The 69,334-nt window shown below is 44.6% G+C and overlaps 17 protein-coding genes across 17 annotated transcripts; 7 read left to right on the top strand and 10 right to left on the bottom strand.

The window, feature by feature from the left end:
* Positions 1-23,647: 23,647 nt before the first annotated feature.
* Positions 23,648-26,377, bottom strand: PpBr36_10049 (uncharacterized protein; the record flags this gene model as incomplete). The annotated part of the gene is made up of 5 exons (XM_029897164.1): positions 23,648-23,958; positions 24,067-24,359; positions 24,475-26,004; positions 26,103-26,157; positions 26,281-26,377. 5 exons carry the CDS (start codon positions 26,375-26,377, stop codon positions 23,648-23,650), a joined length of 2,286 nt encoding a protein of 761 aa, XP_029745321.1.
* On the top strand, positions 25,279-26,673 carry PpBr36_10048 (uncharacterized protein; the record flags this gene model as incomplete). The annotated part of the gene is made up of 3 exons (XM_029897163.1): positions 25,279-25,826; positions 25,854-25,981; positions 26,480-26,673. 3 exons carry the CDS (start codon positions 25,279-25,281, stop codon positions 26,671-26,673), a joined length of 870 nt encoding a protein of 289 aa, XP_029745322.1.
* Positions 26,674-27,379: 706 nt separating this feature from the next.
* On the bottom strand, positions 27,380-29,194 carry PpBr36_10047 (uncharacterized protein; the record flags this gene model as incomplete). Its single annotated transcript, XM_029897162.1, has 2 exons — positions 27,380-27,718; positions 27,821-29,194. 2 exons carry the CDS (start codon positions 29,192-29,194, stop codon positions 27,380-27,382), a joined length of 1,713 nt encoding a protein of 570 aa, XP_029745326.1.
* Positions 29,195-32,413: 3,219 nt separating this feature from the next.
* PpBr36_10046 (uncharacterized protein) lies at positions 32,414-32,788 on the bottom strand (the record flags this gene model as incomplete). The annotated part of the gene is made up of 1 exon (XM_029897161.1): positions 32,414-32,788. One exon carries the CDS (start codon positions 32,786-32,788, stop codon positions 32,414-32,416), a length of 375 nt encoding a protein of 124 aa, XP_029745327.1.
* Positions 32,789-33,362: 574 nt separating this feature from the next.
* PpBr36_10045 (uncharacterized protein) lies at positions 33,363-33,698 on the bottom strand (the record flags this gene model as incomplete). Its single annotated transcript, XM_029897160.1, has 1 exon — positions 33,363-33,698. One exon carries the CDS (start codon positions 33,696-33,698, stop codon positions 33,363-33,365), a length of 336 nt encoding a protein of 111 aa, XP_029745328.1.
* A 1,753-nt stretch (positions 33,699-35,451) lies between these two features.
* On the top strand, positions 35,452-36,510 carry PpBr36_10044 (uncharacterized protein; the record flags this gene model as incomplete). The annotated part of the gene is made up of 2 exons (XM_029897159.1): positions 35,452-35,804; positions 35,913-36,510. The coding sequence occupies 2 exons, from the start codon at positions 35,452-35,454 to the stop codon at positions 36,508-36,510; spliced, it is 951 nt and encodes a 316-aa protein (XP_029745329.1).
* Positions 36,511-36,631: 121 nt separating this feature from the next.
* On the bottom strand, positions 36,632-38,305 carry PpBr36_10043 (uncharacterized protein; the record flags this gene model as incomplete). Its single annotated transcript, XM_029897158.1, has 6 exons — positions 36,632-36,846; positions 36,935-37,254; positions 37,372-37,619; positions 37,787-37,911; positions 37,982-38,019; positions 38,124-38,305. 6 exons carry the CDS (start codon positions 38,303-38,305, stop codon positions 36,632-36,634), a joined length of 1,128 nt encoding a protein of 375 aa, XP_029745323.1.
* A 2,887-nt stretch (positions 38,306-41,192) lies between these two features.
* On the bottom strand, positions 41,193-43,654 carry PpBr36_10042 (uncharacterized protein; the record flags this gene model as incomplete). The annotated part of the gene is made up of 5 exons (XM_029897157.1): positions 41,193-41,944; positions 42,022-42,314; positions 42,372-42,596; positions 42,668-43,227; positions 43,391-43,654. 5 exons carry the CDS (start codon positions 43,652-43,654, stop codon positions 41,193-41,195), a joined length of 2,094 nt encoding a protein of 697 aa, XP_029745324.1.
* Positions 43,655-44,757: 1,103 nt separating this feature from the next.
* On the top strand, positions 44,758-47,464 carry PpBr36_10041 (uncharacterized protein; the record flags this gene model as incomplete). Its single annotated transcript, XM_029897156.1, has 8 exons — positions 44,758-45,183; positions 45,265-45,341; positions 45,474-45,525; positions 45,597-45,771; positions 46,156-46,474; positions 46,538-46,671; positions 46,735-46,895; positions 46,979-47,464. The coding sequence occupies 8 exons, from the start codon at positions 44,758-44,760 to the stop codon at positions 47,462-47,464; spliced, it is 1,830 nt and encodes a 609-aa protein (XP_029745325.1).
* A 1,043-nt stretch (positions 47,465-48,507) lies between these two features.
* Positions 48,508-50,064, top strand: PpBr36_10040 (uncharacterized protein; the record flags this gene model as incomplete). The annotated part of the gene is made up of 3 exons (XM_029897155.1): positions 48,508-49,238; positions 49,301-49,418; positions 49,708-50,064. 3 exons carry the CDS (start codon positions 48,508-48,510, stop codon positions 50,062-50,064), a joined length of 1,206 nt encoding a protein of 401 aa, XP_029745259.1.
* Positions 50,065-50,527: 463 nt separating this feature from the next.
* Positions 50,528-51,930, bottom strand: PpBr36_10039 (uncharacterized protein; the record flags this gene model as incomplete). Its single annotated transcript, XM_029897154.1, has 2 exons — positions 50,528-51,568; positions 51,637-51,930. 2 exons carry the CDS (start codon positions 51,928-51,930, stop codon positions 50,528-50,530), a joined length of 1,335 nt encoding a protein of 444 aa, XP_029745055.1.
* A 394-nt stretch (positions 51,931-52,324) lies between these two features.
* Positions 52,325-52,798, top strand: PpBr36_10038 (uncharacterized protein; the record flags this gene model as incomplete). The annotated part of the gene is made up of 3 exons (XM_029897153.1): positions 52,325-52,385; positions 52,468-52,638; positions 52,698-52,798. 3 exons carry the CDS (start codon positions 52,325-52,327, stop codon positions 52,796-52,798), a joined length of 333 nt encoding a protein of 110 aa, XP_029745054.1.
* A 246-nt stretch (positions 52,799-53,044) lies between these two features.
* PpBr36_10037 (uncharacterized protein) lies at positions 53,045-54,253 on the bottom strand (the record flags this gene model as incomplete). Its single annotated transcript, XM_029897152.1, has 1 exon — positions 53,045-54,253. One exon carries the CDS (start codon positions 54,251-54,253, stop codon positions 53,045-53,047), a length of 1,209 nt encoding a protein of 402 aa, XP_029745051.1.
* A 1,177-nt stretch (positions 54,254-55,430) lies between these two features.
* Positions 55,431-56,712, top strand: PpBr36_10036 (uncharacterized protein; the record flags this gene model as incomplete). Its single annotated transcript, XM_029897151.1, has 3 exons — positions 55,431-55,640; positions 55,706-56,062; positions 56,137-56,712. The coding sequence occupies 3 exons, from the start codon at positions 55,431-55,433 to the stop codon at positions 56,710-56,712; spliced, it is 1,143 nt and encodes a 380-aa protein (XP_029745050.1).
* Positions 56,713-57,678: 966 nt separating this feature from the next.
* On the top strand, positions 57,679-58,940 carry PpBr36_10035 (uncharacterized protein; the record flags this gene model as incomplete). Its single annotated transcript, XM_029897150.1, has 2 exons — positions 57,679-58,071; positions 58,182-58,940. The coding sequence occupies 2 exons, from the start codon at positions 57,679-57,681 to the stop codon at positions 58,938-58,940; spliced, it is 1,152 nt and encodes a 383-aa protein (XP_029745053.1).
* A 764-nt stretch (positions 58,941-59,704) lies between these two features.
* On the bottom strand, positions 59,705-60,505 carry PpBr36_10034 (uncharacterized protein; the record flags this gene model as incomplete). The annotated part of the gene is made up of 1 exon (XM_029897149.1): positions 59,705-60,505. The coding sequence occupies one exon, from the start codon at positions 60,503-60,505 to the stop codon at positions 59,705-59,707; it is 801 nt and encodes a 266-aa protein (XP_029745052.1).
* A 1,041-nt stretch (positions 60,506-61,546) lies between these two features.
* PpBr36_10033 (uncharacterized protein) lies at positions 61,547-63,075 on the bottom strand (the record flags this gene model as incomplete). Its single annotated transcript, XM_029897148.1, has 3 exons — positions 61,547-62,237; positions 62,328-62,661; positions 62,742-63,075. 3 exons carry the CDS (start codon positions 63,073-63,075, stop codon positions 61,547-61,549), a joined length of 1,359 nt encoding a protein of 452 aa, XP_029745047.1.
* Between the last annotated feature and the right edge of the window lie 6,259 nt (positions 63,076-69,334).

The following is a 69,334-nucleotide window of genomic DNA, read 5'->3' as shown; positions in this document are numbered from 1 at the left end:
CTAGTCTGAGGACATCTTGTCGCATTTCGCCGTTCATGGCGGTACCACCAACGATAATTTGTCGCATTTCGCCGTTTATAACGGTATTTTTAATAATATATTTAATATTACGATATCGCTTATGATTATTTTATTAATATAAGGATAATTTGTGGTATTCTGCCGTTTGTAGCGGGTAAATGCAATATATTCGCATTAAAATGGTAAAAGAAAATAGTGTACCCATAGTATGCATTTAAATATTCGTATAAAAAAATAAATAAAAATTATAAAAATATATAGTAATTTGCGTTAGACTTATTGGAGTTTGCTGAGTATTTGAATGCCGGCCGCGTCTTTATAGCTACTGTATTTGGAAAGATATTTAAATATTAAATAAAATCTGTAATTTTTTATTATATTTAATTCTTGTTTTAAATAATGGTATGCAATAATTATTTTAATTTAGTTTACAGCCTTTATACCTTAGTAAACCTAATACTGCAAAGTGCATGCAATTATCGATTGAAACAAAAGTTTTATTAATATTCTTATATAAATTAACAATTTGTTAAAAAATTAAATAATTTACGCAAATATTGGTAAAATAAAAATATTTTCACTTTATATATTCTTTAATCCATTTGCCAGTAGATTTTATATAAGTTCTTTTTTGAAAAATTTTATTCAATTAAATAAAGCAAAAAATACAAAAAAAACACAAATTTAGCATTTTTTTATATAAAAACATAAGAAGGGCCGGTATTGCAAATCGGGTTTTACGTTAACGTTTATTTTTATATATAATCCATTTTCCCAAATTTTGGTTGTATTAATGTTAGAATTGGTAAAAATGTAAAAGCATTTCGATGGTAAAATATATATAAAATTGGATATACCTTACCTATCCGCATATTTAAGGGCTTATATAACTAGGTATACGTACAAAAATGTGATATTATATTAAGTATATATATGCCACCCCCCACGTGCGAAAACCACAGAATTCTGCTGCAAAACAAAAATAATATAAAATTAATTAAATAAAGCAAAAAAATTTATAAAATACACATTTACCATTTGTTTTTATTAAACAGTTTTCAAAGCCGATATTGTAAGTACGATTGAACTTGGACGTTTGTCTATATACGTAATCGAATCTCTGAAGTTTTGGTTTCATTATCGTTAAAACTGGTAAAAATATAAGCGAGTTTCGATTGTAAATTATATATAAAAAAGTATATACTTTGCCTATCCGCTTATTTAACTGCTTATATAATCCGATATAAGCACCAAAATTTCTTAGAACGATATATACATATATACGACCCTCCACGTGCAAAAAGTATAAAATTTGGTCAAAAATTAAAAATAATATTAAAAAAAGTCGAAAATCGAAAAAAAAATCGAAAAAACAGTACCGCCATGAACGGATTAAGGGCGGGCTATATCCAACTTTTAATTGGCGTACCGGGTGCAAAAAGTTTTAAATTTATGAAAAAGGCCTAACAATTCCTATTTTCAACGATATTTTCTTTTTTCGATATTTTGCGTGGTTATGGAATAATAAGGGAGTGTCGGTCGCAAAAAGGCCAAAAATACCGCCATGAACGGCGAAAATCGACAAATTGTCCTCAGACCTGAACCAGAGCGTTCTTTGGATGGACCCACAGGTACATTGCAAAGCCGCAATTGAGCCACGAAGTGGAGCGAAGCGAACGAAGTGGATCAATTGTGGAGCTCTGGGCTTCAGGGATGAGCCCTGAGACTAGTTTTAAAGGAGCATTCGGTAACCCAGACGAAAAACGCACGGTTAAACGTACATTGGTACGTTTTACCCAAACCAAATCGGTATCCAAATATACCAATAAATTCCGACAAATTACCGCCAAATTATTATGGGGCCCCGAAACCCTAATAGTACGTTTTTATACGGGATTTAAGAAAAAGGTTTAAAACGATTTTATTACAAAAAAAGACCCGATATTTTAACCGAATACGTAAAATGAGCAATTAAAATCAATAACCGGTTTTATAAACGAAAATTGGAACGACGCGAAAAACGTAGCGTATAAAGCCCAATTTTGCGACAAATTAATATACGACGCAAATATTAATACCTTAACCCTTTCGCCAATATATTATTTCCTACCGAATATAAAGCGCATTTATGGACTTTAACGCGACGTAGAACAAAAGATTTCGTAAAAATCCCAAAAATGGTAAATGTTTCAAATATAATAAACCGGGATATGTTGCCAGATTTTCTCCCAAAAATGATCCAAATTTATATCCCGATTCTATAACTAGATACCAGAATAATTTCCCCGATTCCAAAAAACTACGAGGATTGAACGTTATTATTTATTAACAAACAAAACCGAATTAATATAACTTGATAAATTGGACTCTATGCTACGACGATAATTATATAATTAATAATACTGTAAAACCGGACGTAGGATAGTCCCCGTAAAAATTTAAAAGCACCCGGACTTTGGCCATAGGAAACCGCGTATTTATTGAATTTAGGTTACTAATATAATTACGCAAATAAAACGCCAATTTACCCGAATTTACGGAATTAAATATTTTAGAAACATTAGAATTAAAGCCATTGAGCCAAACCCACCGTATCCGAATCATCCAGTACACCCTAATAAACGAAACCAATAACGAATTAGAAAACGAATTTAACGAAAAAAAGGTTATACCTTTAAATTTATATAGTGCAGTAAAGGAAAACAACCCATATATATATATATATATAGAAACCTATTGATTTATACCGAAATGACCAATTTATGCAATTCCCCGAAGTATTATTTCGAATGCAAATATACAGCCCCATAGGACCAATTAATCCAATTTTCGGGAAACATTTTAATTTAAATACCAAATATCCTAAATATACCGAAATCTTTTGGGTAAAATGTTTTCAGAACAATTGCGGATTACATTTTAGCAGGAAAATAATCGACGATTTTTTCCCACGACGACGCAAAATAACGAATATCGACGAAATATATATTATCATTAAATTACCCAATTGGGAAATTAAAATTATATTTAATACCGAATTAACGGTAATTTTTGACTTTTATAACAATTACCCTAGGGTACATTGCAGTTAAAAACAATTTCCATGGTACGAATGCACCCGAAATATTTGCAAAATATATATACGAATTAAAATACAAACATGGTACGAAATAAAATTACGATAACCAGGACCCGCACTAATAACCAAAATCGTGTGGAACCCCAGCGTAAAGGACAACGAAATACCCTCGAACGCACGAAAAGCACCCATTCCAACAGGATACCAATTTAATAAATTCAAAATTAAAAGCAGTTATACGTCCCGAAATAAAAGGAATAAGGACCCACGACGCGAATCCAGCAAAATAAAAAACTAAAATGGCGAAACGGTATAAAACACCAAACGATAATAATAGGAACGGAATAAAAACCCTAAACCCAATACAAACTACAAAAATGGTACACGAATATGAACTCCTAAGTATATAATTTAATGGAAAGCCCATACCAGCGTTCTTGTATAGCGGAGTGTAAAATAATTACATTTCCCTAACAATCGTGAGAAAACGAAGGATATTTTGGTAATAAAAAAAAACTATGGCGACTGCAAACAGTAAAAAAAAGGCAATTTTATACGGGAAGGGTATTATCGAAACAAAACCGTACACCTTTGGATGGAAAACTATAAACAAAGAAAACAAATTATTTTGGATATTACGGAAATAGTAAATAAAAACATAATTTACGAATTCCCTGGTTTAAAAAAGCAGCCCCAGGATAAATTGGGTTATAGGCCAAATTGAATGGGAAAAACACCTAATTATTAGACGGCCTCCAGTATAACAGGGTTTATATAAGAAATATAGGGTACGGAAAAATAAAATAAAACAAATGGTGTATTTATGGAAAAGAACGATTAACCCCAGAGCTAATATTGGAAAAAAAACGATTATTGACAGGTTAAAACCGATCCAATTATATAATACTAACCACGAAAAAACAGACCAAAAAGGGCAAAATCCCAAAAAATACCAGATTTATACACGATTATTTAACCAAAAATTCGAAATAAGATTACCTGAGCACAGCCCATTTATCTACGAAATACTATTAGAAAGAAAACTCAACCAAAATTCCATACAAAATACGGCTTAACTCCAACATAAATGAAACTTTTCAACGAATATTTCGCAAAAAACCTAAGAAAAAGCTGTATTAAATTATTAACATTACCAGCAGGATACCCAATCCTTTTCGTACCAGAATAAAACTACGATTATACGTGGATTACTACCAATTAAACGACATTACAATAAAAAATTGTTACCCGCTCCCATTAATAGGAAAATGTCGAAACATATTTTATTACATCTAATAGTTCACGATATTAAATTTCAAAAAAACATAAAATTCAATTCGTATAAAGGAAGGCGAGGAATGGACAACAGTATTCCGCATTAAACGAAGATATTATAAATACTTAGTAATACCTTTCGGTTTTACAAACGCCCCCGCAACCTTCCAAGCAATTTTTTTCACAACGCTTTTACGGAATATTTGGATATTTTTATCGTTATCTACCTGAGCGATATCCTTGTTTTTTTAAAACGGTGCAAAAATATACAAAACACGTCTACATAATTTTACAAAAATTACAAAACGTTAAGATTTCAATTAAACCCGAAAAATGCATTTTTTACAATAGGCAAACAATTTCCTAAGATATATTATCGCCCCTGGAGACATTAGGATGGAAAAATCGAAAGTCGAAGCAATAAAAGAATAACCCTAACCGTAAAACGTAAAAGAATTTCGGGTTTTCCTCGGGTTTATAAATTGTTAATAGAAGTTTATCAAAAGTTACGGCACGATCGCCTCCCCATTAACCAATACAATTGAAACAAATTTAAAATTCCAATGGATGGAGTATATATAATAAACCTTCGAACAATTACAAATCGCACTAATATAAAAACCAATTTTCAAAATACTAAACCCAATAGAACCTTTCGAAATCAAAACCGACGTATTCGATTATGCAAGTAAAAAATAATTTAACCATCGAAACAAAAAGAAAACGAATACATTTCTGCGCCTTTTTTTACAAAAATTATATGGACCAAAATTCAATTACCAAATTTAAGATAAAGAATTTCTAACTATCATCAGGGCAATCGAAGTATCGAAACCACAATTATCCGAAGCTAAATACGAAATATTAATCTACACGGGCCACAGTAACTTAACCCATTTTACTATTAGCAAAATGTTAAACAAACGACAAATTAAATAAGCAAAATTCCTATTAAAATTCCATTTTAGTATTATTTATCGAAAAAAACAGAAAACGGTAAAACCGACGCCTTTAACCGAGAGCCAAATTTAAGAACATAATATTTGAGGAAATACGGAAAGCTTTTACAATAAATAATAATGGAAACCTCCTACCAATTCACGGAAGTCTTGTAACGACCAATACGGTAACTATATTGGGACAAATACGGAAAATCCACGAAAATAAAACCCACGGACACCAAAGAATTTCCAAAACATGGAAACGGTTAAAATAACATTTTAATTTTGAAAAAATATGATATAGAATACGAAAAGTTCTCAAATATTGCGAATTTTGCGCAAAAAACAAATCCGTAAAATATAAGTTTTATAAGATTTTATAACTTTTACCAGACTTTGATAAAGGATAGTAAACCGTTATAATGGATTTTAACGTTGAATTACCATTTTCCAAAGATTTATTTACTAAAACCAAATACGATAGTATATTAATTATAATGGATAAGCTTCTTGAAAACACCTATTTTTTGTTTTATAAAAAAAGTAGTAACGCCGAAAATATTGTTTACATATTCCTACAAATAATTGTTAACAATTACGGATTTCCAGAAAATATAATTACGGATAAAAGTAACGTTTTAATATTCAAATTTGGGAAATTTTTGATCGAATAGTTAGGAACCGACTACAAATTATTTACAGCAATCCACCTAAGACGGACGGATGAATAAAACAAACGAACCAAATATTAAAATAATATTTAAAATATTATGTAAACCATGAAGAGGATAATTGGGTACGATTATTACCTATAGCGCAATTGGCGTATAACAGTTTAAAAAATAAAAATATGAACACAACCCCGTTTTATACCAATTGCGGATTTAATCATACGGAATATGGAAAACCAAATATCACGATTACAGGGCTGCGAACCGATAAAAAAATAAACGAAATACGAAAATTCCACTAAATGTAAACATGGCTAGCGCAGGGCTAATTTTATTAGCTAACCTGCATTATCTTATAACGGCTAGCACAGGCTAATTTTATTAGTCACCCTGCATCGAATATATAAATAAATAACAAATAAAACGTATACGCGTTTATACAAACAAAGTTTTATATATTACGTCTTTGTTCATAGTTTCATCAACAAAACAAATACGTCATATATAATTTAACTTAGTGGTATAATGCACGTACCGTGATCTATATCATATAAACGTTGTTAAAGTGCGTGGGTTCGGATCCCGTTATGGTCACAGATTTTTTGTGCATACATAAGCACAATAGGCTGTTAGACTTAATGGGCCGTTAGGCTCAATAGGTCGGCAGGCCAGTCACATGAATAAGGCCAAATCATGTGACGTGACCCCGCATTCCGGACATCCGGATCTAAGATCTGCACCTACGGATTCGAACACGTAATTCACAATTTAGCTTTAGAATTACCACCTTTATAACCTTTATCGATTCAACGATTTGACGAATTAATTGTGCGATAACAATTTATTATCTCTATTACCCGCTGGCAAGCGGTTATTTGCCATTTTAACGTTCCATTAACCTTATACGTAATCCCCGTTTCCCGCGTTCAAAATTAAGCTTATTCTATTTCGTACCCTCCCTACAGTTTGGGTGTTTTATAACGTGGAAATAAAAAAAATTAATATGATAGTTTTGAACACCTTAAAAGCCGAAACCAATGTTTCAACGCAAATTTTATATTAGGTATAATGGTTCAAAAACTTATTTATAAAAGTCAAATTATTTGTAAAAGGTTTTATTTTATCATTTGAAAATAATAAAAAGTTTATAGCTAACGTATATAATTTTACGCATTATGAAAGTATTAAATATACGCTATTAAAATTTCATTATATACGGGAGTTAATCATAAGAGATTAGTAATTTTAAAATACATGGAATCCAAACAAATGCCCGCTAATAACCAAATAAAACCACTAACGTTTCCAATTTACAAGGTTTTTTTAATTTATATAAGGTGTAAACTTTTAAAAACTTAGTTTTTACTTATTGAATTTTAGGGTATTGTATTAATTCGTTAATTAATTATAACGCATTACAATTTTTTTATTTGCAAATATTGGATTTTTATTGATTTAATACTGACCGTATTACCCGAACTTACTTTATAAAAATTAATTAATAAGCAATTTATACCGACCTTATACCCAAAATTAAAAGAACATTTAAAAAGCTCGTATTTTGGGAGATTTACGCATGCAGAATATTTTGTGTAACATGCCTAATTTAAATTATTACCAATTAACAGCCAAATTAACTATTTGGTTTTATAATTAATTCCGTGGGTTAATATTATATAAATCGGGGGTTCGAATCCGGGGATTATTATAATTTTGAGGGTTTTTCCAATTCGGGGGTTCGTCTATTTCGGGGGTTACAAATCGGTATAAAGGGTTTAATTATCCAAGGTGTTTATATCGGGAGTCCGAATTGGGTTGGGATATAAAGGGGATTTTTTTTTAAAGTTTTATTTTTTATATATTTTTCCGATTTTATATAAATAATAGCTAAAATAAACGGTGTTATTTTTACTCGTTATTCAGCATATAATAGGTACATTTTTATTTGTATATAAATTATAATACATAATGGCGCAATAGGGTTGTCGGGGTTATCGGATTATAAATTATATTTTATATATTGCAGGGATTGCGATTTAAAATGTTAACGAATAAAGTTCACCCTATACCGGGTTTAACACCCGCCTTGCATTTATAAATCAGCTATTTTATATCGGGTGAAAACTTTCACCAAATTTATAAATAAATGCGAACCCAAAAATAATTTGTATAAAAATAAGGTTGTTTTTTTAACAGCGTATATAAAATAATTTTTTGGAAAATCGTGTGCGGTACCGGAGCGTTTTGCGGGGTGCGGACCCACATTTCAATATTAAATAATATATAAGGGAGATAAAGCAAAATTTCCCCCACTAATAAATCGAATTTATTAATCCCAAAATTTAATGGATAATTTAATGCATTTAAACCATGTAATTACAGGTTTTTACAGCACAATTAGTACTACGCCGCACCAAGGCAAATACGCAAACCCTTATTAATAACCCATATTATCAATAACTGCTTTTATTAATTTAATATTGAAATATTAAATACAATTTGCAATTTTGAATTATATATAATTATTATTATAAATAAAAATAAATATTTATATATCGTTGTTAATTATACCGCTATTTAATTGGTTACGCGTATGAAAACTGCAACCGATTCTTTTTAACGTGCGGTCGCAGGGCTTTTATGAATAATTTCGGTATTTAAACTAAACCCCCCTATTTCGCAATAGGGACCGAACGCTCCATATACCTTGTAACCATATAGTTTTTCGGCCAATTGCATTGGCCGAAAAAATCGCGTTCCTTTTAGTTTGAGGATATTTTATCGCATTTCGCCGTTTATGGCGGTATTATTAACGATAATTGTCGCGTTTTGCCGGTTATAGCGGTATTATCAATAATATATTTAATATTGCAATATCGCTAATAATTATTTTATTAATATAAGGTTAATTTGTCGCATTTCACCGTTTAAAGCGGGTATATACAATATACTCGCATTATAATAGCAAAACAAATGGTACAATTATAATATACAATTAAATATTTGAATAAAAAACAAATAGAAATTATAAGAATATTAAAAAACCTGCGTTGCATTAATTGGAATTTAGTCATTTCTTTATAACAACCGCGTTTTCGAAACCAGTATATTAGGAAAAATATTTAAATATTTAATAAAATTTGTAATTTTTCATTATATTTAATTTTTTTTTAAATAATTGTGAATAATATTAATTGAAAATTGTTATAGGGTAAGCCAACGGCCTTAGGACCGTTAAATATCCTTATTAGTATTATTCCTAACGCTGGTGGAGAAGGGAGGAAAAAGTGTATGTCCGGGTCGTGGTAATATCTTTCCCTTTATATATTATCCCTGACCCGCTTTTATATTTTATTACGTAATACGTACCTTAGGTACGAATATATAATATAACCCGTATTCGCCCGTTTTTTATTGGGTATAATCCCCATTTGGAGGTATAGGGGCAATCCAACGGGCGCGTACCCTATTATAATTTACCCGTCCATTATTTTGGGCGGTGTAAACCCGTGGTCGATTTTGCCCGCCTATTTTCGGCCGCGGTTATGTCGCGGGCTTTTTATCCCCCGTTCCGTTTACGGGCGGTTATCGTGGTTCGCCTTTTCCTAATTTTAAATAATATAAATCTGTGGCCGAATTTTGTTTTCCCGTTTTTGGCTGCGATTATATCGTGGTTTTTTTGTCGTATTTGCCGTTTGCGGGTAGTTATCGCGGTTTACTTTCCTTTCATTTTGGGCGGTATAAAACCGTAATCGGGTTTTACCTTCCTAATTTTGGTTGCGGCGGTATCGCGGTTTTTTTATCGTACCTACCGTTTGCAGGTAATTGTCGCGGTTTATTTTCCTTTTATTTTGGGCGGTGTAGGGCCGTGGTCGGGTTTTACTTTCCTGCCTTTGGTTATAATAATATCGCGGTTTTTTTATCGTATTTGCCGTTTACGGGTGGTTATCGCGGTTCACCTTCCTTTTACCTTAAACGATATAAGGCCGTGGTCGGGTTTTACCCTCCTGCTTTTGGTTATAATGATATCGTGGTTTTTTTATCGTACCTATTATTTGCGGGTGGTTATCGCGGTTTATTTTCCTTTTACTTTAAACGGTATAAATTTGTTTATTTATTGGTATAATTTATTTCCCGTGGTAATTGCGGTTTTTACCTTTCGTATTTTTCCCTAGTCTCAGGGCTCATCCCTGAAGCCCAAAGCTCCACAATTGATCCACTTCGTTCGCTTCGCTCCACTTCGTGGCTCAATTGCGGTTTTGCAATGTACCTGTGGGTCCATCCAAAGAACGTTTTGGTTCAGGTCTGAGGACAACTTGTCGATTTTCGCCGTTCATGGCGGTATTTTTGGCCTTTTTTTGACCGAAACTCCTTTATTATTCCACAACCATATATAATATTGAAAAAATAAAATATCGTTGAAAATAGCGTTTAATACCGCTATTAGCAGCAATTCGATTTATTCTTTTATTTGTTAAAATGGCCGAATTCGATACCACCTGCCCTTAATCCGTTCATGGCGGTACTGTTTTTTCGATTTTTTTTTCGATTTTCGATTTTTTTTGATATTATTTTTAATTTTTAACCAAATTTTATAATTTTTGCAAGTGGAGGGTCGTATATATTTATATATTGTTATACTAAATTCTGGTGCATATACCAGATTAGATAAGCAGTTAAATAAGCGGATAGGCAAAGTATATATTTTTTTATATATAATTTACAATCGAAACTCGTTTATATTGTTACTAATTTTAACGATAATAAAACCAAAACTTCAGAGATTCGATTACGTGAATAAACAAACGTCCAAATCCCGTCTCACTTATAATATCGGCTTTAAAAACTGTTTTATAAAAGGAAATGCTAAATGTGTATTTTATAAATTGTTTTGCTTTATTTAATCAATTTTATATTATTTTTGTTTTGCAGCCAAATTTCGTGGTTTTTGCACGTGGGGGTGGTATATAAATATTTAATATAATATCACATCCTTGTACATATATCTAATCATATAAGCCGTGAAATATGCGGATAGGTAAAGTATATCCAATTTTATATATATTTTGCAATCGAGATGCTTTCACATTTTTACCAATTTTAACATTAATAAAACCAGAATTTGAAAAAGTGGATAATGTATATAAACAAACGTCAACGTAAAACCCGATTTACAATACCGGCCCTTTTTGTTTTTTTATATAAAGAAATGCTAAATGCGTTATTTTTATATTTATTGCTTTATTTAATTAAATAAAATTTATAAAAAGAAAGTTCAAAACGGCTCTTTAATAAACTGATAAAAGAATGCCTGAGTTAAATTTTCTTTTAATTGTACCAATATTTGCATAAATTATTCAGGTTTTTAACAAAATGTTCATTAATATACAAATATCAATAAAACTTTTGTTTCAATCGACAATTGCACGCATTTTGCAGTATTAGGTCTGCTGGGCTATCAGTACTGTAACTAAAAATTAAAATTAATATTATATACTATTATTCAAAAAAAATTAAATATAATGAAAAAGTACAAATTTTACTCAATATTTTAATATCTTCTCGTATACAGTGGTTATTAAGACGCGGCCGGCACTTAAGTAATTAACAACATCCAATAAATCTAACGCAAATTACTATATATATTTATAATTTTTATTTATTGTTTTATACGAATATTCAATTGCATGTTATAGGTACACTATTTTCTTTTGCCATTATAATGGGAATATTTTGTATATACCCGCTATAAACGGCAGAATACCACAAGTTATCCTTATATTAATAAAATAATTATTAACGATATCGCAATATTAGGTATATTATTAATAACACCGTTATAAACGGCGAAATGCGACAAAATGTCCTCAGACTAGAACGAGCGCGATTTTTTCGGCCAATATAATTGGTCGAAAAGCCATGTGGCTGAAAGGTACATGGAGCGCTCGGTCCCCACTGCGAAGCAGGGGGGTCTAGTCTGAGCACTGAGACTAATTTTTCCCGCGTTATCGTCCTGGTTTTTTCTGCCTTCTAATTTTTCTTTTATTTAAACTTTTTTTATATTTCGATTCTTTTTCGTCCCCGTTTCCTCCCTTTTTTACCATTTTATCGATTTTTTCCCTTTTTTTATCGTCCTATTTTTTATTTATATTATTTTTATTTCGTCCATCCTCGCTTCCTATTCGTTTCCATTTATTATTTGTATCGTTATTTATCGTTACTAATTCGCCGTTATTATATCCCGGGCTTTTACTTTTTTAATCGCGTTATAAATGGCGTTTGGATAAATTAGTACCGGTGGTAAAAATGGCCGGCCTCCCCACCGTGGTGGTTAATTATTTTTATCGCATAACGATAACGGTCGCCCATTTGTAAATCGTATCGATTAAATATCAATTGAGTAATATCGCTAATTTATATTCGCAGCGTTTTCGTCGCGTTATCGGTATCGCGGAATTCCAAAATAATTTAAATAACGACGAATATACCGTTCCGGAAAATGTATTTATTTTTTGCGTTTTTTATATAAAAGCGTCCAAAACCAATGGGGTTTGGGAATATAGCCCTACCCCCGACGGTATTCGTTATTAGCGATATTATAATATTAAAAAATCGTATTATTATTACAGCGAAACTGTTTACGTTTTTAATTTTTATTTTTGCCGCCGTTTGCGAAAATTAAAAACCACGATTTATAATAATTGTTTTATCGTCCAACCTTTAATTAAAAACACCGTCGTGGATAGTAAAAAAATCCCTGGTAAAAGTACCGTATTATTTCGAAATTTTTTTACCGCGTATACTAATTGGGTCCGCGTTTACCAGGATGTATAAAATAAAATGGCCAATTCCGGGGCCGCGGCGACTTTTACCAAAACCATTGTTTTTGCTATTATATTTAACACCTTTTTTCGTAGCGGCGGTAATTGTAACCGTTAATTAATATAAATTTTCGCACCCGGTTTAATTTATTTGGAAGTACGTTTAATTCCTTTAATATATAATTGTTTCGATAACGTTATTAATTTTTAAATTTTTTTAAAAACGTATTACGTCGCGTTATAAGGAAAATTTGCAAAAAGCGCGCCGAAATAATAATATTTTCGCTGCTTTAACTACCGTTTTAACCCTTTCCCCCGTTATATTTATACGCCAATTTCGCCCCGCGCATTCCCCACGTTTTTTCGCTTTTATTATTACTACGCCCCGTCGTCGTTTCGAAACTCCCTTTTCGCGTTACGCCGTCGTACCTCGTTTTACTCGTGCCCCGATTCGGCATATATTTAGTTTTTCGCGCCCCCGTGCTCCTATTTCGTCGCGTTTTCGTATATTTAATCGTAATATGGGCAAAAACCCGTTTTTTGGAAAATCCCGTCGTAAATTTTTTTTAATCGAAGGTGTTGCACGACGTTATACCGCTTTATTGCGGGAGGTTAACCAATTCGTTATATAATAGGAATTCCCGGTTTTTAAAAACGACGCGGAAAATAATAAAATAAAAAAAAAAGGACGTTAAAATAAAAAAGGGAAATAAAAAGGAAAAAAACCTAGATAATAAATCGGAAACGTATAATTCGGTTTTTAATTAATATTTTATCGCCGCGTAAAATTATCGCCTCGTATTATATACGTTAATTTAATTTAAAAATTGGGTAGGTGGGATATGGCCACACCGCCCCAGGGATAGGCGCGGTTTATATAATCGTCGGTTTGTTTTTATTATTTTTCGCCCCGGTAAAAGGTTTAATTTTGCGTATTTTTTTACCGTCCGTTTGGTTAAATTAATAATAAATTTTGGGTTTACCGCGTCGCTTTTTTCCCGGGGAATTATCGATTTTTTAATTAATTATAATAAATCTGTAATCCGGTTATATATTTAATTGTTAACGTCGTTTTAATATTAGGTTATTATTTATTTGGGCCGGCCTTTATTTTGTTTCGAATTCGTCCAATACCCGTATATTTTCCACCGTTACCAAATCCTCTTACGTGGGTTCGTTATACCTTTTCCATTTTACCAAAATTTTACGTTTCCGTTTTTTTCCTATTACGTTTTTCGCGGCCAGGATTTCCTTTATTACCTATTCCTCCGCGGTTTCGTTATCCAAATCGGATAAAATTAATAACGGGCCGGGTTTAATATCGGTACGAATTTGGGACGATATAGGTCGTCCGCGGCCTTTTCGATTAATTTTACGTAAAAAATAGGGTAAACTCCTTTTGGGACGTTTAACGTAACCGTTAATTATATAGGAATCGCCACGACCGTATATTTATTCGCCACGAAATTAAACTTCTTATTCGGGCGGTTAATTTTAACGTTCCGTAGGTTAAAAAAAATTTTATCCCTTATTTTAAAACGGTCCGTTGGTTTCCGTATTTTATTCGCGTTTTTTTTGGCGTTATTATATATAAACTATAACGGCGTAAATTACGTTTACACCGTTTTTAAAATGCTATAAAAACAAATTTACGCGGTTTTTGGGCGTGGAACCCGGTCGTCCTTTTACTTATATTACCGGGACCGCGTTTATTTTATATCCTAATAATAATTTATTAAAATTAATTCCCGTAGTTAACGAATTTTTATTATTTAACGTTAATTAAACGGCTGGTAAATGTTCGGGTTAATTTGTTTGGTTAAATATTACGAAAATTTTTAAATAATATTACATTTCCTAATTAATCCGCTCCGTACCCCCGTCCGTTTTTGGGTGGTAAAACGTCGATAATAATTATAAAACTTTTATTTGTCGGTACAATTCCGACCAAAAACCTTTTACCTAATCCGACCCCCGGTCCGATATAATCGCGTTAAAAAAGCCTTTAAACCGCCACCAGGTGGAAACGAATTTTACGGCGCCAATTTTGGCCTTTATCGAATCCATCGCTTTTAATTGGAGATATTTGGAAAATTCATTAATTATAACTATTATATAACGCGGCGCGTCCGCATTATTACCTGGGAAATCCGTTATAAAATCGATGGAAATTTATTTTTAAAATTTATCCGGTATTGGTAAGTGTTATAATAATTTTTATTTGCGTTGTTTTAATGGTTTTATCCTGCGGTATATATCGCAATTGCGTATAAATCGTCGGATATATTCGGCTATCCCGTCCCATTAATAATTTCGGGCCAGGATCGTAAATATGTTATCTTTACCGCAATAATTAATTATTAAAAATTCGTGGGTTGGTTACAAAATTGCCGTAATTGAAGGTTCTTAATTGGGTAATTAAAAACGGTTTTTATATAATAGCGTACCGGAGGCGTTTATTAAATAATCCGTTATTTATATTATCGTTTCGGTTTCGGGTGGGAATCGTTTTATATCCTGTTGGACCGCGTTACGTTTATAAACGGATACCGGGTTTTTTTCCATTACCTCGTTCCAAAATCCTGTTATATAAAATTGCTGGAAAATAAATATTTTTTCCGGGACTGCCGGCAATATATTTTGTAATAATATTTAAAAAATACCGATTATAGTTTTATTAAATATTGGGTATAATATTGTCGTTCTCCTTTCCTCGTTAATTTCGTCCTGCTCCCGTCTCGATAACGCGTCGGGGATTATCGCGTCTTTCCCTGGTCGGTAATTTAAAACGTAATTAAATTTGGATAAAATTTCAACCCACCGCATTTACCGTTCCGACATTACCCTCGGTTTAATAAAATATTCGAACGTTTTATAATCCGTAAAAATGGTAAAAAAAATGGATACTGCGTAATTCCGCTTCCCATATTTGCAAACAATGGACGACCACGAGCAATTTTTTATCATAAATAATATAATTACGTTGGGCCGTCGTTAATTTAACGGAATGGAATATTACCGGTTTTTATAACCCGTTTTTCCCTTTTTATACCAATACCCCCCCGATAATTGCGCCGGAATAATCCGTTTTTATTTTCGTTTCCGTTTCGTCGCTTTATTGGGCCAATATTAGCGTTTATAGAAATATTTATTTAAATATTTTAAAAATAACGTTTTTTTCCGGCGTCCATTTGAACGGTATTTTTTTTTAATAAATCGAAATAAAAGCGCCGTTAAACCCGAATACCCGTGTGAACATGGCTAGCGCAGGGCTCATTATATTAGCTACCCTGCATTATCTTATAACGGCTAGCACGGGCTAATTTTATTAGTCACCCTGCATCGAATAAATAAATAACAAATAAAACGTATACGCGTTTATACACACAAAGCTTTATATATCACGTCTTTGTTCATAGTTTCAACAACAAAACAAATACGTCATATTTAATCTAGCTTAGTGGTATAATGCACGTACCATAATCTATATCATATATACGTTGAAGTGCGTGGGTTCGAATCCCGTTGTGGTCGCAGATTTTCTGTGCATGCATAAGCACAATAGGCCGTTAGGCTTAATGGGCCGTTAGGCTCAATAGGTCGGCAGGTCAGTCACATGAATAAGGCCAAATCATGTGACGTGACCCCGCATTCCGGACATCCGGATCGAAGATCTGCACCTACGGATTCGAACACGTAATTCACAACTTAGCCTTAGATTTATCACCTTCAAAACCTTCATCGATTCAACGATTCAACGAATCGATTGTGCAACAATATATTATCTCTATTACCCGCTAGCAGACGGTTATCTGCCATTTCAACGTTCCATCAGCCTTATACGTGATCCACTTTTCCCCGCGTTCAAGATTAAGCTTATTCTATCTCGTAACCTCCTCACATAACGAAATAAAAGCGAATTCCATGTATTTATTCGTATTTTTTTTTGTTTTTCGGGCCGTAACCAGGAATACGTTATTTATAACCAACGTAAATGTCCTGTTTTTCGGACGCAGGAACATTTTTATATAAATAACCCTTTAACGGACCCTATTTTCAACCTTCCCTGGTTTAAATTAAATACCATTTTTCGGCGGGTTATCCAAAAAAAGTCCCAGGAGCAGGTCCTACGTTAATCCCGGGATTATATAAAAAAATATCGGCGCGGACCAGCCGTCGATATTTACGTCGTAATTGCCCATTTCCCGTATATTAGTTCGTATTTATCCCGTTACCGTGCCCAACCGGCGGATTGATAATAAAAAAAGTTTTTATTATTCCCAATTTTTCGGTATAATTTTTATTTATAACCGCGTAATATTCGCATTTTAAATCCATTTCTACAATAATAAATTTCGTTAAATTAATCAAAACCGGGATAAAAAATAGTCGCCCATTTATTATAATTTATATTATTTTTAACTGTTTTTTCCAATTTATATTTATTAACGCATTATAAAATGGTCCGTGCCCGTCGCGTCGGTTTTCCTTTAAATTAAAATTATAATTTAAAATTAAGTTTTTCCTTTTTCGGGGTCGTTTGGCGTTAAACGTATAACCGGTGCGAATTGGTAATTTTGGGTTCAATGGGAGGCGGACCCGCAACGGAGATAAACCCCTGTTTTACGGTGTCGTTGGAATTTTTGAACGGATATTTATAAAGCCCGATTTTTCTTTTTATTTCCATCCAATCGGCGCCTTTTTCGTTTTTTACCAACGTTATAACGGCTTCGGCCAACTTTTATCGCTAATACGCCCGTTATTATTATGTTTTTTAAATTTATTTATAAAAGATTTGGAAGGGGGGTATTCCGTTTTTGGTTAAAACGTTTATCCAAATCGATAACCTCCAAATCCTGGGCGATGTAACGGTATATGGCGATAAATCCGTGGTAAAAATCGGAAGCAATACCCCTTTTTACCGACGCCTCCTTTATCCGGTTAACGACCCGGAAACGCGACTAATTGGCCCGTATTTCGTTTAATTATTCGAAACCCCCGGCCGCAATAAGGAGGCGTTCGAATTTAATAAGGAAACGTGCGAACGATTTACCGTATCGTATTCGGAATACCTTTAATTCGGCGAAAATTTAGGCCTTTTTATAAAAATCGTCGTACGTACGTCCCAAATATTCGATAAAATCCTCGTAATTATACCCCTTTCACGTACCCTTTACTTTATAAAAAAAACAGACAATATTTTATATTATCGTAATAAAGCTACATTATATATATTCGAATTAATCGCGCTGGTTCCGGATAAATTCCGCGTCGCGTATTAATTTATACGAAATAATTTATTTCCAAATTATAAACGCAGACGGTACGCCGTTATATAATAGGGGATTACGTAAAAATTTCCTTTTGGGGCGTTATTTTTGCGCGATCGCGCCTGCGTTTAAAAAATATAATTGCATTTAAGCGATACGTTTTTCCAATATCGCGATATTCGCGATTAGGTTTTGGTAAAAATCGTAAATTTCCCCTCCCGGGCCTGGTTTTAGGTTAGCTATTATTGTGTTTAAATTCGAGCGTTAGTAAATATTATAAGGTAAGCCAACGGCCTTGGGACCGTTAAATATTTTTGTTGGTATTATTATTAACGTTGGGGGAAAAGGGAGGAAAAAGTGTATGTCCGGGTCGTGGAAGTGTTTTTCCCTTTAAATAATATCCCTAACCCGCTTCTGTATTTTATTACGTGATACGTGCCTTAGGCACGAATCCATAATAAAACTTTTATTATAATATTAATAGCGAAGCGGGCCTAAAAGTGCAAAATGCATACGATTATCCTTGCAAATAAAAATTGTATTAATATTTTTATATTAACTAATAATTTACTAACAAATTAAATAATTTACGCTAATATTGGCAAAATTGAAAAAAACTTTAATATATCCATTTTTTTATAAATTTATAAATAAATGCTATTTAAATTTTTTTGTTTAAATTTATTTAATTAAATAAAGCAAAAAATACAAAAAGAAATACAAATTTAGCATTCTTGCTACGATTAAAGTATCGGCTAACCTTTTTTGAAGTAAAATACAATCGGTTTAAACAATTAAACGTTTTAACTGGGTAATTGGGTATTTTTAATAACTAGAATAAAATTATATTCGATTCCTGGGTAAATAGTAAATTAATTGTTCTTAAACAATATTAAACTAAATTTTATTTACATAATAGTAAACGTATTTTGTATAAATTGTATTTCCATTATAATTTTTCCTAATTTATTTAATTTGTAATTTTTAATCGAAATTTTACAAATTAACCGAAATTATTTTTTAATAATTACGTGCTATTACGTAATTCGGTTCTTATTTAATCCTATTTCCTACCGGTTGATGTTTTTTTAGTCGAATATCGTTAAAAATGGAGTAACCCCGCCTAGCCTCCCTGGTACCGGCCCAATTATTTGGTCGTAATATTAGGTTTTTGTTTTTTAACCAAATCCCTTTAATCTGTAAATAGTTCGTATTTTTCTAAATTTGGTTTTGAATTATATATTGTTTTTTACTGATTCCGTTGCGCTATATTTAATCGCGGAATTAAATCGAAATTTAGCCGTTCGTCGGTAAAACGTCGTTACGCCTTTTTTGCGTTTTTCTTTCCTTGTTTTATAAATATATTTTCGATTTTTTTTGTAAATTTCGCGGTATAATACGTTGCGCCGTTTTACCACAAAGTTCCTCTAGTTGTATCAAATATTTTAGCGTTAACCGTTTTGGTTGCAATGTTTTAAGTGTTTCGAATATTTAATTGCGCAATATTAGTCGGTAATTTTTAAAATTTGTAAATATGGTTAGCGTAGGGTTCAGTATATTAGCTACCCTGCATTATTTTATAAGGGTTAATACGGGCTAATTTTATTAGTCACCCTGCATCGAATAAATAAATAAATAACAAATAAAACGTATACGCGTTTACACACACACAAAGCTTTATATATCACGTCTTTGTTCATAGTTTTGACAACAAAACAAATACGTCATATATAATCTAGCTTAGTGGTATAATGCACGTACCATAATCTATATCATATATACGTTGTTAAAATGCGGGGTCACGTCACATGGTTGGCCTTATTCATGTGACTGGCCTGCCGACCTATTGAACCTAACGGCCCATTGAGCCTAACGGCCTATTATGCTTATGTATGCACAGAACATCTGCGACCAAAACGGGATTCGAACCCATGCATTCCAACAACGTATGTATAATATAGTTATGGTACGTGCATTATACCACTAAGTTAGATTATATATAACGTATTTGTTTTGTTAATAAAACTATGAATAAAGACGTAATATATAAAGCTTGATAGGTGTAAACGCGTATACGTTTTATTTGTTATTTATTTATTTATTCGATGCAGGGTGACTAATAAAATTAGCCCGTGCTAGCCGTAATAAGATAATGCAGGGTAGCTAATATATTTAGCCCTGCGCTAGCCATGCTCACAAAATTCAACGTTAAAACAAAGGTTTTGAAGGAAAAACTTTTGGCGGAACAGTAACATATCTAGGAAAAGTAATTAAAGCTTTCTCGTTTACGAAAATAAAAAGAATTATAATTTAAAAAAATAATACGAATTATATTTCGCGGAACTAACGATTTGAAATAATTGGATCGGGTGGAACGTGAGGAGGTAAAATAAAAGGAACGGCGGCGATCGACCGAGGCCTTTCCCGAAATGTTTTGAAAATCGCTTTTATCGGATTCCAATTTTGCCTGGAATTCGCCCTTCCCAATGGGTTTTTTAAATCCTTTTTTATTGGATAAAATAAATATTTTTACGCATTATTCAATTGGTAAATTGTTTTATTTGTATATTTTCATTTATAGTGTATGTTGATCATTTTTTTGTAAATTCGTTTGGTGGTATAGTTTCGAATCCTGGTCGAGTTTTAGTTTGTGGAAATGGTAAATAGTGTTTTTTTAGGTCGCTCTTCTCTTTTGGCTAATTTCTGTGAGGAGGTTACGAGATAGAATAAGCTTAATCTTAAACGCGGGAAACGTGAATCACGTATAAGGCTGATGGAACGTTAAAATGGCAGATAACCGTCTGCTAACGGGTAATAGAGATGATATATTGTTGTTGCACAATCAATTCGTTAAATCGTTAAATCGATGAAGGTTATAAAGGTGTAGTCTCAGTGCCCAGACTAGACCCCCCTGCTTCGCAGTGGGGACCGAGCGCTCCATGTACCTTTTATCCACATGGCTTTTCGACCAATTACATTGGCCGAAAAAATCGCGCTCGTTCTAGTCTGAGGACATTTTGTCGCATTTCGCCGTTTATAACGGTGTTATTAATAATATACCTAATGCTGCGATATCGCTAATGATTACTTTATTAATATAATGATAATTTGTGGTATTTTGCCGTTTATAGCGGGTATATACAAAATATTCGCATTATAATGGCAAAGGAAAATGGTGTACCCATAATATGCAATTAAATATTCGAATAAAAAAATAAATAGAAATTATAAAATTGTATAGTAATTTGCGTTAAACCTGTTGGAGTTTGTTGATTACTTGAATGCCGGCCGCGTCTTTATAACCACTGTATTTGAAAAGATATTAAAATATTAAGTAAAATTGGTAATTTTTCATTATATTGAATTTTTATTTTAAATAATAGTATATGATATTAATCTTAATTTTAGTTACAGTATTTATAGCCTAGCAAACCTAATACTGCAAAATGCATGCAATTATCGATTAAAACAAAAGGTTTATTAATATTTTCATATTAACTAACATTTTGTTAAAAGCCTGAATAATTTACGCAAATATTGGTAGGATTAAAAGAAAGTTTAATTTAAGCATTCTTTTATCAATCTATTAAAAAACCTTATTTTACTTTTATTTTAGAAATTCTATTTAATTAAACAAAGGAATAAATACAGAAATAATACAAATTTAGCATTTTTTATATAAAAACACAAAAAGGGCCGGTATTGTAAATCGGGTTTTACGTTAACGATTGTTTATATACATTATCCACTTCTTCAAATTCTGGTTTTATTAATATTAGAATTGGTAAAAATGTAAAAGCATTTCGATTGTAAAATATATATAAAATTGGATACATGTTACCTATCCGCATATATAACGGCTTATATAATTAGATATACGTACCAAAATGTAGCATTATATTAGATATATATATGTGCAAAAACCACAAAATCTGGCTGCAAAACAAAAGTAATATAAAATTAATCAAATAAAGCAAAAAGAATTTATAAAATACACATTTAGAATTTCTTTTTTATTAAACAGTTTTTAAAGTTGATATTATAGGTGGGATTGGGTTTGGACGTTTGTTTATATACGTAATCGAATCTCTGAAGTTTTGGTTTTATTATCGTTAAAACTGGTAAAAATATAAACGAGTTTCGATTGTAAATTATATATAAAAAAGTATACATTTTGCCTATCCGCTTATTTCACTGCTTATATAATGTGGTATATACCACAAAATTTCTCATAACGATATATACATATATTCGACCCTCCACGTGCAAAAAGTATAAAATTTGGTCAAAAATCAAAAATAATATCAAAACAAAATCGAAAATCGTAAAAAAATCGAAAAAACAGTACCGCCATAAACGGATTAAGGGCAGGTGGTATCGAATTCGGCTATTATAGAAAATAAAAGAATAAATTAAATCGCTGCTAATAGCAATATTAAACGCTATTTTCAACGATATTTCTTTTTAATATTTTGCGTAATTGTGGAATAATAAAGGAGTGTCGGTCGAAAAAAGGCCAAAATTACTGCCATAAACGGCGAAAATCGACAAGTTGTCCTCAAACCTGAACCAAAGTGTTCTTTGGATGGACCCACAGGTACATTGCAAAGCCGCAATTGAGCCACGAAGTGGATCAATTGTGGAGCTCTGGGCTTCAGGGATGAGCCCTGAGACTAGGTCCGTACCCCGCAAAACGTTCCGGTGCCGCACACGATTTTCCGAAAAATTATTTTGTATACGTTGTTGAAAAAACACCCTTATTTCCATATAAACCATTTCTGGGTTCGCACTAATTTATTAATTTGGTGAAAATTTTCAACCTGATACAGGGGAGTTAACTCGTAAGTGCAGTGTTGGTTTTAAACCCGGTACAGGGTAAACCCCATTCGTTAATATTTTGAATCGCAATTCCTGTAACACATAAAATATAATGGATAATCCGACAACCCCGACAGCCTCACTTCGGCATTATCTATTGTGGCTTATATACAAATAAAAGTGGACCCATTATATGCTAAATAACGCATATAATTAACAGCAGTCATAATAGCGCTTCCTGCGTTTAAAAAATCACAAAAATCCAAACTCTGCAATACAGGTCACCTAATATTCTTACGATTTTTATTTTTTTTCTAATTGCATATTCAATTGTGTATAATGGTTATATTACTATTTTTGCGTATACCATATATTTATATACATAATGCGAATAGAGTGCATATATCCGCTATAAACGCCGAAATAACGATAAATTGTCCTCAAATCAGGGAAATGGCTATTGGCGATATTGCAGCACTAAATATATTGTTAATAATACCGCTATAAACGGCGAAATGCGGCAAATTGTCGTCAGACTAGAACGAGCGCGATTTTTTCGGCCAATGGAATTGGTCGAAAAGCCATGTGGCTGAAAGGTATATGGAGCGCTCGGTCCTCATTGCGAAACAGGGGGGTCTAGTCTGAGCACTGAGACTACCACAAATACATTACAAAGCCGCAATTGAGCCACGAAGTGGATCAATTGTGGACCTCTGTGCTTCAGGGATGAGCCCTGAGACTACCCCAACACTCAATCGCCCAACGTATAATAGCTCCTCAGAAACGAATGCAGCTCCTCGAGCGAGTCGTGCGCGACGCCCTGCAGGTACGCCGACGACCTCTCGGCGTCCTCGGACATGGACATGTCGAGCATCATTCGGGCCAGCCAGCACAGCTCCCCCGAGTGCCGCACCAGACCGCGCCGGCTGAGCTCCTCGGCCGTCAGTTCGCGCGCCGCCAGGTCCCACAGCTCCTGCCAGCGGTCGATGGCGCGGGCCACGACGGGGGCGGCGGCGGGGAGGATGGAGGCGAAGCGGGCGTTGCGCATGGTGCTGTGGATGGCTGTGGAGATTGTTTTATTTTTTATTTTTATTTTTATTTTTATTTTTTCGGGTCTTGTCAGTTGGAATTTGTCACGAGGGGCTTGGGTGGTTGAAGATCTGAGCTCACCGAATACAAACACTTGTAGGTCTTGCAGCGTCACAGGCTTGACGGGGAATGCTTCGGGTCCGTCCCAGCTTTCTGCCATCAAGGTTTCCACAGCCACGCGTATCGAGGCGCCTCTGACCAGGCTCTCCCTACCACAGGCGAAGATGGCGCGGTCGAGTTCTGAATGACTCCCGGCGTTCCACATCTCGGGCAGGCAGGGCAGATCGCCGGTCATCTCGAGGGTGGTCATGAGCTGTGGGCAGTGAAACACTCCGCTCTGTTGGCAGTCGGCCAAGAGGGTCCAGGTGGCAATGCTGTTTGTTGGATGAGGTAAAAAGAAATTAGCATAGCAGTTGATTTTGTTGGGGAAAATTGTGGGCAGAGTCGATGAATCCTCGTCTTTGAAAATGCCAACCAGGCTGGACTTACCGGATGCGAGTCTCGGCCTGCACAAAATCGGTCCAGCGCGCCTCGGGCGACATCATCATCAAATCCGGCACAGAGTGTCTCGTCCTGGCCAACCCGAGCACGCGAACGGCAGAAACTAGAGCAGGCAGCCGGACGGTCCTGTTCCGCCTCCGGGCCGTCGAGCTCCTCATGGTGCTCTGCAGACTATGCACGATCAGGGCGGCCTGCAGCGTCTCGTACAGCCGCTGCGGCGGCGGAAGCGCAACGCCGCCCGCCTTCTCAGCGGCCGCCAGGCCGACGGCCAGCCTCCGAAACGCCAGCTCCTCGGCGAGGTGGAACAGGCTGCGGGCCGACAGCGCACTGTCGGTCGGGGGCATGTACAGCGACCCGCACAGCAGGACGGCCAGCAGCAGCTCGGGCGCGGCCGTCTCGATGGCGAACGACGCCCGGTGCAGCAGCGGGAAGTCGAGGTGCGCGTTGCGAAAGTACCGCGCCACAAACGCCCGCACGTTGCCCGGCGCCAGCACCTCGGCCGCCAGCTCGGGCGTGTAGCCGCTGCCTCCCCCGCCCCCGCCCGTTCCTCCTCCTCCTCCTCCTCCTCCTCCTCCTCTTCCGCACGAGGCTTCCTCTCCTTCCTCTTCTTCTTCTTGTTCTTCTCCCTGCCCGGTCCGCCCGACGAGCCGCCCGCGCGTCTCCTCCAACGCCGCCACCACCGCCGCGCACGCCGCCTGCTGCGCCATGGAGCAGCACGCCCCCCTCCCGGCGAACGGCGACTCGGCCTCGGGCGTGCTGTTGTAGTCGTAGTCGCAGCCTGTCCCAAGGTCCATGGGCTGCGAGCCCATGCTCCACGAAAAGAAGCCTGCGCCGGTGAGCAGGGCGGCGTCGGCGACGGCGTCGGAGAGGTCGACGTCGGGCGCGATGAGGGTGCTGCTGGCGTCGATGCCGTCGTTGGCGCCGCACACCCCGCTGTCCGTCATGGACGTGTCGTCGGGCGCCTCGTCGCGGCCCGGCTCGTGGATCAGTGCTTTCACCATGGACTCGGACTGCGGGTTGGTCAGGCTGAGGAGGAACGAGGCCGCCGCCATCTTCTCGTCGCCTTCGGGCTCCCTGGGCGCGTCTGCGCGCTGCGTGGCCGTCGGGCTGGGGCTGGCGAGCGTCACCGGCGTCGGCAGCTGGTGGTACTGCGGGTGCTGTTGCTGCTGCTGCGCGGCATCGTTGCTGTTCTCGATGGTCACGATGGGGCTGCTGCTCTTGATCTGGAAGGCCGTCCTTCGGCGCGGCGCGGCCGGGACTGCCGGGAAGGCGGAGCGCTGGATGGTTGCCTGCGCGGCGATGGCGTTCCCGTCGCTCGCCGGCGGCGCGTTCAGCCGGGCGTAGCTGCACTGGATGCTCCGTCCCAGACACCTGGAGCACGGCAGGTCGTTGTCGCAGGCCAGCCGGCTCCGGAAGCACGCATCGCACGCCCTCGGCTTTTGGCCGCGCTTTGCCAGGGGAGGGTCGGCATTGGCGCCCTTGAGAGGGCAATGGAGTGAGTGCTTGCGGCAGACGTCTCTGTTCCAACGCGCCAGACACGGTGTGAAATGCTATGATTAGCAAACTCATACGAATGTTTGGTGTATGATAGCCAAGATCTAGGTATGTATACACACCGTCGAGCAAACACCTTGTCGCAAAATGGGCAGCGGAAGCCTGCGTCTCCGGCGTCTATATGTGCTCATTACAACGGGTTAGTCAAGAAATAGGGGGGGAGGTGACCTAGGCTCTCGAGTCCTAGTTGGCTGCTTGGGAAAGAAAAAAAAAAAGAAAGAAAAAAAAAAAAGAACTGACGTGTGAGTTCATGGCGTCGGAGATGGCTGGTGCGCTGGTACTGCTTCCCGCATACGGCACACGTATGGGGGACGTCGGCGACGGGAACCTGTAGCATTATGACCTATTTTACCCCCTACGTATTGAACTAAGTAACTTCAAGATCTTGGAATGAATAAATAATTGTAGATGTCGACCAAAACTCTGGATCTCTCGACAGGGCTGCCACGTGGTGATGCTGGGAAGAGGGTTTGCAAAGATCAGGATTGGGGGCATCGTCGAGGAGAAAGGAGAAAGAGAAGAAAGAAAAAGGGGATTTTGTCGGTGCGCAGGATCAACAAAAACATGAAGCGGGGTGGAATGGAAGTAAGGAACAAAAATGTCATCAGGCAAATCGAGTCCATGCGTACTTGACGCTTGACGCACACGTCACCGTCGTGTTGCATGTTGCCGATGCTGCATGTTCAAGTCGCTGAAAGTTGGCCTTTTTAGAGGGGTGGTTGCGTAGTTCAGGTAGCTACTAGGTTGACGACTTTTTATGGCTGAAATATCAAAATGATTCTCCCACTTCAGCATACCCCATGAGGCTTCATCTCTTGGATGTGTGCTGCCTTTTTCTTTTTTTTTCTTTTTTTTCTTTTTCTTTTTGATTAGGATCTGTCGGATAGGGTCTTGCCACGTGAATCTTGAGGGAAAACATACCCCCCGTTCATCTTTGACGTTCATCCCAAGTCTATGCTCCCGCTCGGACGGTTACAGACCTAGCTAATAAACCTTACAGCTCTACTCTGTTCTCTGGCCCGGTCATCCGATGTTGCAGCTTGCCAGTCGTTTGGTCTTACTGTGATGATGATTGATGACAGTTCAGATGGTTCTTGCCTTTTTTTTTTTTTCTCTCTCTTTCTCCTTTTATTTTGTGAACGTGTGGGCTTATGGGACATGCAAGACAATTAGAGACTAGGGCCTAATGATGGCTATAGATTACAAGATCATGATTAAACTATTATTATCGTGGTTTTCGTAACAGTAGCCAACCACCTTTGCGAGGAAGATACTCCAAAAGCGACATATTAATAATTATCCCCACTCCCACTTACTCCCACTGCACCCCATAACATCATCAAGCCAGCTCCCCAACGCATGCCCAGCAGGCCGCCTTGGCCGAGTCGCCACACTCCTTATCAAACGTCGCCTTCTGGGGATACGGGCAGAGCAGCCTGTCCTCGACGTTCCCGTCCTTGGTCAGCGCCTCGTACGTCGAACTGTCGGGCTTGGTACCGTCCTCGACCCAAGACCGGAGCTGCTCCATCAGCTCCACGGGAACGCCCGCTTTGCCGCCGTAGCAGTGCGACAGACCGGGGACCTCAAAGACGCGGTAAAAGTCGTGCACGTCGGGCGAGACGGCCCCGACCTGCTTGTAGTATTCCAACGTGCCGCCGATGGGGATGAGACTGTCAGCCTGTAGTTGAGAGGGTTGGGTTGGTTGGTGTCAGTATTTGAGATCAGATGATCCCTGCGATGTAGCAAAGAAAAAGACGACGAGAAAGGGAGCGGAGCTTACAGTGCCGTGCGGAGTAATGATCTTCCCGCCTGCACGGTGGAAATCCGTCAGGTCGGGGATGTTGGCCTGCCATTGGGTCAAGTCCAGCATTCCAAACTTGACGAGCCTGTCAAACTCGGCCTTTGTCAACTTGCTCAGGTCCAAGTCCGTGTCCCGTGCGAGGAACTGCTTGACAAAGGACGACCCCAGCGGGTAGGGGAAGCCGACGCAGGTGCCGCTCGAGCAGTTGCTCGACACGATATCGAGACCGGGCATCAGCGGCCTGGTGCCGTTGCCAACGAGATCGGTACCGGGAGTGACGGGGGCCCAGAGCCGCCGCCCCTGCGGCGACCGCAACCCGTCCCACGTGGCGTTGACCACGGCGGCCGAGGCCTCCGTCACGGTCCTCGCGCCGTCGACGCAGTCCACCGGCTCGCCCACCACGGAAAAGGGATCGAACTCGGCGGCGCACCGCTCGTAGTCGGCCACGATGCCGTCCTCGACCCCGTCGAACGCGTCGCAGGCCTCGACCGCCGCCTCGGTGATGGCCTGGACCTCGCAGTTCCGCGACACCTTGCCCGACTCGACCATGAACTGGTACGGCCAGTAGAGCTGCGGGCCGATGCCGTTGAGCGAGAGCGCCGGCGCGCTGGCCAGGATGCCGTCGTAGAGCGTCGGGTACTTTTGCGCCAGCGTCATGGCCTGCCTGCCGCCCTGCGAGCAGCCGGCAAAGTACGAGAACCTCTGCGCGCGCCCGTAGTAGGCCTCCACCACCTGCCGGCCCAGCAGCGCCTGCTCCTCGAGCGACCGCCCGGCGAAGCTGCTGTACCGCACCACGTCCAGGTTGCCGGGCGTCACGACGCCCCAGTCGCCGAGGGTGGTCTGCTCGCCCTCTCCGACGCCCGCGTCCGTGGTCGTGGTCGCGTACCCGTCGCGCAGCGCGATGGGCATGGTCGACCCGTAGTTGTTCTGCGCGTCCCGGCCGGCCCGGAACCCGCCGCCGCCCGTGCCCCAGATGCGCTCGTTCCACGCCTCGGGCCCAGGCAGCCAGGTCTCGACGTTGATGAGGTCGTCGTACCCCGGGTGCGTGTAGCTGACGGTGACGTTGCAGTAGTCGAGCTGGATCTGGACCGTCGGCGTCCTGATTGTGTTGTAGATCACAGTCTTGTTCTCCGAAACCGGCGTGGCGATGACGTTCAAGATCTCTGCCCCCACCAGGGAGAGCGAGGAGAAGGACGATGCGCTGCAGAGGGAGGATGCCATTTTGGTAGTGACGGTTGTTGTGCCGAGAACCATTTGGTCGTCGAGTCCCTGAGTGGGCGAGGACAGAAAAGAACCCAGAACGAAGCCCTTTGCGCTCTTTAAATAGTGCGAGAGGTAATGATGAAGCAGCATGACGTCTAGTCTAGATACGCGCCAAGTAGCCCGGTGAGCTTGGCTACGTAGGGATCCAGAATCAAGGTGAGAATGCCAAGGGAAACCGGGTGGCTCATCGCTTACTATATTGGCACCCAAACCACGCTAGTTTGAAGCGAATCCTCCCGTCGAATAAGCCAACCTTCTTCCCCGTATGGTTGTTAGCGCGTGGGGTTTAGGTGTCTTGCAAGCACAACAGAGTTTCCTCTCCTAACAATCCGCCGAACCCGAAGTAAGCATTACATTAGGAAAGGGGCACAGTATTGCGTAACATGTGGATCGGCTTGGTAATCTAATGTTGCATCGCCTCCTGCATCTCTAATGTCCCCCTGTCTACAGGTGTATAGTGCAGGACCAAATCTCCTCAAAACCCGCCTAACCCCGAACTTGGCGACGGGGGGGGAGGCTCGATGTAGAAAATTACATTCGCTTGTAGCATCACGCCGCGGTAAGGCTTTGATGTAAGATGGTCAGATTTGACCGGCACCCGAATAGCCTAGTGCGGGGAAGTCGATGGGCGAGTGATTATTGTTGATGATACTGCACATACGCTGTGAAGCCGATTTGTCATAATATTGCTTACATGCCTGAGTGAGGTAGGGGAGATGCGGCCATTCTTTCTCATTGCATGCCGCTGTACAACTCCCTCATGCTGATGCCTTTGTTCATAGACCAAGTCTAGCTCAAAAACCCCTCACTTCAATCCCCAGCCCGGCTGCGGATCCAAATTCATTTAGACTAGGGGGGTCCAATCGATACCGAAAACCGCGGGGGATCATCGGTCCCGGCCACAAGGCGGGGGAAGCACTCACCAGCCACCAGGTTTCGGCAAAGTCCGCGGCACCCTGGTACAACGCGAAGGTAACCAAGGAAACCGACGTTCACGCCAATACGTCGTACGGAAAATTATCCGGCAATCTCCGGGAGTGCTACCATTCGACGAATATTGTGTCTTAGAGGTTTTGTATTTAAATCTTTGTTAAAGGGTGTGGTTATTTCAGCACCTGGAACGAATAAATCAACACTGAATGGATACCTTTACGGTGCGTTTCATTTTACAGGACAAAATGCCTAACTGCGAAACCACACGTCCCACCCTACAGCTAAAACGTGTAAAAGTTGTTGATGTCAAAAAAAAAAAAAAAAAAAAAAAACTATTCCCGATTAACCGTTTGTACTAATAGTTTTTAAATTTCTATTTCCACGTAGTTGCGGGACTGTTACGTGCGCACAGGTAAATAATTAGGTTGGCGGGTTGGTTAACCGAAATCGTGGGAAAACGTTTATACATTATAATCCTGTAATTTTCGGATACACCTAAGGTTACCTGAATCTTACGTGTTTTTATCTAGACAGAAATTATTTTCTAAATATAGTTTTTGGCACCGGAAAACGGCTGTGAATAACCTTTTAGCGTTATTACCGTTGTTGTGATGTTGTACTGCAAAACGAAACCCATTGTAAAAATATCCATTTAGGGTTAATTCATTCTTCCAGGTGTTGGAATAACTACGCCCTTCTTAAACCTTTATCATTTTGTTAGCATTTTTTTGAAGGTGGCGTAGTTCATGGGTGGCTAGGATATAGCGTTTAACGTTGCTTATTTAAAGTATGTAGACTCTTGATTAGGATGGTTATTTTTTATTTCTTAAAAAAAAAAACACTCAAATACGAGCCGCCGATCATGGCATTTGTGAATCTCCATATTTAATTGGGGGATCCCGACTTTAAAACTTTTAAATACATTTTACACTGACTCGCTACTTGGGGGGTTTTTTTAATAGAATATTGACTCCGATCTAGGCTTAGAAAGCTATGTTCACTTGATTCGATATAACTTCTTTTTATAATATTTAAAGTCTTGTTCTCGCCCAAAGAAATCAATTTGGTTTTGTTTTTTTTTCATCAGCATCTTTCTTGCTTTCCCACTCGTTTGATCAAACTACTACCCGATTACCACAACTTTTTAAATCTTTTATTATAATTTTTGTTTATTAACTCCAAAATGCGGTTTCTCAGCTTTTTCCAACTCGCTACCCTCCTGACTTTCAACCTTACGGTATTGAGCGCTCCACTTCCACAACCAGCGATTGATGTTGCCGGATATGCCACGGAACAGTCAAGCCCGGACCTATCTAACACGGGATTGATTGAAAGGCGTGCGGGAGGATATCCGGGAGGATACCCGGGAGGATACCCGGGAGGATACTCGGGAGGATACCCGGGAGGATACCCGGGAGGATACCCGGGAGGAAATCCGGGAGGATACCAGGGAGGATATCCGGGAGGAAATCCGGGAGGAAATCCGGGAGGAAATCCGGGAGCAAATTCGGGTGGGAAGCGCGCAAAGCTCATGCAGAAGGTGAAGGAAAAGGGGAAGAGCTGCACCAAAAAAGCTTGCTCGGCAGCACTCAAGCAGGCAAAAAAGATGTTTCGCGGCCGTCACCGTTCGGGAAAGCATTCGGCGGAGGGGGACGATGAATCCGTTGATGGGGGCGATGAATCCTTTGATGGGGGCAACTCAGATAACGGGAGTGAAGGGGGGTGGGGATCCGACTAATAAGAGTAGGCAACCTTGTCCGAACGCGACATACGTCAATGAAGAGGAAACCTAGCCCGGCAATATCCGACGCCCTACAAACAAGAGCTCATCAGACCCTTTTGTATCGGGTCTTGCGTTGTGTCAAGTATCCTAGTTTGAACCTTGGTTGGATGGAGATACTAGGCTTGAAGGGAACTAATTGGCCGCTGTTTTTCTGCGGGAGAAATCTAACATTCGGGTCGTGGTATGGTAATTCGAGTTTGGCTTTTTTTGCTTTTGTGGTTTTATGCTTTTCTGGCGACATGCACCAACGTATTTACCTTGGGTCTTGTCCGGCGTCAACGGGGATGGTTGGGTATATACTAGATTTTTATAGATGGGAATCTTTTGGGATGTTACTTCTGCGACTGCTACTGCCGCTAGACCTGAAAAAAGCAAGGACCACTTGTGTGAAATGCTGGACTTGGTCTCTCTTTCTTTGGAGGTAACTCTAACAGCTCAATTCTTGCGCTCATGCGTGTTATTATATCCCTGAAAATCAGTGGGTGTGTCTTACCGTAGGTGTCCCTGAATTGCCCATCAAACGGCAAACCGTGCGGTGGGGTCGACACTGATGAGGCACTGCTACTTCAGTAGAACTCAACTCTAAAGGCCACTCAGGTTGCTCGTCCATCGTAGCGAACACCATTTCTCGATGACTGGTTGGTGGTACGTTCGGGCACCGAGGTGGTGCGACTCGCTGTGGTGATGATAATGGGACGGTCCCGGCGTCTGACGAGCTCATGGCGGGGATAAAACTCCATCGCTGTAAAGCCTAGGTCAGACTTCTGCTTCATTTCGGGTATCGGGTAGTCAGCAGGACTGGCAAGTGACCCGCGCCGACGACGTCGGTTGCCAAGGTCGGGCTGAGATGAAGTGCAACTATCGTCTCGCTTGCAGGATCCACACAGGTTGCAGACGATTCGCCTCGCTTTCCCGGCCAGACGACCTGCCTGCCTCGCCAGCCGCTTTACAGGAGAATTGCGAAACATTTTCTTTTCTTTTTTTTCGTTTCGTATGCGTTACTGCGAACCTTTGGGCTTGTTGTTGTGCGTTTTTTTTTTTCCTTATTTGGGAGACAGTATAGTGGTAATGGAGGTTGCTTATTGGGATTGCTTGCGTTTTTATTCTGGTATGCAATATTGCCACTGATGAATTATGAGTACAAGAGTGTGAGATTCCAACATATGAGCTTAGCCCTTTGTAAAAAGACGTTGACTCACGGTCGACCTGGCCCTTTGTTTGATAAATGCGAATGTGGCCTTTGTGTGACAAAGGCTTTGTGAACGTGGACATGGACAAGACAACAATTTGGTTGTCTGCCCCGAAAGAAACTCGAGGAGTGTTTGTTTGAGGTGGTCTTGATGAACATGTCGTAGATTCTGTTGCTGTCAAACTCACATGCATGCTGATGGTGTGCGTCATATGTATTTTTGTCCACGAGTGAATACTATATCACAAGCGGTTTAGTATTACGTATTCTATATCGCTATTTCAGAAAAGTAACATGTGCTTTTTGACCCTTTCCACTACTCGGCACTGCCGACATGAACCCGAGACATGTCTTCAACCCTCCAACATGCGGCAACCTCTCCCGTATGCTGTTCCTCTGCGCGTAATGGTACAAGACTGAGGTGGCGGTGGAGACGTGTCTCCTCGAACGATTGTATACTCGTGTCTAGGCAGACCCTTTTGTGACAAATCGCAATTCTTATCGGCAGAAATTTTAACAGCATAACCGCGAATTGGTATGGTTATATGGTCTCCAGCCTCAATGACCCCCCATTTGACTTCTTTCCAGCCTTCTCTTTGCCGTATAGAATATGGGCATCCCTTGGCCGCTGTGACGTCGAGATGGGTCGCAATTAGAGCGAAGGCGAAGAGGGTGGATTCCGAACGCATGATGGCGGTTTCGTTTGGAAGAATATCAAATACTTTGGAACATGGAGTGGAAAACGAATTTTGAATACAAGTGAGACAGTTGTGCTTTGAGTTTGAGTTCTTGAAAAANNAAAAAAAAAGTTCTTTTTGGCAGGTTCGGGGAAATCGTCAATCGCTTTATACCAGTTTTTCTTTTCTTCTTTTGTTTTCACCCTTTGATTAAGATGGTTGATTGACATGATGCTGCAATATTATGCTGGGTATAAGATAGTCAGCTAATTCTACCTCAGATTAGTGTTGTGAAACCCGGTCTCGAGTTGAGAAATCCATAAAATTTAATCTCCAGACCCCCTTCACTGACTGGGTGTTTGGAAAGAAAAGCTGCAAAAATAAAAGCTGATTTATTATGATCATAACCAAGTGGGATCTCGGTTAGTGAGTCCCACCCTATTCCATTCATGGCTGTCGGTCAGTTCGAACAGAGGGGGCGACCGACAAGTTCGTAGTTATCTGATAAGTTTGTGAGTTACTGCGGCCAGGCTGAATGGAGCCCGGGTAAACCAATAATCCCCAGAATCCCAACAATGGCAAGTACTTGCGAGTGGCTATCTTGGAACAGCAACAGTAGTTCGCGCCAAGGGGACATGATATCTAGGGTAGGGGACGATTGATGTGGGGCCCGATTCATGGCAACAGCGGAGATCTCCGAGCTGTTATGCACATGGGAGAGGAAGGTAGATCTTCATCCCGGATTTGTCGGACACGACGTGCGTGTGCCGCCGATCAATCACTACGCAACCTGCAAATTAATTTGTTTGCTATCGAAGAGTTGAAGACTGGGTTTGTTTATCGGAGCGAATGGAAAGTACGAAGTCCGGTCATGACTGCAGACTACCTATGACGAATGTAGCCCCTGATCCGACAATACATTCAATCAGGGGTAGCTGCGTATGTTGACAAATGTTGTCTCAGCTCGTTGTATGATATTTTCTTACTGACTACCCAGCCCAGTTTAAAGAGCAAGGTTGGCAATAAGATAAGACTAGACATCTGTCCGCATAATGAGGGAAGAGCATCTCAAACTGAGTCGAATGTAAAATTCCGATTTCAAACTTTTTGGACTGTCCAGTCCCAAGAGGCTAACAGGCCTTAACCCACGACATGCAGTGCAACAAAACCACAGTGAAATTAATTGCATCCAGAAGGCTCGATGGAATGTTTCGACGAGCTTCCAGCTTGTATAAAGTATATATATATATATATATATATATATATATATATATTAATAGCTAGCTGATCATTCTGTCCCCTGTCCAAGAGACGCTATTTTACCAATTCTTATCCATAACAGCACGGCGATAAACGTTGCCGCTGTCACGACGAACAAACAGTCTCGTGAATGCTCTCGTTCTTCCCACGAGCGTAGTGTAACAACTTCTCAGCTGTCAAGGTTGCACGGAGACAGACTTACTGCATCATGAAAGGCCATGTAGGCTGCGTCTCTAGCGGCAGCGAAACACTCTCAATTGCATTGTCGGCGCGAGATTGTAGTCGGTCGTCAAGCGGAACTATGAAAAAATTGGTAGGCACGTCATTGAGCTGTCACGGCCCACCCTCGTGCTGCGAACAATGCGGGGGCGACGGCAATGCCGAACCGGTGTGTTGTCACCCACTCACTTGCAAACGACAACAAAAAAAAAAAAAAAAAAGCGATTCTCTTGTGTACCTTTTGTAATTGCCTAGGCAGGATTCACATGACTAGCTCCAAAAGGCAATGGCATCGTACACCAAAATTCAGATCGAGCAGTACCTGGACCACATCGGCTTCCGGCATGCGGGTTCGGGGACTCTGCCGCCGCCGACCCTGGCCGCGCTCACCGAGATCCAGGCCCGCCACGTCGCCCGCGTCCCGTTCGAGAACATTTCGCTGCGCTACAACGACAAGACGCCGCCGCTGTCGCTCGAACAGCAAGACCTGTTCGACAAGATCGTCGTCCAGGGGCGCGGCGGCTACTGCATGGAAGTCAACGCCTTCTTCTCGGCCGTGATGCGCGGGCTCGGCTTCGACGTCCTCAACGTGGGCGGGCGGATCAAGAAGGCGGATGACTCGGGAAGGTTCTCGGGGTTGTGAGCCAGCCACATCACATCCCAAGACAGACCCCCCAGGGTTTTGTGGAGCAGAAAAAGAAAAAAAAAACGCTGACAAAAGAAACAAAAAAAAAAATTTCAATCCAGGAGTCACATGCTCAACATCGTCGCCATCGACGGCCAGCGATATCAAGTCGACGTGGGCTTCGGCGAGGGCGGCCCACCGATGCCCGTCCCACTCCCGAGCAGGGACGCGGGCGGCCGGCACGATTTCGTGCGCATCCCTCCGTCGTCCATGGGCCGCGTCGAGTGGCGCAGCATACCGCGGCAGCACCTGCACGCCGACCAGCGCGTGTGGGTGTACTCGACGCGCGAGGACGGCGAGGACTGGCGCGAGCGGTACAGCTTCATGGACGCCGAGTTCTTCCCCGAGGACTACGACGTGTTCAACTTTCACACCATGATGCACCCGACCAGCTTCTTTCTCAACAACGTCATGGCCGTGCGGACCGTGCCCGAGGGCGAAGTCGACGGCGACTTTGGGCTGCCTTGTCGCGGGGATTGTGCGGCAAAGGGGACCTGGGTGCTGTTTAATGATAAAATAAAGAGGATCATCGCCGGCAAGGAGGAGGTCGTGGAGAAGCTACAGAGCGAGGATCAGCGGATCAAGGGGCTGGACAAGTATTTTGGCATCAAGGTCTCGCCAGAGCAAGCTGCTGCTATGAAGGATCCTCTAGGCAGCTGATGTCGGCGATCTCGATTCTGACTTGATAAAGAAAGACAGCAGAACTCGCAGGGGGCCCAATGCACACAAGACATGATAGCCCCTGACACTACCACGCAATCACTTCTCAACTTTTCCCCCCTCACTGATACATGTAGCAAAGCGGCCCATCCGTGACACTGACAAGCTCCCGAATCTTCCATTTCTTGTCCGTCGGCTCCACATTGCCCAAATTGATCAAGTCATCCAACGATTGCGAGCGCCCGCCTCCAAACATTGACGTGCCGCCGGCGATGGTCATGAGGCGGTTCGCCAAGTCTTGGGACTGCCAGATCGTCCAGACCCTGTCGATCATGGCTGCAAAAAAAAAGAATTCAGTCAGTTTACGTGTGCGCTGTGCCCAAACAATCGTTGGGAACGGGTCTTTTGAAAAGGAGTCACATACAGTGGTGCAGCCAAAACACTGGATCGTTCGGGCTGACATAAAAGTCTCCTCCCGGATCCTGGCTGCCGTGCACAAAGTGCCCAACTCCATGTATCCCCATGGTGCCAATGGTTGACTGCATTGCCGTCTGAAAAGTCCCGATGGCGTTGTTCTTGGTGATGAGGTTCACAATGTCCTGCGTCCGCCCGTACCGCGACGACAGATAGTTGGTGATGTCGCGCTGGATGCAGCGCGGGTTTGAGCCCAACCCGTTGGCCTGCGGGTTGGCCTTTGGTCTCGGGTCCGCCGTTGCCGCAAGTGGTCCCAGATACACGGTCATGCTGAGGCAAAAAAAAAGAAAAGAAAAAGACCTTGTTAGTAGTCAAGTCCCCAAGTCTGATCGAAAAAAAAAGAAATAAAATAAAAAAAAAACCTTGCTTTTCCAAGCCAAGACTCACTTCTTGAATGGACCCGACATCAAACAGCCACCGCCTTCCCCGGGAGGTGATATTGTGGACTTGTGGGAGATCTTCTCGCCGTTGCCAGACATGCTAGTGTCGCTGCCGTCAAAGATTGGGCTGTTGAGCGGGTCTTGAGCCCAGCGGCCATAGTCCCAGTACGGCTGCGCGCCAGTGTAGCCGCACTCCGTGATGAGAGCCGACTCGAAAGCAAAGGTGTAGTGTCTGTGCCAAGACAAAAAGTTTCCCTACGATTCCCGTCAGTAGAATATTAAGGCGCATTAGCATCGAACAGTTTGGGTCAAAGGGTGGTTGGGTCCCCAGAGGAAAAAGAGACAAATAAGCAAGAGGATATGCCGACGCAGAATCTATGGTCTCCACCAACCGCCGCTGCTATCAAAGGTAACTAACTCACTGTGCCGTGAATAGTGGGAGTAAACTGTATGTGAACGGCAACAAAGTCGTCATATCGAGATTTGCAGCCGGGGCACACGGACGGGGAGTAGCGCGACGGACGCTGGGACAAGCAAAGCACGGCAGCTATTCTGAACGTTAGAAAATATTCCCAAAGCCTCTCAAGCCACCAGCCGAAGTCATTCAAGTTACTCACCGATGTATTTTTTGCGCTCCGCACCCGGCAAATCGCCCCTTTTTTCCCCCTCGTTTTCAAGAAAGTCAGAGACACTGGCCAGATCAAAGCTCTCGTCCCCGAGGGGCACTGGGAAATAGAGAAAACAAATGACAAAACTCACCATTCTTTCCGGATGCGCATCGTCGCGTTCGTGCACGTCTTGGACTTGGCCATCTGCGCCATGAGCTGCGGCATCCCCTTGTTCTCCAGCTGCTTGAGCGCATCTGGCTGCGATCCCTGGGCGGCCGCCATGCCACCGACAAGGCCAAGCACCAGGAGTGCGGCGGAGAGCAGTCGGACCATTTTCTTTTTTTTTTTTGACGCTGCTGTCTTTGCTCAAATGTCGAGTACCAACTCGTTTTGCCCCCTAAGCAGGGTGACTGAATTTCAACTGAACAAAGGCTGCTGAACGACAGAGGGGCAGACGATAAATTGGCGCTGGGAAGCTGTCCAGAAATCTGGTTATATACATATCAAGGCTGAAATGCATAAACATGCCCAACAAGCGGGTTCCCGCCTCCGGCTTGGCGGCAGTCTTTCGGTACATGCTCTCAGTAAATGGACCAAAAAAGAAAAAAAAAAGTGCCGAGCCGGGTAAGAAACCATCGTGCCCAGTGGCAATGATATCTTATGGGCTCAATAGGGCCGACCTCCTGCATATTACTCTGGATATCCCATAGATTGACTTCATTTTCTCCCTGTAGAAATTCCTCTTTGTTTGAATTTTTTTCTTTTTTTTTTTCTTGGGAGACCAGCTCTATACGCGGCAAACATGTCCGACTTCTTTTTTTCGTCCAGCAAATTTCGGCAATTGTGACAGCAAGCAATTTGGAACTTTTATTAATAGTCCCAGGGCTCCGTTTAGAACTGCTGTGGCACGGCATAAAAGTCCGGGGTGCATGGCAAGTATGGCGCGTGCCTCACTCTCGATGCTGTCAAAGGTGGCCAACCTGGCTCTGGCCACAAAAGGGGTGGGCTATACATTTGGTTCGTCTGCACCCGGCCCTTTTCGCCAAGCAAAACGGATGGCTTGGCCACCAATCAGCCATATTACCACTATAAAAAATTTCGGAATGATTTTTTCTCAAGGCTAAAAGTCACCGTGAGGCATGCGGGTATTTTCCAGCTGTCCCCTCCCCCCCTTTCGGTATCGGGAAGATTCTGCCATACTGTCAGCTACACAGCACCTCAAGTCTCGGCGAATGGCATGCCCACGAGAGCCTTATCAAAATTCCATTGGAGGTACATTCTTTCCACCCTCTCAATATTACCTTGTCTATCTGGTAAGCAACTATCCTGGTATGTGGCGTGGCGGCACTAGTCGGCGCAATTTCAATTCCATGACCATATATCTTATCTTGTGTGTTGACTGACAACACGAGCTGTGCATAACTATCTTCTAGACAGGAAAACACAAAAGGAAGCATCTTTCTGGCTTGGTTCACCTTCATCATGAGCGTAGGAAACAGTATCAGTCGTCTGTGGACAAAACACAAAGGTATTAACTGCAGCCCTAGAGTCACAGACATGGGTACTTGGTTACCCATCCCGGCATCTTTGTCCTTTCTCTGCGTATGTTGGGGCGAGTGAAACATGGTCTTCCTGTCCTGGGTCACCAGTTGAGCCAGCCTGATGATGCAAGCGGTGGTATACTGGGCGGGCGTTTGATTAAGAAAAGCCCTGGAACACCAGATTTCACCACAAGGATGCATCCATGACAAGGTGACAGCGCACAACCTCAAGGTAAGTACTGAATGCATACCCTAGATTTGGCGTCCCTAACACGGTCAGTGCCCTGAAATGGTCAGCACGTATCCCACCAGATTTGTATGCAAAATAGCTCAATCCAAATATACTAACACACTGTTTTTTCATATTTCTAAAAAAGAAAACGTGGATAAGATTTTTAATCAAAGGAGGGAGAAACAGGAAAAATATGAGAAACAAACTCATTGCGGCACACCAAAATAAAGAATATAAGCGATTTAATCTGGGGTTTAATTACCCAAACCATAGTCATCATAGAGTAAAAGTAGCCCGGGCTATGACACTAAAAATCGCAACATTTTGATGATGATAATTTTTGGCTTCATTTTAGGTTTAAAAACTATGAAGGAAACAATGAAAATACTTTTCACCAAGTATCAAACAAAAAGAAACAATTCAACAAATAGATTATTAATTTTTAACCAGTATATAAAGTAAACTTGAAATAGATTCGTTCATGGTTTCTTGCAACCCCGTAATTATTTAAATACCAATCTCTTATGTTTTATATTTTACTCAACCCGTAACATTTAAATTTTCCGGGTTTGTAAAGAAATACCAACGTTAAAACAGGTAATATTTTACTAAGATAAATGCTACCATTATGAAACAGAAGATGTCTATCAACGCATACAAAAACACATCTAATAAAAGAAGTACTTGAATATAGTACAACAACCGGTTCTAAAAAAAAAACTGGGATTTCGCTGTTTATTTGTAAAAAAGGCTATATTTACGAAGACTTTAATGGGGATTTTCCACCCGTTCTGTTAATTTATGAACTTTTTAGTTTAATCTGTGTCGATAACATACTCGTTTTTAGTAGTCCTGGAATAACTTAAAGTCTTGGCTCAAAAACTAAATAATGATAAAAACAATTTAACAAGATTTGATGAAATTTATCCTTACTTTTCCGCAAAATCTTGAAGAGGTTGGTTTTCTTTTACAGAAAACACCCGTCTTATTACAAAAACTAGGAATCATCAATTTATGTTGCATAAAGTAGTTCAAAAAGATTATTCAATCATTCTTCAAATATTTTTTAAAAAAAAAAAGAAAAAAAACATGCGGTTTCCGAAAACGTGGAAAATGGAAAACCGGTTTTTAGAAACAGTTGTGGTGCAAAAAACACTAAAATTGAAATTAATACATCCAATTTCAAATGTTATTATTGGTTGAGAATTTGAGAAATAATTTTTTAACCAAAAGCTATAATATAATTCGTCTTCCCGCTAAATGTCTAAAATATTAAATGAAATGTTTCTTTCGTTGTTCTATTCATAGTAAGCCAAAGCTGACCATTTGAGGAACGCCAAGTCTGGACTGCCTTGTGTCATTACTAGTAAATAATTCGTCACCACGTGCCAGAATATAGTGACAGCTTCATCCCAACTCCTTCGCATGTTTGAGTCGTTGTTTGTCATCAGTTATAAGAGACGTCCATCGGGTACCAGCCTTGTTCTAGAGGAGGAAATGACAGCCAAGAAGAGAAGTCGTACTGCGGCATCACCATGGGCATCGGATCTTGAGGTTGGCTATAGCTTTCAAAACCCGTGGGCATGCTCATCTGCGTGGCAATGGGCCCCTGCTGCGTGACAGGAATCGTGCTTCCATTGAAGACTGTCGGCGGCGTACTTTCGTGGGGGCGTTGTAGACCTGGTGGCGGTACAGTATGTTTTTGGAGTTCAGCCGCCCAACACATGCGAACATTGTCCAGGATTGGTCCACACCTGCTGAAAATATTGTGATTTTCCGGATCATCCGGACTTGCAGTGTCAGGTGTTGCCACGCTGGACAGGCCCGCGAGGTCGGGAATGGACACAAGTTTTTCGCGCAGGCCATCGATTATATGCAGAAGGTCCATGCGACGGCGAACCTCACTGGGATTCCAGACTGAGTCGCCACGACTGATGCACAGCTGTAAAAGCATCCACATGGACAGCGGTATTGCCCCAGCACAGGTGTAGGGCATGCCATAGAGACGCATGGGAGATGCTTCGTGGACGACATCGAAGAAACGTTCCAAGGCTTCCACTAGGGCATGAATATTCTCAAGCTGCCTTGCGCTGGTCGTCGTGTTGACCTGTTTTGGATTCGGGAATGGTGCTTCTTTGTGATCAATGGAGCTTTCGGCTATCACCAGCTCCAGATATCTTTGGAAAAATCTGACAGAAGCTGTCGTGAGTAGATTCGTCAGTAACAAGGGTTCTATTGAGAAGCTGTGTCGGACATGGTGGCAGTTGGGAGATTACCATTACCAGCCACTTCCTCAGGCAAAGAGGACCACAAATCTCGTGATGTTTGCCTGAGCAAGTTAATATAATATGAGGGAAGCCCATCGTGCGGGTCCTTGACCAGAGCCCAGTCGCCAGGAGCAGGCTGATATCGGGCTCTGTACAGTTGCTCGTGGAGCTGCTGAAATTTGACTTGGGCCACGAGTACGTTGTCTCCCTTCCAATCCGACTCCCTGATTAGATCTGCCATCATCTCCTCAAGGTAGGGCGTCCATGGTAGTCCTTCTGCCCTCTTCATCGATGTGAACATACTACTCTTTCATCAGTCGACGTCTGCTCAATTATACTAGCTCCGAGGTAATACTTACGACGAGGTGACAAGGTAACAGCCCAGCGCGGCTCGACGCTGTTCGTTATTTGGTTTAGGGCGTGCTGGCTCCTTGTTTTGGGAAGCGGCTGCCTCTGCGTTTTTAAACGAGTTGATCCCAGATGTCTCACCGAACGGCCGATGTAGACCAAGCTCGATAACTTGTGACATGGCCAACCGTGTCAGAACAGTGAGGTGTGGTCTCCTGACCTCATGAAAATGAATCCTGTAGCAACGTCAGTCCTTTTCCAACTGTTTTGTTTATTATTATACGTCTGCCCAAGGGATATTCCTTACCACCCAATGCACGTGATGAGAGCTAACAGTAGATCCATAGAGTTCTCACATTCTATCAAGATCTTTTGTGCTAGCATGTGCTGGAATTGCTCGGAATACTTTAACTGCAGCGAGAATACCTTGCTGCAGATCGACTTGATGGCAAGCATGAAGACTGGGTATTCGGGCTGTAACTGGGATGCAGTCATGTCTTCCGTGACACAGTAGAAAGGAAATGAGTGGAGAAAATGTTTGGAGAAAACTTGGAAGCATTCTTCGGCTTCCTGATCAGGTTGCATACTAGATGTAGGAGCGACATATTTGGGGGCGCCTAGCCTCCCATGAGGCGCGTCGATGGTGGGCTTCTTTGCCTTGTTGTATAAAGGAGATAGAGTGGAGGATTGTTGATGATTGGTAATAACAATAGTTGATGAGGGATCTATTAATGCCAGGCCAGCGCGAGAGAGGTCTTTGTTGGATGTGGGCGGGCCTTGGGAAGTCAGACCGGATGTAGCGGCGGGTCCAACTCCGGGTTTTTGTTGGTGCGTTTTGAGGAGCGAGACCAGATCATCAAGCTTCTCCTGTGTAAATACGTACCGAGATGCTTAAGTTAGGAGCCAAGAAATCCGACATGGGAACGAGAACAGGAAAAAAAGATTGGAAGAGAAAAAAAAGAAAAAGAAAAAAAAAAGAAAGAAAGAAAATAGAAACAGTAAAACAACAAATGCTTGGCTTGTAACATACCTCAAGTTGGGCAGTCCTTGACGTGCCCTGGCGCCTTGAAGTACGCCTACGGACACTCTCGGATGGCACACAGTCTTTACCCAGTCGGTGACATCTTTCACAACTGCTGATCTCACGACCGCTACCGCGGTAAAAACACTTGCATTTGGCCTTGACGCAGTTGGCGCATGCCCTACCGTAGGGCGCTGGGATTCCTGGGGGTGTAGTTGGCGCCGATGTTGTGGAGCTGGCCTTGCTATTGGCACCAGATTCCACGGTGTTCATCCTGGGGGCCGGCAAAATCCGGTCAATGGGGACGGGACCGGACGGGTAGGGTGGGTGAGTGAGGCTTTGAGGAGTAAGGCACCACCAAGTGGTGCAGCATTACCGAGGGCGTGTGGATTGGACTTGGTCTGTGCCGACGAATGTAGTTAGACAATTAATTGCTGGACGCGCGAGGCTTCCGTCCGGCAATTGCCGATCTGGACGGGCTGAGGCGGGATAGAAAATTGAGCCAAGTCTGAAATGCCGACTGTGGGTGTGCGAGGATCGTGAAAGCCGTCCGCAAGGGTGAGATGAGGCAGAGAGGTGGCTAGCAGAAGAACGAGCGGGCGATTGGTTTGAACACACGGATTAAAGAGGCATTGGGCATTCGAATCCCGCCGCCGGAGTTTCCGACGTAGTACCACGTGACATGGTTTCAGACAAACCCCAAAAACTACACAGTAGTTTTTGCCGGATTTACGGGGGGTCACCATGCCTTGGTCGGCTTTGGTGAGGGGACCTTACCCGCCTAGGTAAAGTCACCAGAGGTAGCTCTGAAGCCCCACCTTCCCTGGAGAGAGTCATTTCCGTCCCTCCACTCCACCTTCCAAATGTTTCTTCCATTTCGGTCTACTACCCTGTACAAAAACCCAACATGGAAACCATGCCTTGACAAAGTCAGTCGGTCAAATAGCACAAGGATCAACCACTGAATTTCGGCCAGTTGGCAGGCAGGCACGCACCAGACCTTAGGAATATTGCGTAGCATCTATCCCAATTTCCATTCTCGGCGGCCGCCTGGCAAGCCTGGCTACTACCTGCCCCACTTGAGCATTTGTTACCTGAGGTGCTCAGTGTACTCGAGGTATGATGAGGGAGGAACTCTGTTGTGCGCCGGTAGCTGCGTCGTTTTGACACCAAGTATGATATCAATGCCATTGACTCACAGACCATCCAGTGTACTACACAACAACACTACCAGCCGTCTTTTCCTAAGCCTTCATCAAACGGTAGTAGCAGTAGCTTTCCCACCTAAGAGCAATACAAGAAACAAATAACGCATTATTATCGTGGAAAATCTATATGAGCATGTCCTTTCCCCTATGTTTGCCCTTTACGCCGCCATGGCTGCTCGACCAACAGAACTTGGCGCTTCACCAACCGAGATAGCCGTTGCCGACCCGACAACACGAGACCAGAACAAGGACCGCGAGCCTGTGCAAGACGTCGACAGCGGCCCAGGCCGTAGCTCGTCGACCTCGCCGTCTTCTCCAGTTACTAGTTCTCACCTATCACCCTTGGACGGGCACAACTGTGTAGAAGGCTCGGCGACTGGGAGCTCCGGGTCTAATGGCAGTGACCAATTTGTGACAGCCTTGCAATCTGCTGCTCCAAGTATCGGCGCCGCTAAGGCGAGTTCTGACTCGGTCCAGGTGCTGCCGGATGTTGTGCAGCCTTTGTACATATCGGGACCAAAGCTCTTTGCCATGGTCTCTTCCGCTACTCTAGCTACGTTTCTTACGCTGCTAGACATGTCCATCATTGCCACCGTACGACGCTTATCTCTGATTCGGTGGCGGTAGTAGCTGACTGTAAAGCATGGCCAGAACTGACCCTTAATCTGGCACCAGGCGATTCCTCACATCACCAGCGAGTTCAGCTCCCTCGATGACGTTGGCTGGTATGGGAGTGCCTATCAGCTTGCAAGGTGCGATTCCCGCTAGATGCCAGATTGAGCCTCATGCTGCCTGTGCTCCGAGTTTCGGTCCTTGTAATTGACGCTCACCGTTGTGTTTGTCCTAGCAAGAATGCTTACCCCATGCATTACCCAATACAACAGCGCCGTGTTGCATCCTGTTAGCAGTCGGCTGTACACTTACATAAACCTCAAGGTGAGCATCGTCCTCCATAGGTCGACCAGCTTTGCTCCGATTGACTGACGAGATGCTGCTGCTGATCTCAGTGGACATTTCTCACCTTCCTCGTGCTGTTTGAGGGTGGCTCATTGATATGCGGTTTGGCATCTTCTTCCTTCATGCTTATTGTGGGCAGAGCAGTAGCCGGTATGGGCTCATCTGGTTTGATGGGTGGCGGCCTCAGCATCATTGCTGGTGCAGTGCCCATTCACAAAAGGCCTTGTGAGTGGTCTCAACATCCTATTATCATTTAGTGATAACTGACAATCGCCCCTCTAACCTCAGTGTATATTGGGATCTTGATGGGTTGTATGTGACTTCCATTTGTCGTACCTCGGACTTTTCTCACAGAGGCAACACCTGCGGGCATGGTCCTCTCGAGTCTTTTTTTTTTTTTTTTTTTTTTTTTTTTTTTTTTTTTTTTATCTTTTTCTATTTCATTTTGCTGACGCTCCATTCGTGATAGTTTCCCAGTTGGGAACTGTATGCGGCCCGTTATTGGGCGGAGTCTTCACTCAATTTGTATCATGGCGATGGTGTAAGCCTCCATCTCCCTTTTGGCGCAACCATCGTTGCCAATTAGTTCCGGGTCGCTGAATGATCCAGGTTTCTACATTAACCTCCCGGCCGGGGGTCTCTGCATCTTCTTGATGGCCTTTTTGATGGTGCCGGAACAGGTCCCAAAGCTCGTGGGTCACAGTTTCCCTTCACGCGGCCACATTTACCTGACCCGCAGGTTCGACTTCGTAGGCTTTATGCTGATCGCTGGCGGCTCTGTCATGCTCCTCTTGGCCCTCGAGTTTGGAGGCAAGACGCATCCTTGGGACAGCTCCGTCGTCATTGGTCTGATCTGCGGCGCGGCCGGGGCGTTTGTCGTCTTTGGCCTTTGGATGCACCGCTTCGGCGACGAGGCGCTCATTCCCAGGTCGCTGATCAGCCAGCAGGTCGTGTAGTGCTCGACGGTCAGCATGATGTTCACGATGGCCAGTTCGTTCACTGCGGCCTTCTTCCTACCCATCTACTTTCAGTCGGTGAAGGGAGCGACTCCGGTGATGAGTGGCGTGTACACCTTGCCGACCGTGCTTGGACAGCTTTTGTTTTCGGTGCTGTCGGGTTTGATCAGTAAGTCAATCTCAGTGTACTCTCCATTGTGCGAGCTCAAAACCCTAACTACCATGACTGCAGTTCCCAAGATGGGCTATTATATACCGGTCGCTGCCGTCGGTGCAGCCGTCAGTGCGGTGGGCTGTGGTATGCTCTCTACCCTTTCACCAGTGAGCACAGCGGCCCAATGGGCTGGATACCAATTTATTGCTGGCGCCGGTAGAGGCTTGTATCTCCAAATAGTAAGTCTGCTATTGCCTCCAAGTCCTATAGTACCTATTGCCTATGATTTAACAACTGACCACCACCACCAAAACCCCGACAGCCTATCCTAGCCGTCCAAAGCTACCTTCAGCCCTGCGATCTTTCGATCGGCATGTCGACCATCGTCTTTGCCCAGACCCTCGGTGCAGCGATCGTCCTGGTCATAGGGTCCTCGGTTTTCCTCAACTCGCTCCGCCACGAGATCCCCGTCGCAGCACCGGATGTTGACCTCCCGGAAATCCTCAAGGCTGGTGCGACGGGGTTCCGCCAGCTTTTCGAGAAGAACCACTCACTCCCCGGTATTATTATTTCCTACACGTTGAGCCTCCAAAGAGTGTTTTATGTCGTCACCGCCATCGCCTGCCTGGCATTTTTGAGCTGTTGGGGTATGGGGTGGAAGAACATCAAGCAAAAGAAGGCTGGAACTGCAGAAGAGGTCGAGTCTGGGGTTGTTTTGAATGACAGGGGAAAGAGGAGGGAGTCTCAGGCGCAGGCTGCCGGCCATGCAATCGAGAGTGGCGTGCGACTGTCGCTATCTGCGACTTGAGGCTTGGTCCTTGTTTGTCTCCGGTTCTTGTACAACCAAAGCATGCCTATCAACATGTACGATTGGAGCTGTTTGTTTTGCGGCAGATGGAGGTACCACAGGTGCTCGGTAAGTGACTGGGTTGTTAATCTCCAAAAAAAAAAGAAAAAAAAAAAAAAGGTTCAGCATGCGTTGCCCCCTGGCTTAGGTTTTGTGGTATCTGTCAGACCATACTGGGAAATTGAAACGCGTCGACTCGACGTATTTGGGTATCACTTGTCTAACGAGGCAATGCAAAGATTGATGGCGAGATCTAAGACTCTATTGGTTTACAATTAGGGTGCCCTGTTGTCGTTCTTTGTTGTTTGTCGGTTGCGTGTTGAATTTGCCCCCTTTAAACTCAAGCTCTTTAGGATTGGAAAATCCCATCAGCTGACATACGCCAGCATAGCTTTCTCCTCAGGGCACCAGTGACCCTGCATTGTAACCTGTTAGCAGCAACTTGCATCGATTTTGGAAGACTGGACCAGGCTGTGTGCTTTCGGAGTGGCAAGCATGTTGCTTATCCAGCGGTTCCTGGTTGCCCTTTGCAGGAACAAGGAGTCGATTGGCCATATTTTTACCTGGTTCGGTGCTCTTGAGGGCCCTAGAACCAAATTGAGATGTTTTGATGGCAAAGCCATTTTTAGGTCCGCCTTCTCTGTTTGTTGACTCCTCCCGTTCATTCCATCTGAGCCTCGGTCTGCAATTAGCCGCTGTCCCGGCTCGTTGGTTACTGGCCAAGCGAGTGGAATCACCAAGGCCGTCTCAAACCTCCGTGTGTAGCCCTCCCCGGCAGCAGTACTATTCTGATAGGAGGTATCCCACAGGGTAGCAAAGGGTGATTGTGATCTAACTCTTGCTCTAGGCACATCAAACACAGCTCACATCCGCTTCACTCTAGGCTCAAGCAACAAACAGACAAGCTTTCAAGGCAGGCAACTGAAACTTTGAGCAATTGTTGCAGCAAACATTTCGTTGCCCATGTTGTTTTTTTTATCTCGTTTCTTTTTTTCTCAAGTGCCATGTCCACCCTCAATCAACAGACCTCTGAAAGCTGGCGCCCTTACCGTCCCAACTACGGCCACCCAACCACCGGGCATGTCCACGAAATGCATCCATATCCTTACCGTCGCTACTCACAGCATGAGGAAGCCGGCCTAGTGCCGCAGCTAGGACTGAGGACAGGCAGCATAGCAAGCATGAAAAGCAACAACGATGGCTACAACTCCGCATCACCACCACCTCCTGCCATGAACAGCAACATCAAGAACCCATCACCACCGCCTTCCGTGGCACCAAACCCCATGTCGATCGCTTCGCCGCCGCTACTACCATCTACACCAGCTCTCTATCGCCACAGCACCGACATCACCTCATCGACATCGACGCAGATGCAGCAGCACCATCGCGGCCCCAGCAACGCCGCGACGCTGGCCTCGTCGGCGCCCACGATGGTATACCCAGATATGGCGGCCCTGCGCACAATCCCGGAGCACGATGTCGACTCGGACTCGGACGCCGCGTCCCGCAGCAGCTCTCGTCGTCGTTGCTGCTGCTGCTGCTGCTGCTACTATCCTTGCGCGTGCCTCAGCGACCCGCCCATGTGGCTCAGGCGGCTTTGGGAGTACGTCGTCATGAACCGCTGTCTGGTGTACGGACTCATTGCTTTTGTGGTATGCAGTATCGTGTTTGGCATCGTGTTTGGCGTCGTCATCCCCAATGTCGCCGCGGCTGGTAGTGGTGGGGAGCTGAGGTAGGGTTTCCTCTATGGAGTCAAGGGGGGTTTGAGATGATCTGGTAGGCTTACTGATCAAGTCTCCTACCAAGTAGTACCGGGACGCTGCCCACGGCGACTGTGACGCCGACAAGCACGACAGAATCGAGCACGAGCAGTTCTACTTCTGCAACTACTAGCACTGCGACACCATTGCCTGTGAGTGTTCCTTCCTGGGCTCCCCGGTCACTAGAAACCGCCTATACCAACCCGAAAGCCTTCTTTTTCTCTGTTGGTTGCTGGGCTTCTCCATACATATCCACCCCAATTTTCTGCCTGATATTAGACTAGGACTTGCGTCTTTGTTCGAAAGAAAAAAAATCCGTAACCTCAAGTCTCATTTACCCCTGTCCCAACAAACGTCCACCCGATCATCTCACATTATAAACTACAAGAAGCAGGTCAAGCTAACAAGGTTCGCATCCACAAAACGCCCCCTCCTCCACAGACAAACCTCCCGCAACAATGCCAGCCCTCCCGCCACACAACCCCGGTGTCGTGGATGGGCATCGCCGGCGCAACCGGCGGCTGGTCCTTCTCCTTCTCCTCGGCCGAGACCCCAGCCGAGTGTTGCCTGCACTGCTTCACCCAGGTCGACGGCTGCAACGGCTGGCAGTTCACGCCCGGCTCCGCCACCTCGTGCACCGTCATCGAGGGCTGGGAGGGCCAGAAGAACGGCGATTGGGACAAGGAGACGTGCCCGGACGGCATCGCCGGCGTCCAGTTCAGGAAGCAGGGCCAGGGCGTCAGGGAGGGGAGCGCGGGCGGCGCGGGGCCCTGCGGCAAGGTCGCGGGTTCGTTGTGAAAGGTACTATTGGTGGATTTCTTCTTGATTGGGGGGGTTTGGGCTTTCATCTTTACCTTCCACAAGATTCAAGTCGAGAAATCGGTTTTCCCTGGTGGGTACCTAAGGTATCTGAGGTATGGACGGGTTACATTTTGGGGAACTTGTCCGGAGATTACATGATATGATACCACACGCGGCCAAGTTTGCAATTTGATTCCGGTGCGCATCCCCTAAATCCTGCAAGTTGAGCTCGCCCGGAATTCGCCAGTTAGTTTGAGCATCAAGATGCTCCTGTCATTGGAGACAAAATCTCATGGTATGGAGCAACAGTCACGAAACGTGACTATCTGCTGCTCTTGATGGCACTGTATCGCAACAGGCTACATAAAGCACATGAAAGAATATTGATCTTATTCTATACGAACTCCAGGTCTGTCAGATAGTCGTGAAACTTCATCAAATCAACACGTAAACTAAATCTTCAAGCCAAAGTCTTGGCCTCGCCCTCCTTAAGCTTTCCGGCGTCAACCAGCCTCTTGACTTCGCCTTGCCAGACGGCCTTGATTTCGTCCGCGACGGTAAGCCCATTGAGCTTACCAGCCAGCGCAGCGATCTCGTCGGCATCGATCTTGCTCTGCACCAAGTCGACATCACCCAGCACGGCGTCGACCTGTGCCGCCGATGCATCTCCGCTGGCAAAATAGTTTGCGTCCTTGACCGAACCCTTGAGCACACGCTTGTTCTTCTTGACAGCGTTCTTGGCCGCCTCCTTGGCCTTCTTGCCGGCCTCGCGGTCAGCCTTAGCCTTTTCCTCCGCCTCTTTAGCCGCCTTCTCCTCGGCCTCCTTCTTCAGCCGGGCGTCCTCGATGGCCTTCTTCTCCGCCGCCTCCTTTTCTGCCTTCTTCTTGTTCTTGGCAGCGTTGGCCTCCTGCCTGAACCGCTTGATGCGCTCGTCGCCGGCAGAGGCGTCGTCGAGCAGCTTACGCAGACGGGCGTTGTCCTCGACCTTCTTCTTCTTACGGGCGTTGGCGTTCTTCCTCTCCATCTGACGCTTCTGGTCACGGTTCTCGTTGTCGTCGGGCACATCCTCGTCCAGGTACTCGAACGAGCGCCAGCTGTCAAAGTTGTACCAAAAGTTGTAGAACTCCTCAACCTGCTCCTTGCTGGCGTCCTCGCCGCCAAACTGTGGCACGGGATGGACCTTGCTGAAGCGCGCCTCGGCCTTGAAGACGTTGCCCCAGAGCTTGTAGTAGTTGCCCTTCTGCAGCTGCTTCTTGGTCGGGGGCTCGACGTCGGCCTTCTCGTCGACCGAATCGAACTGGCGACGCTTGACAGGGTCCAGAAGCACCTCGGTGGCCTTTTGGATGCACTTGAAGAAGTTGTCGTCATCGACGCGACCGGCGGCGGCCTTTTTGTCGGGGTGGTGCTTGAGGACCTTCTTGCGGTGTGCGCGCTTAATCTGGTCCTCGGAAGCCTTGTAGCGGTACTTGGACAGACCGAGAACTTGGTAATGGTCTTGGTTCTATTGGGCACAGTCAGTATCAGCTCAGTGCCCACAATGCAGATTGGTGCGGCGACGAGTGTACGAACCTTCCAGTCCTTGGCATCCCGCTGGAACATCATAGGGTCTTCGGGCTCGCTGATCTCGCCATCGTCCTCATCCTCGACCTTCTTGGCACGCTCCTGTGCCTGAATCCTATCGTCCTCAGAGAAGGTGCGCTTGTGCCTGGAGCGGCGGGCGTGTGCAAGGAAGTGCGGGCCGACGGGCTCAAGGCTGCGCTCGGTGGCTTTGGTGAGCTTGCCCAGCGGCTTGAAGTCCTTTTCGGCACTCCACCCGGAGGTGAGCGCGGGGAGAGGCTTCTTGACTATTGTAGCGGTAGCCATATTGCCTTCACTAACAAGATCGGTAGTATCTTGCTTGGAGGGGTTTGGTGCTTTTCTTTGTCAATGAAACAAATGAAGCTAAATTTCAGCGGGGTGTGCCTCTCGTTTTTTCCCTTGGGGTTCGATGCTCCAACTTTTTTTTTTCTGGCCTGAAATTCCCACCCTGCAAGGAAGCCCCTGTCACGGCTGGAGACGGCCCCCACTTCAAAACTCATCGTCCAATCATCTGAAGCTATGCTTGGCCCAGGTATCGCGCTTCCGTGATCTAGAAGAATTGGAAGGTAAGAGGTTTTGTGAATCCCAAGATTTCGACCATTTTCGATGAGCCTTGCCAATTCACCAATTGCTCGCCATCTTTGCCGCACTTTAACTACTTAATATTCCACAACCCACTATGACAACCGCTCTCGCCGCATATCGCCACCTGCTGCGCGCAGCCGGAGTTGCCTTCAGGGGTCAGTCGAACAGCTTTATGCTACCTACAAAGTTGACCCAGGTTTTGGTCCGCATAACTAACCAACCACTCACTCTCGATAGGCGATGAACGAGTCCTTACCGCGGCGAGGCAGCAAATAGCCGGCCAGTTCCGTCAAAACGCATCTCTTCCGTCAGACGAACGCGAAAAGGCTGTCAAGAAAGCCGAAGAGGTTGCTTCGTTCTTGAAACAAAACGTGGTCCAAGGCAGGAAGACTGATGATGGATCGTACAGTAAGTGTACTTGACCTCCTGGGTCACATTGCCCTTGCTGACCTTGACCTCCGAAACAGAGCTACAGATCCACGACGAGACGGAACGCGGAGATAACGACACTATAAGGCTGGGAAATAAGAACATCAAGATTGACGGCAAGACGTGCAAGGACACCTAAGACTGGCCTCGTTTCGAGATATATTTTGGGCGACAAGCTCACCGTGGTTCTGCTTAGATCTGCGGCACACTGTACATTATGATACTGCCCATGATACCCATGTATAAATGACTGTACAATCATCGCCTTGTGATTGAAGGTTGACCGTGTTTGATTTCCCCTAGAATACTCAACCCCCTAACGCCAGATGCAATGCCGAGTGTGTTTGTGAAACAGGTTCGGAAAACTAGAACGTAATGAAACCTCTTAATTCCCTGCCAGACTTGCATATTGCACATCTTCAGCCCCGGGAGGAGCAGCCACAGGCGCACTATCATCTGCTCCTGCAACACCTCCAGCATAATCATCATCATCCCCACCGCCCTCACCATGCCGACCTCCCCTTCCGCCAGCGCCACCTCTTGAACCTCTGCTGGAAGCCCGAGTGAAGGCGCTCCGCCCATCCCTCAGCATTTCCAGCCTCTCCTCCCTGTTCATAGTGCCAACAGCTTTAGGCTTACCCCAGTGCACCCTTAGTGGACATCCTGCAATGACCGCACGGCCCTTGCACTCCATGGCAGCATTCTCGGCCGCTTCACGCGTTTCGTAGTTGACAAACGCGCAGTGTGACATGTGTGAACAGACCAGTGACTTGATTTTGCCAAACGCCTTGAAATGATCGCGGACCTTGTGCTCTGGCAGATCGTCCTCGACGCCAGTGACGAACAGCGAGGTGATGGTCTTGTCGTCCGGTGGGAGCCAATCCTTCTCGGTTGGTGGAAGTTGTGCCGCGCTCGGGAATGCCCCACGTCGCCCTCCACGGCCGCGGCCACCACGAGAGCCACCACCGCCTCGACCAGTGTATGCTTCCGCCGCACGGGAATCCCGCGTTCGTATCGGGCCTGGGCCACCAACACCCGCTCCAACCGCCGGGTCGCCGCCAGTCCTGCTTGGTCCTCCGCGTCCCGAGATCAAGTTGCCATCCTCGTCGACACCCCTCCCTTTCCGGAAATAAGGTTTGCTCTGCGCAAGCCGCCGCAGCAGCTCTCGCGCTTTGTCGTCCGTTTTTTCATACTCCTCCACGCCTGCCTTGCCGTCCTCGATGGCCTTTTCGTTGTTCTGCGCAAAGAATTCTCGGTTGATCTCGCTCTGTGGACCGGGCGCGACCATCTTGAGCGCGGCATCCCTGACGACAATCGGCAGGCCAAAAGACAAGTCGAGCATGCAGCCCTGGCAACAGTTCTTTAGGCGCGCGCATGTCAGACAGATGTTCGTACGTTTCTTGCGGCCGTGAGCGCGGTCGGCCGACCAGCTGAACACGGTGAATGGACGCGTGCAGAGCTTGCACTCGGCGCCATAGTCTTCCTTCATCATCTTGACGTATGGGTTCTCTGGTAGGCAGGACTCGCAGACGGAAGGGAAATCGGTCGATTCCCAACCGGAGCGGTTGAGGTCTTGTTTTATTTGTGGAGGCATCCTAGCGCGGTCTGTGTAAGGTAGTCTCTGCAACTATTTGCTCTGGTTTTCGATGCGAGACCTTCTGTAATCGTTGATGAGGCTGGCAGACTATGGACACAAAGACTCCTAGTCGCGCGATTGAGAAGTTTAGGAATCGTCTGATGCGCTTCGCCTGTAGTGGAGACGATGATCCAAGGCTTGCTCCGTAATGCAGGGGGCAAATCTTTGCTTATGTAATTAAGCTTGCATCACTCAAGATCGCGCGTACCTGTGGGTCTTATCGCAAGCTATCAAGCTTATTCACCCGAACAACAATGTTTCGATTGGTCAAAAGCGACCTATCGCCGCAAAATGTACACATGCCCATGGGAAGTCACAAAACGCCGGAATCATACCCAGATCGCGTGGTGACTCCAGCAAACGCCAAGTCACATGATTTAAGCACATTCATTCAGCGCAGAAAGGATTGACAGTAGCTTGACAAAGGGCAGGCTAACTGAAATTCCCCACCGCCTCGCAATCTTGGGCCAGTGATGCAGGTACCACGAACTGGTCCAGGACAGCTACAGCTACAGGGAAGTAACTTGCTATAATAGTTGCCCCTCGTACGTCCACATGTAGGCGCACAAGTCTACTAGAAATACAACATAGTCAACAAAATTTTTTTTTGAACCATTCTCGGAGAGCCATGCCTAACGTCAATTACCGAGTATCAAAAGCTGGAGGAAGGCGGCTAATTCCCAGGAGTTTGCAAAGAAAAGGGGGGAGGTCAGCATACATTTTGCGAGCTGTCGTAGTCGTATTCGTACAATTAAAAAAAAAAAAAAGTCTTTCTCAAATGAGAGACAATAGACTCGCCCACCAACCCACCTAGGTAAGGTACCCATGCTCGATCTACGTGTACAGCCAAGCCAGCGACGTAGTAGTAAAAGGGTCGTCCGGTAATTTCGTGCTCCCCGTCCCCTATCTGGGAACTCCACTTGTTCTGAATTATCATCTAAAAAGCTGCATGTGATTTCCCTGCGTGTTCGTCTTCTTCATCCATCCCTCCTTCTCTCTGTTCCTTTCTCAAATCTACTTCTTATACCTTCCAGTAGATTTACCCACCTGCTGTCTGTCATCGTCCCAACTACAATACTCTCCTTTGCAAATAAACGTCCTCAACGACAACACCCCTCCACCTTTCACCGCAAAAATGGGCGCTCCCAAGCAAGGCCTCGAGAAGGAGGACAAGCAGCGCGATGCCGAGTTCAACAAGGCGCTGCACGGCAAGTCTGCCATGGCTGCTGGTGGCATTGCTGCCATGTTCTCCAAGGACAAGGAGGCCAAGAAGCTTGCTGTAGACGAATACTTCAAGCACTTTGACAACAAGACTGCTGCAAACGAGACTCCCGAGGAGCGTGCTGTAAGTTGTCATTTACAGACCGAAATTACCATGCATGTTCTCGTTATCTAACAGTTGCGCAATAGGCTAGGCAAAAGGAGTACGCCACCCTGACGAGGCACTACTACAACCTTGCGACAGACCTCTACGAGTACGGCTGGGGCCAATCCTTCCACTTCTGCCGCTTTTCACACGGCGAGTCGTTCTACCAGGCAATTGCCCGTCATGAGCACTACCTGGCGCATCAGATTGGCATCAAGGAGGGCATGACTGTGCTCGATGTTGGTTGCGGTGTTGGTGGTCCGGCCCGCGAGATCGCAAAGTTCACCGGCTGCAACGTCGTCGGTCTGAACAACAACGACTACCAGATCGATCGCGCTACACACTATGCTCAGAAGGAGAAGCTGGACAGCCAGCTCCAGTTCGTCAAGGGTGACTTCATGGTATGCTACGCAAGCTTTTTCCCCGCGGTCTATCCCCTGCGCTGGACCCCTACTCACCGCTATATACCCCGCAGCAAATGTCTTTCCCCGACGAATCGTTCGATGCGGTCTACGCCATCGAGGCCACAGTGCACGCCCCAAAACTCGAGGGTGTCTACAGCGAGATTTTCCGCGTACTGAAGCCTGGTGGCACCTTCGGTGTTTATGAATGGCTTATGACTGATGATTACGACAACGAGAACCTTCACCACCGCGACATCCGCCTCAAGATTGAGCTCGGCAACGGTATCTCCAACATGGTTCCCATCAGCGAGGGTGAGGCTGCCATGAAGGCGGCTGGCTTCGAGGTCCTCAAGACCGAAGATCTCGCTCAAAAGGGTGACGAGTTGCCTTGGTACTGGCCTTTGGCTGGTGACCTCAAGTACCTCCAGTCCTACTTTGATCTGTTCACAGTGCTGCGCATGACCAAGTGGGCCAGGACTTGCCTGCACGGCGTGGCAGGCGTGCTTGAGACGATTGGCGTTGCTCCTGCTGGCACCAAGAAAACGGCCGACGCACTGGCAACTGGTGGTGATGCGCTTGTTGCTGGTGCCAAGGAGAACATCTTCACGCCCATGTACCTGATGGTCGGCCGCAAGCCCTTGAACTGAGCGGACATTTCTGTCGCGGTGCAGGGTGGGATTGTTCTTCATTTAACCGGATGGGCGGTCGTGCTGAGCCCATTCTGGACGATTTTTTTGGAAAGAAAAAAAAAAAAAAAAAGAAAATATAAAGCTAATGAGGATTACATTAATCATAGCAGTAGCACTTAGCGGAGCAAAGCTTCGACCTTCGTAATAGCAGAGGACCTGCGGAATAGCAATGATTTGGACGTCTTGTGGAAAACCTTCTTACGCTAGCAGTGGCGCTGAGAATGCTTTTGAGTCTGCGTATCGATGTGTTTTGCTGTAATATCCGTACTCGGGCGGGCCAATTCCGGCTATCGCCTGATAAGGACTTTGCTATTCATGTTAGCGATATGGAAATTTTGGCTCCTAGAAAGCAACCTCTCCACTACCCACCACCCACTCATTCCTGTGCTCTTGGAATCAATCGAATTCTGCAGCCACGGATGCTCATCTTGTTGATCACATCAGATGACGGGCATTGCCTTCCAGACGATTTGGTTAAACAGTAATACGCAGTACGGATATTGGAGTGCCAGGCTTGGAAACCTACCACTAGAAAATGTTGCGGACCCCGACCCTTGCAGTGTTTGGCAGAACATCTGCTACGCTAGTCCCGTTTTGGCTTAGCGCCAAGCCTGTCCCAACAAGTCCAACTCAACTGGCTCAGGTACATGCAGCTAAAGGCATTAAGACATCAGCACGGACGGAAGTAAACGGGCAAGCTCCACGCCGCAGCTCCGACTCGCGAGATCGAAAAAAAAATTGCCTCGACACTCTGCTGGTTGAGCTTCCATTCAACACCACAAGCACACGACTCATCAAGCAATCCAGACGCTCGTCCAGCCCCTCAATTGACTGTATTCACTACCTGCCGGGCAGTCGATTGATATCTTGACATCTTTTGACTTTTTACCTACGGTCTTTTCTCTAACCCAGCCGCCCACGAAAATGTCCCGCTATCTGCGACCGGCAGTCCGTATGGCTGCTACGGCAGCCCGCGCCCCGGCACTCAGATCCTCGACCGGCACGTCGTCATTAATAGGCTCGCAAAGGGCTGCTGCCTTCCGCCCGGCCGTTTCGATGCAGCAGAGGTGGGCATCGTCGGGAACCAAGGAATACACAGTCCGTGAGGCGCTCAACGAGGCACTCGTCGAGGAGCTTGAGGCCAATGACAAGGTCTTTGTCATGGGAGAGGAGGTCGCTCAGTACAACGGCGCATACAAGGTCACCAAGGGCTTGCTGGATAGGTTTGGTGAGCGCAGGATCATCGATACCCCCATCACTGAGATGGGTTTCACTGGTCTGGCCGTTGGTGCTGCCCTCAGTGGTCTGCACCCTGTCGTAAGCAGAGCCCCTAACCTATCCTCTATCTGTTGATGCGCGAGCACGCGCAGCGCAAACACTTCGTTCTGTTTCAGCAAACTCACCAAAGCCAATTCGTGAAACCGCAGTGCGAGTTCATGACGTACAACTTCGCCATGCAATCTATCGACCACATCGTCAACTCGGCCGCCAAGACCCTGTACATGTCCGGTGGTATCCAGCCCTGCAACATCACCTTCCGTGGACCCAACGGTTTCGCTGCCGGTGTCGGTGCTCAGCACTCGCAGGACTACAGCGCTTGGTACGGCAGCGTCCCTGGTCTGAAGGTCGTCTCCCCTTGGTCGGCTGAGGACGCCAAGGGTCTGCTCAAGGCTGCTATCCGCGACCCGAACCCCGTTGTCGTTCTCGAGAACGAGCTCATGTACGGCCAGAGCTTTCCCATGTCCGAGGCGGCTCAGAAGGACGACTTCGTCATCCCCTTCGGTAAGGCCAAGATCGAGCGCCAAGGCAAGGACCTGACCATCGTTACCCTCTCGCGCTGCGTTGGCCAGTCGCTCGTCGCTGCTGAGAACCTCAAGAAGAAGTACGGAGTCGAGGTCGAGGTCATCAACCTGAGGTCCATCAAGCCCCTCGACGTCAACGCCATCATCCAGTCGGTCAAGAAGACCCACCGCCTTATGTCGGTCGAGTCGGGCTTCCCGGCCTTTGGCGTTGGTTCTGAGATCCTGGCCCTGACGATGGAGTACGCCTTTGACTACCTCGACGCTCCTGCCCAGCGTGTGACCGGTGCCGACGTGCCGACTCCTTATGCCCAGAAGCTCGAGGAGATGAGCTTCCCCACCGAGCAGATCATCGAGGAGCACGCCGCCAAGATGCTGAAGCTGTAAATGGTGAGGCACTTGGTAAATGAAGACGAAGAAGGCAGACCTGATGTACGAATAATCCAATAACTTTAACCGAACAAAGCAAACGGCCACGTACGTGTTTTTCTGCCGAGGGGAAAGAAAATCTAGCAAAGCTTTTTAGCAATCAACTTCCTGATACAATGTTTCTTTTTTCTGTCTTGTTCTTTAGGGGGAAACTTATAGACACGCATTTTGCCCTTTGCATGGCGGGCTTGGCCATGTTTGTATTCTAAAAACGCACTACCGGGCAGGCGGTGTTTCCATGTCAAGTCCAGTCTTCTATCTTGAGCGTTTTTCCGCTAATTTGCCAACTACGTCTTTTGGTGCCGGACCTGGATCTACAAGGGTCGTCTTGTGTTTGAGCAGCTCATTGGACGAGCTGACAGGCAAGGTGATATATTGTGGGACGAAAACAGGACGATCTGGACGGATGCATCTCCTTGTTGACTTACTTTGAATGAACAGCATGCCCTTATCTTCAGCTGCAACTTCGTCAAGTGAGGACACTTGGCAATCTACAGGGGAAGCAACAGGTCCTTTGCAAGCGGAAATACCGCGGCAGGTATAACACCATCGTCAAGATATTTACATCGTTTTCATGATTGATAATATACTGGTACAGTAGATTACAAAAGTTCTACAACAAGCCAGGCGAAGGGGTGGCCCCCTGTTGACCCAGCGCCTCGGCCTTTTTTTTTTTTTTTTTTTTTTTTTTTTTTTTTTTTTTTTGTCATCCTTGTCTCTCTTCAGAAGATGCCAAACCCGCCTAAATTCAAGAACCCAGCCCGCGGCTTGTCGCCACCGAACCCAAACGGTGTGCTGATAAAAGGCGTGTGGATATGATTGATGCGCGGCCTGCCGTCGTCGCGGCCTTCATCCCAATACCTGCCGCCGTTGGCCCTCTCGTCCCGGTACCGATTATAATCCCGACTGCGGCCGCCTTCGTCCCGCCAGTCGCGTCCATTGACGGTGATGGACGGACCTCCAGCTCCTCCGAAGCCGAACCCATCGGTGCCGATGTTGATGGAGACGTTGGAGTAGTCGCGGACGCGCGAGGAGGATGTGTTTTGGTAGTCTGCATCACTGTACGAATACTGCTGCTGCTGCTGCTGTCTTTGCGATGCCGTGCGAGGCCTGCTCTGCGGCTGTGGCTCGCTAGGCTGGCGTCTCCTGGTGCCCTGGAACGGACCCTGCGGCATCCTGGGGGAGGTGCGCGTCTGCGGTGCGTCCTTGGGCGGTGTGGGCGGACGCTGTTGTTGTTGTGGGGATCGCGATTTGGTGGTGTTGGCGGCATTGCCGTCGTTTGCAAAGTAGTAGCTCGGAAAGGCGGATGCGACAGGTTCCTGTCGGCCGCTGGTGTAGCGGGAGGACGACTTGTTGAAGTTGTTCCTGTACTGGCCGCGGGCCGCATTCTCGTCGTCCGAGTAGTCCTGGGGCGGCGTCGGTGGCGCGCGCGGCTGCTGAGCTGCTGATGCCGGCGGTGCGGATGGGCGGGGGAAGGGGGACTGGCCCTTGCGGACGGATAGGGCTCTGTTTTGCCTGTCCATTGTATGCTGTGTATTTTTGCCTCTTGTGTGTATTTGGTGTTTAGGTACGAGGAGGTATAGAGTGCCTGCAGTGCTAGGTGGGAAGGTACATGTATATATCTTAATACAAAATCAATTTTCTTATCATAACTCCGACTTTGAAAGGTACTCGGCGGGAAAAATAAAAGCTTTCTACAAGAACTAGACGTAATCTAATATTGGAAGTCGTTCCAGCCCAAGGAGACGTGGTGGTTTTTTTGTAACAATGGGAATCAACAAAATCACATGAGTCCAAAACACTAGAAATGCCATCCAAGAAAAGGAGAAACTGCAAATCGGCCCACAGATCTCCAAATATTGGCACAGCGTCTGTCGTCGTGTCGTCGGAATCGAACCATCCTCGACGGGGGTTCGACGATTTACGTTTCAGTGTTGCCGGGGAAGTGGCGTGGTTTTTTTGGGGGGATTTTTTTTTTTTTTTTTTTCTCTCTCTCTCTTTATTTCCTCGCCTTGCTGGGTTCCGTGGGTGGAAACATGATCCGGAAGGATTTTGCGATCCAGACGATGTGGAATGCAAAGGATCGAATTTGGTCGCGACCAACGCCACTGTGCGTTTCGCGGTCGAACCATCCAGCCAACAACAGGTTCTGGGTCGGAAGTTGATCTGCGAGGGTTGCATGTGACAATGTTGCACCGACAGCTTCAGACTGCTTGCAAGCAAGCTTAGGTATGGATGTGGGGCATGAGCCAAAAGCTGAGCGGAGCTAACTAATCTCGTTCCTGAACGTTGATTGATTTCTTAGACGACAGTAAAATAATGCTGAGCTGGAGTTTTCTTGTCGGTCGCTCGATCAACGGTGGTTCCTTTTATGAGATTAATTGGACACATGCCTTAACCGTATCCCATATCCTCTAGGTTCATCTCAATCACCAGACTAACTCCTCACCCATCTCAGCCTCACTGACACCAAGCAATATCCTTGATCAAAATATGTTTCCACGGTTACAAAAGATTGAATTATTGTCCCACTACCTAACGTTGCACATTTTCATCACTGCTCATCACCACCTTCCACCGCCATCATGGTCGCGCGGTGCGATCCTTGATGATGATTGAGTAATGTCCATTTGCACCATGATACCATTTGGCGGTATCACACTCTCTACATCGCTTCCTTTTCTTCTCGAGTCGCCGCGGCCACCGTTGGATGGGTAGCTCGACACTCTGTACATGACACCTCGTACGTCGGGCCGAAGATCGGCGTCGGGTGGGCTTTGCAAAGACACCGCCGTCGCTCGATAATCGTCGTGGGCGTGGAGCCTTTCATCGATTCCACTGCTGGCACTCCCTTTGCGCACGTTGATGCTGCCAACCACGCCCGTCTTGCCTTCGTAGAGCTCATGTCGCGATGAGATGGTCATCGACCGCGGCTTGTTGCGAGTTTGGGGTTGTTGGTTCGGATACAGCATACCCTCACCAGGGGTCGGCGGCGGCCCAGGGGCTGACTGTATGCTGTCCGTATTCGAACGACCCGGGGTTTTGCCTTCTGAGCTACCAAACGGGCTGCGCTTTATGCCACACTTGCGGGCAAAATACTGCAGGCAAGGACGCATGGTCGGCAGGCAGGCCGAGATGATGCCGCCCGACATTTCGATGGCCGTCCAGCCTACTGTCGGCGCTAGAGTGTAGGTTGGGTCATTGTTATTGTAGGTGAAGAGGATAGAGGCGCGGTAGGTTGATGCAAAAACGACGCTGGAGGTGGGCTGTGAGCTTTTGTTCCATGGGAAATCTCCGTCAACACAAAAGGGGAGATGGAGGGAAACGGCAGCCGCTTCCACTTACAAGAAACCTGAGCCAAAGGCAACCGTCAACCCGATCTTGTCCGCCCGGCTCAGCTGCAGCTTCCAGACCTGAGTGAAGGGGATGACTAGAATGGCGATGTCGGTCAGGATGGTCGAGACGCCGTTGGCGATCCATGTGGCAACCTGGTTGATGCAGTGACCGGGGATATCTGGGTACCACAGCTTCTGGACGGGGAAGCAGATGAAGATGAAGAGGAACATGACGGTGAAGCCCCAACAGACGATCAAGATTCCGATGCCGATGCAGATGCGCCGGACAAGGTTGGTCTGGAAAATCCGAGTGTACATGAGCAACAGGCTGATCTTTGTCCAGACTGCGGTTGTTGATGTTGTGAGACGACGTCAGCGGTTCTTGCAGTCAAAACAAGTTTCATTCAACCCAAGATTTACCTACCAAGGTTCCACGCATAAAGGATCTCAGCTACTACGAGCCACTTGGCCATCATGACTATGTTACCCACAGGCACCTTGTCGGCGTGAAGTCCCATGCCGTTGCTGTACATGGCAAAGGCGAAGCCGACGACCACCAGGTTCCACATCAGGCTAAAGATGATGGTGTAGTCATCCCACCACAATTGCCAACGTTTGATGCGCCGGCTCAGCAGGCGCATCCCGACCGACACCACGGCCAGCACATTGACCGAGACCTCCACGGCCACTATCCAGGGCTGAATGGTCTCCGGATGGAAGCCCGGAAGACCCGGGAGCTTGGATGGGCCTTCCGTCATGCCGAGCTGATGATTGTTGTTTTGGAACTGATGTATACGGTCGGTGTGTTCTCCATCTCAACCCCGGTCTTGCGATGGTACGCTGCGGGATTCCTGCCGAGGTGCCGAAGCTGAAAACTTCATCCTATGGGGCCATCGGAAAACAAGGATCGCTCCATGGGCCTAAGTCCTCTCAAAATGAAAAGGTGGGGAAAATGCAAAGATGGTAAGTGGTTCACAAAAGAACGCGGGTGACGATGTCTTTTTTTTTTTCTTTCTTTCTCCTACAAAAAGAGACTTATTGGCTAGCTTGTCAAGGAGTCGAGGTTGTCAAGAGGCACGGCCCGCATCTTGACAGGAACACTTAGCTTATTCTCCCTTCCGTCGACCAACTCTGATTGGATACCTTTTGTTTTCACAATTCCCTGGTGTTTGTTGTCAGCTTCTTACCCCCTAGACTAGACAGGCAACCAGCGCCGACTGCAGTTTAGTGCCAGAGACAAACCGGTGGACGTGGCTTGAGGATCTAGTACAGAACTTAGTCTAATGCTAGACGAGTTTAGAAGTACCGTCAAACTTTGCTTGGAATCTTTGCTCCGCGAGGGTAGTCTGGGAAAGACTCCCATCAGAAAACATACGATTATTAATCTTTGGACTATGTTGCGCCACAAGCTATCGTACCTTTTATGTTTTGCCCTGAGCGGGGTAAACAATACAAACGGCTACTGTGAGACATATTTTTGGCATTTGTATAATCCAGACGCCACTGGGGATCGGGACGACGCGGGAGCTGCAGAAGGCGGAACGCGAACAAAATTTGAACGCGAGGAAACGCAGATGCTTCGGTCCTCCGCATACGACCATACCCACTGGAATATACGGGATCCCGTCCGCTCTCCCTTAGTCAAACAAGTGAAGGCAGGATCGGTATTAAACTTTTGGCTTCCGTTATCAAATGCGCTTCGCTGCCACCGATCCTTCGCCGTCGTGAAAACAGGATCCCGTTTTCGGGGCCACGCGCGCTTACCATGTAATGTCAGTGCTTGGATTAAACCACCTTTTCAGGGGGTGGGGGGTCTAGTCTGAGCACTGAGACTAATAGTTAAGGTAACGACGAATTACGTTGTGCACCCCTGTTTCGCGCACCAGAGACTGTGTTTCAACTCCCTTCTTGACTTTTGAAGATTTCTCGGTCAATTTTTCTCGACTTTTTCCCCTTGTTTTTACATACACGCGAGGGCTAAAATCGCCCTGCTAATAGTCAACTTTCGGTAAAATTTACGAGGGTTAGCCACATGTTTTTACGCCCGCTATATGTCATTTTTTAGGTATATATAACTAGTAGGGTTTTACATACAAATTAAACTTACCCCAAGAACGCTCGTCTAATCGCTTGATGCATGGCTGGGCCCACCTAAGTATGTAACAAGTTAACGTATTAAGGGGTTAATCCCGGGTGCTACATGATATGAAGCTATTCACGGCTGTGATTTACACCTAACAGCCGGGTTAACGAAAGTATTATCTGCTTCATCTGCTGTATCGTATTCCCCTTCTGCAGACGAGTTTACGTCATTTTCTTCCATTGAAATATCACCCGAACCAGCAGCTAACGGGCTTTTCAAAGAAAGAGGTCGTTCGGCCGGATGGTCCTCTGTAGGCGAGTCCTCTACAAAAGACTCTTCACAAGAACGTGCCTCCGAATCGTTTGCAGTATATTTCCCCTGTTAAATTTGCACTCAACCTAGTACCAAATATAGGCCCGTGTTTAATAAGCCTATACCTGCGCAAAATCTTGCGTACAGCGCGCTCGTCTTTGGCGGTCATTCGCTATGGATTATAGAGGAAAAGCTCCTCGGCCGTCTCCAAATTTGCAAGCAATTGCACGTTTTCTTCAGGGCGGCCCAGATTACGGTCACCGAGATCTTGAAGGTCGTGATACCGGTCATCTCGTAGCATTCGCTGATTCCAGTACACCTGTGTCAAGCGGTTAAAGTCGTTGAGTTCCCGTTCCCCAAGGCGGATTACAGAAAGAGATCGTTTTGGATGGCACCTCCGCCAATCTCATGCGTGCCCTGCGTTGTGGTAGAGCCTTTCTCGTACTGGATACATAATCTTTAAGCCAGCGCCTGAAGACTTTTGTCACGGTCAGGGTAAGCATAGCAAGGAAGCTAGTCTATTGGCACTTTATCGACGAGAATTCTACGCTGAGGAGAGGAAAGGCAACAAACGAAATTGCTGAGCTTGACGCGACGCGGATAAAGGGTGCTGGTGGGTCGTTGGTCAGGGGTCAGGGGCAGGGTCTGGTGATCTCAGGGCCCAAATGTCATAACTGGGATAACGCGGTTAGCTATCGACAACAGCGGCCCGCCCGCCCTTTGCCGTCGAGCCCACACTTGTTGGGAATTTCGTCCAAAGGGCAACAACCATCAACATCGCTAATCTGGTGAAAGTTTTTCTTCGCAATTAGCCAAAAACGTATTATACCTTGTTTGAAATTCGTTTTTTCTAACGATCTGGTTGAACTTTATGGATAAAGGGAATATAGTTAATATCGGGTCGACGGGCTGGAAGTATCAAGGGTATAGGACCACGTGAAGGGTGGAGGGGATTAGGGACTGGTTTACAGCCTGTATGTAATTTACCATAGCTTTACCACGGCGTGATATTCCCCGTGCAGTTGCAGTTTGTCGCGCGGCGTTAATAGATACAACAACAATAACAACAATAACAACAATAACAACAATAACAACAATAACAACAATAACAACAATAACAACAATAACAACAATAACAACAATAACAACAATAACAACAATAACAACAATAACAACAATAACAACAATAACAACAATAACAACAATAACAACAATAACAACAATAACAACAATAACAACAATAACAACAATAACAACAATAACAACAATAACAACAATAACAACAATAACAACAATAACAACAATAACAACAATAACAACAATAACAACAATAACAACAATAACAACAATAAGCTGTTACGCCTCCAAATAATACCCAAAATCAAAACAATCAGCAATAAATCCGGGGAAAACAGTATTTTTGGTCCAAACCACTTCTAAAATGTCTTGGGTAACACCGGAAGGGTCGAAAAAGGTGGCAAATCAGCCGATCCGCTGCACCCACCTACTTGGTAGGAAAAACACGTAACGACTATTGTTTTCATAGCTCCGAAAAAGCTCTAAAACTAACATCGCAGCTTACAACGGTTTAGGAGCGAATCTAGGTATTGAAAGCTCAAATTGCAGCGATAGCTTTACGCAAAAGGCGGAGGGTTGAACCAGACCATAATTCGGCATTTGTCAAATTGCAGGAAATCCAGTGTACGCAAACGGAGGCGGGTGCAATTGGGGCTATTCCAGAAAAATCTGAAGATATTGAAAATTCAAGCGATATAACTGATTGTATCGTTGCAGCTAATTGAATAATCAATGTAATGGGTTGTTGTTTGTGGTGCTAATGTGGTGCGCGATTTTTAGGGTGATCGTTAGGGGGTCCCGACTCAGGTGCAAAACGCACCCAAGACGGAACTGGCTAAGAATACAGTAGTCTGACATTGTTATAATCAGGCCAGAGGCCCTGCTTGACATATCGTTGCCCGTGTCTTCATCCATTTGGATTATGCCGCCGCAAAGCCTTTCTGGGCATTACTATTGAAAATGTTTGTAAATAACCCAGCTGTAGTCACGTGAGAGAGGGATGTCCCGATAAGCAGGCTCCAGCTTGCAGGTTTTGTCGAAAATAAATTCATAGTTAATGCTGTTATCACGCAGATATACACTGCAGTCGGGGTTGGGTACACATTCGTCTTCGTCAACCTTCTTAGGAGCTCCCTCCGATTTGAAAAAATACAATGGAGCATTTCCAAATCTTTTCGTCAGGAAAAGGCTTGCGCCCCGCGGCTGACACGGAAATGTCTACCTTGGTGTAGGCAGCCGAAGCGATAAGAAATGTGAATTGCATAACGTTGGGCTCCACATCTCCGACCCCCCTAAAGTCCGGCCCCCTTGAAAAATGTAACGACGAAATACCCCTTTTATAAACCGATTTAAATGTAAACCTATCAACGCACAATAATACAATCATTGTCAGGCTCTCCCGGTTCGCTAACCTCTTCTCCATCGTTCAAATCCTCTAAACAGTCCCTATTATTTTCCTGTGCTTCATAAACGTTTTTTTTGCTGACCAAAAGCTCGTTGGGATCCGGAATTACCCTTTTCCTTTTGACCGGCCGTACCGCCTCCAATTTTGCTTTTAACAAACTGATTTTTTGCTGAGCTTCAGCCAATAAGATATCCTTGGTTTCGAAGCTTTTTTGGACTTTTGCAAACAAAAGCCGTGAAGTGGCGTTACTTTTTTCGGACCGGGAAATTTCCTGTAGTTGAAGTCGAATATCTCGGGTCGTTTTAGGGGTTTTCCAAATAAGTAAAGATTGGTCGTTAATTTTTTGGTTTGGGCTTTCCGGTGTTTTATCCCTTTGGAAGCCGTTATTTCTACCTTTTTCGACGTTGGCGTTGCTATTTTCTAATAAAAACGGGTTTAAAAGTGGTTTTGCCAAGTTCACCGGCCATAACCCCGTCGTACGCCAACCAGATTGAATGGTTTTTGCTATAAATGCTTTTGATCTGGCTTTTCGATAGCAAAGTAGAAAGTTTCGTTTCCCAACAACCGTTGAACAGCAAAACTGGTTTACAAATCCCAGGTGACGTCGATAAGCTTCCTTTAACGGCCCAAAAACCGATAAATCCAACGGTTGAAGAACGTGCGACGAATGAGGAGGTAAATATAAAAGCTGAATATTATTTTGGAGGCAAACAAGCATAAACTCGTCGCTGACGTGTGATCCGTGGCCGTCGAGAACTAATAAACGCTTTTCAGGAGTTAAAGGTTGGGTATTTGGAATAAACACCTTTTTTAACCATTCGATACCTGTTTCATTATTTGTCCACCCGTTTTCTGTTGCATGAAATTGCCAGGTATCGAAAGGACTTAAATCAGCTGGAAACCATTGTTGCTGTACGTTTTTCCCCTTAAATATAACGAGGGGAGGTATAACAGCCCCCGTAGCTGATACACATTCGATTATGCTCGTCCAACCCCGCGTTCCAGGCTCTTTTCGCTGTAATGGCCGGATTTTATTACGCCCTAACACCAGGCCATTAGATCCTTTGCCTTCCATTATACCTGTTTCGTCCATATTCCAACGGTTGGCCGGTTTTATAGTATCGATAACGGGATTTTTCAAATAGGACCACCAAGATTTAATTACCTCGGTTGTAGCCCCATTAACCCGGGCATTTTCTATTCGCCGGGGCCTTTGGGTTTTCAAAATTGGATATCGGGCTATAAAACGGCTAACCCAATGTTTCCCAAGGCTTTTTCTTTCTCCGGCGGCCTGAAGAATTCGTTCCGCAAAATAGCGTAGTTCTTGATGCGTTGGCGGAAGGCCTAACGCGGCCTGCGCAAGTACCCAATCTGCCAAATAGGTCTCCTGCTCCTGTGAAAGCCTTTGACAAAATCTTTTCGCTTGTTGAATTGACTGGGCCCCCTTTAAACGATCGTGAAGGGTACTCCGAGGAATACCCCATTTTTGCGAGGTTTTGTGAACTGATTTGCCATTTCTTATGTCAGAAATGGCAGCAAGAAGCTGATTTTCAGTGTACTGTTTCATTGGAAAGTTTGGAGCAAGAATCTTCAAAATGCAAGTTCTAAAGTGAAAAATTCGTCTAGATATTTATAAAATAAAACAAAGGGTTGACGTGGCTGAGTAGATATTTTTAGGGGCCGGACTTTAGGGGGGTCGGAGATGTGGAGCCCAACGTTAGTGCAATAGGCGATGAAAAATGTAAATTGCATAGTGGAATAGGATCAGATAATATATATGGAATAATTCGATATAAAAAAACAAAATAAAATGAGGGCTATTAAAAGTTATAAAATAATTGCAAATGTCTAAAACCTGAGGTTATATATTGGAGCGTGAAGTGGCTTTTTAACTTGGAGCACTTGCAATTGTCCCCTTTTTTTTCTAGAAAAAGTCAATTAATGGTAGGAATGCCCGGCCTTGCTAAATATAATTCAGTTAATGATCGCATGGATGCAGAATTAAGCTTCGGGTTAAAGATAACAGGTCCAGGCCTAGTCTCAGTGCTCAGACTAGACCCCCCTGCTTCGCAGTGGGGACCGACCGCTCCATGTACCTTTCAGCCACATGGCTTTTCGACCAATTACATTGGCCGAAAAG

Source organism: Pyricularia pennisetigena, assembly GCF_004337985.1.
Source record: "Pyricularia pennisetigena strain Br36 chromosome 7 map unlocalized Pyricularia_pennisetigena_Br36_Scf_7, whole genome shotgun sequence".
In the NCBI taxonomy this organism is placed as follows: domain Eukaryota; kingdom Fungi; phylum Ascomycota; class Sordariomycetes; order Magnaporthales; family Pyriculariaceae; genus Pyricularia; species Pyricularia pennisetigena.
This window is presented reverse-complemented; position numbering and strand designations above follow the sequence as displayed.